Consider the following 60,850-nt stretch of genomic DNA (forward strand, 5'->3'; position numbering starts at 1 on the left):
GGGAGGTTGGAACTAGATGATCTTTAAGGTCCCTTCCAACCCAAGTCATTCTATGATTCTATGATTAATCATGCACATAAGCACTCACCAGGGTGGAGCTATATGCTTGTCTTTTTGCAAGGCTGAGAAAATGTCACCAGACAGCAGCAGGAGGGTAAAGACCAGTAGTCAGGGATGCAATGAACAGTGGTGGTTATTTATGGTGCTTACTGAATCCACATAATTTTCATAATCTGTTCTTTGTTTTGTTCTTCACTCCCCTCCCAGTGCTCATGACCACAGCATGACAGAACTTCTACTAAAATTCCCCAACTTCTTCAGTTCTCTATTACTATTTTTATTTCTGCACTTAAAAGTGCCATTTCCTCCTTACTGGCTTTACTGCTTACACGTTAGGGCTGTAGCCTTAGCTGTGAGAGCAGATACCTTCTCTAAGTGCTCTGGCCATTTCCATCAATAAAGCAATAAATCATCTGGCTTATTTATGCTTTGCGTGACACCAAAACAGAGCTGCTGCAAATGTATCCAAAAGCTTAGAAGCAGGTCTCTGCTCAGTGACAATAAAAATACAGTCTCATCCAGTGCTCCAAAAATGCTGAATGACCACTTTTTTCAAAAGACTGTAGGTACCTCAGGTATTGAAGAGGCTGACAGTGGTCAGGCAGACACAAGGCATAAAACAACAAATTGCAGAAGAGCAAGAGTAAGGCTCTAGAGGAAAGAGGTCTATAAATATCTTAAGGGAAGACACAAAGAAGGTGGAGCCATGCCCTTTTCAGTGGCGCTCAGTGCCAGGACAAGAGGCAAAGGACAAAAATTGGAACACAAGAGGTTCTGTCTAAACATCAGGAAGCACTTCTGTTACGTTGGGATTGGACCAGATGATCTCCAGAGGTCCCTTCTGACCTCAACCATTCTGTGAATCTGTGAACCAGCTTCCTCAGAATACTTCCCAGAATGTCAATACTACTGTGTAAATCTCAGTTGTTTTCTTGGCCAGCATCAACAATATTTTATTGATGCTTTTATACTGAGGATGAAAAGGATTCCTATCCTACATATTTCCTCAGGCATTTTATCTTTGTTTTGTCTGTATGTAAACCACAATTTCCACAGCATAAATTCTGTCATTTTGAAGGTCATGTTATAAACTAACTTTCGGTTGACGCTCTTAAAACTCATTATTTAGAAAACTTTTATAAATTTATTTTCTCGGAAATTTGCAGAGACATGGCCCTACACTAGAGGTTTTATTTATTGAAAATATTTACATAGGAACATACCTGCAGTTTACTGAACCTGACAAAATTTCTTTCCCATTAAAGACCACAAGGTGGCATGTGAAGCATGCAATAAGCACAGTAGAAAGACTAGAAAGGCTGCAGTAGAAAACGTGTGAAGTTCTATCGAGATGAGCATTACCTGAAAATTCAAGCAATTTACAAAGCAGTCTAAATTGGGGGGGAGAAAGGGGGGGTGTTGTGTTTTCTAGTCCAATTTCCTTACATTGGAAAAGAAATGAAGTGCACGGGTCTTTTAACAACATGACAGTCTGTTGCTGAAGGAATTTCCATCGTCAGTTCAGAAGTTTGTAAATACACCTGAGATAATTCAGAGAGCATCTAGAATGACTGCTGGAAGAAGCTCTGGAGCAAACCTAGCTCCCTGAAAAGTTTCTTTCCAATATAAAAGTATATTTGGACATTCTGAATTGGGTCTTGTTATCCACAAGGAAAATTCAGAACAATCTATAAACGTAAGAAAATTTGTTCCATGATTTCCATTCAACAGCCATAAGAACTGAACAAACCATAGAGTAAGCAATTATAGTGTGGTAAATCTTCATTTTAATGGAAACTCCATTGAAAGTTTTTGTTGTTTTTTGTTGTTTTGTTTTTTTTTTTTTTTTGTATTGTTGTTGTTGTTTGGTTTTTAACCATAAATTTTAAAAGCGGCAAAATGACTTCTGCTTTTATTGTGCTACACCATGGAAGGTCTGAGCTTGTTCACACTGATGTCTCGTTGAGTACAGTGAAATATCTTTCACTTATGCATGTCTGAATTCAGCTGATTCAGCAGAAATCTTCTGGATGACTTAAAGCTGTGAGGGTGTTAACTATTAGGAGCCATTGTTGGGGTGCCTTCTTTTCATATATTTCATCCGAGATGACAACACCACGTTTGACCACTACCAACTAAGAGTGTATTATGTTGACACGTCTAGTTTTCTCAGTTGTACTCCAGAGAAAGACCTTTATTTGAAAATCATTTCAAATGCATGCCCAAAACAAACAAAAAAATGTCCTTCTTTCCCAACCAAACTACCATCCCAGCCTGTCTGCAGTATGTACCTGTATGATGGTCAGCTCTTGTAATTCCAGGTCTATTAGATCCCTGTGGGCATTCCACATGCTGGCCAAGTGTCAGTAAGCTGGTGGAAGACCCCTGCACAAAATCCCCACATGCCCTGGCCAGGGGACTTGGCAAGGACTCATGTTCATACATAAGCTTTCAGGCAATTTGAACTTGTATGATTCCAGGCAATTTGAATTTGTAGGACTGGAGTTTGGTACTCTGTGTATGCGGGCTGAAAAATGGGGTCCCAAGTTAATATCTGCTTTATATATATGCTGTTCATGAATATATTCCCTCTTCATTTTTGTTGTTAAGATCTTTTCCTTGGATTTAACCTCTCCCATACTGTTATATTTGTGCTGAAAATATGCTTTACATATTCTCAGATGATACATGCTAATTAAGTATACAAACAGGAAAAGAGGGCCATGTGTTTATGCCTGAAAACCAAGGAAATGATTAATACAGTTGATTCACTTTTCCTTACTATAAATTCCTCAGCATAATGGCACATAGGTATCATTTCTAAAAGCCATAGACCTTCAGTAGAATAGTCATCAGGAATCACCTGCTCTTAAATGAACGAGAATGATCTGCACCTACTAACAAGATGACTAAGGCTTGGATTATTGGGGAATGCTGAGGAATGTTGTAGTCAACAAACATCAGAGATTTTATGTCTCAAGACAAGGAAAGGCAAGGAGAAAAAGAGAAAAGAGAAAAAGGAAAAGAAAAAAGGAGAAGAAGAGAAGATTGTTAGCATAACCATTAGCTTTATATAAGTAAAATAACATTTCATTAAGTGAAAAAGTACATATTGGAAATATGAAAAAGGACAATAAGTGATAAAGGGCATATTGGAAATGGTTCAGAATCATAGAATTTGGACAAGATTTGAACATGCTCAAAGCCTGAAGGGTTTCAAACCTGGAGCTGGGAATGGGGGTGGATGCTTCCATTAAGAATTCGGTCTTGTACAGCACTAAACATGCTCAATTCTAATTTTAGCTACCAATAAGCTGCATCTTAATTTGATTTCAAGGTGCATAGGTGCATTTTCAAATAAACATGACAATTTTTTACCCTTATTGAAGGGCCAACACAGAATGTAAACAAAGCAAATGCAAATGTTTAATATTTTCAGCCCCTACTTCACCAGCTTGTTCTACACACCCACTTGATTTTTTGGACTTCTCCAGTCTTGTAGTAATGAATGTTATCCTTGATGACTCTGTCATGACTGACAGCTTGACAGCTATTTGGAGAGAATTGTAGCTTCCCAAGTGGCAAGACAAAGCTCCAGCAGATTATGTACTTCTGGAAACTGTAATTACCGACCTGGGAGATTTTTGGCACTCTACAGTGTTTTGCATGAAGTTTCCAGCACTTGTGTAATAGTTTGGATTTTAAATGAGAGAAAAGGAGGAAAAAAGACACAAATTTTGTTCCAAGGAATTGCTGAAAGTAATTTTTCCAGTTTGCTATTGGCTTATATCATTATTATTTTTTTAGCCACCTTCTGTGTGAAACATCAAGAAGTGGCTAAAACCCAGAGGCAGAGGGGCAGAAGTTGAACTATTTGAGTATATACACCACCTAAGTAACAATCATAGCATGATCCTGAATGTAGGAGACCAGATTAGCATAGATTACTTGTGTTAATAAATTCAGAGTTGTCAAGGAATGCTCCCAGGCACTCAGACTGCTGTCAGAAGATTGATCTATTACAATAATCCCTTGTGGCTCACGAGAAATACCATTCTCCTAAGCAATCCCAATGCTTCAGGTGTTAGAGACAGGAACTGTTCTTAATAGACCTTTTTGGTGCAGGTTCTCTTTTGGATGTGTGAAAGTCATCCCACACGAGCTGGCCTTGGCGTTAAGAGATGGTCCAGGGCACGTTCCATTTATTAGCATGGGTGCAGTTATGAGGAGACCTGGGCTCCATTTGGCCTCGGAGAATCCAACACAGCACATGCTGAAAAGGCTTCAGAGAAGGAATTACCACAGTGTTACTAGTGTCTACGAAGAGGGCTGGCATCATAAAACTGGACAGGTCTCACAAGCAACAGGAGAAAAAGGAAGTCTAAGTGATAATAGCAAAATAAACAAACAAAACAGCAAAATGATTCAAGAGTGGGGTGGCTTTTTCAAACTATTAGTGCTGAAAAGAAATACCATTTGTCTTCAAGACAGCTCCTAAGTTTATCCTGACATTATACCTGGGACTTGTCATCACCATATGGGCACCACCACAGCTGGAGCACAGCATGGAAATAATGGGTGACTCAGAACTATTGTTCTCCCAAGGGCTCCCTCCCTCCAAACTGCTAAGAAAAGCTCAGAGCAGCTCTGCCCCTTTGCTCAGTCAGCTAGGTAGTATCGACATGTTGCAATAGCTGGGTACATGTACTTTCATGCAGATCTCTTCATGTAAAATTGTGTAAACAATCACCTAAAACAATATGCAATAGCTTCCAAAAGAATTCAGATGTTCTGCCATTCAGGCACAGCCCAGCTTATGCCTGGCACGTGCTAGCAAGGAGGAGTGAAGGCTGGTCTGAAACCACAGAGGCGATTGTAAAAGGTATGGGCTTCCACGGTGCTCCCCTGTTGTCACACTCATTAAAAACAGATCTGTGCATGTGTACCACTATATTGCCAGGGTGACAGCAGGCAAAGCGATCCCAGCCAGAAACTGAACACACAACATTTTGTTTTGGAAGATATCAGGACTGGAAACATCTTATCTCATTGATAAGAACAAGCACAGCTGAAGAAGTCAATACCAAACTCCTTTATTCCTTGTATGTGGGTAGTACAAAACATACCGAAATATTTTGAAGAGAAAACACTCCTTAAACAAACCTATTATAAAACAAATATACGTTCTCTTTTCATTTAAAAGCCTGTTAAATAAGCATTCTCTTTTTATTTAAAGGCTGTAAACACCACAAAAAGCAAGGACAAAGATTCCGATATTACTGAATGAAAACGCATTTTCTGAAACATAATCCTTTATTCAACTCTAAATATACATATAAAATTCAGAACCTGTGAGTAGATAAGAGAAAAATAGCATCTGTTTCTCAAGTGTTTCTGACTATTTAATAGGTAATGAGGTCTGTCATGCTTAAGTCCAATAGCCAAAAGTTTAACGAGCGATATAAAGGCAAAGTACAGAAGTCCATGTTCTGACTACTGCCACGCTTCTCTGTTACTTCATATGCTCATCTAAATAGTTTTATCTAAGTGATACAGATTAGTGTACTTAAGATTAGCATTTTCCTGTCCTCAGGTGAGTCATATGCAATACATCATGATAATGGATATTAAATGTTAACATGTTCACAGAAAATTGCATTAGTGACCCGAGTAAGTGTTTAATTATCTTCATAAGACATAGCCATTTCTGCTACATGATTTTAATCATTTACCACTTACTTTTTTTACTACCTTGCTAAAAATACAGCAGCTTGCTATACACACCTCCCCAGACTTTGTGGGCCAGATAACAATTCCATTTTACTGGGCCTGCCATTTTAAATCCTGCCATAAAATCCTACTTGCAAAGACCCTGCCACTTAAATCCTGCCATTATCCTACTTGCAAAGTACCTGTAAATACCACCACCAAAAAAAAAGTAGTTATTAAAAAACAAAAACAACAACAACAAAAATTAGAAGTTCGATACTTCTTAAATTCATGACAAAGAATTTTTTTGTTTGTTTATTACAACACTAATCAAGGTATAAGGAAAAATACAATAAAATACCCTGTTTGTTCTGGACCTTCACTTATCTCACTATCTGTGTGGAAATTCCCATGTGAAGAAGCAAGGCAGACCACAGACTTCTTCAGAATGCAAATGATCAATGGGAATTCTCACAAATAATCAGCAAGTTAAAAGCTCAAGGAAGAAACCAAGAGGCAGCTGCTTCTTTGCTCCATGGCCTAAATACTCTATCATTTAGAAACAGTATTTAACAAAAGCGTCAGTTTTATCAAAAAGCTGATCTACCCTGAGACGCCCACATGAAGAGGTATCCTGTCTATAGGCACAGTGAAGGATTTTGAGACTTCTCTTTTAGTATCACGGAGCACCTTTTCATTATTATGTCCATTAGATAACAAGCAATGGGAAAGGCACAGCTTGCTGCACCAGGTCATTTATCACCTGACACAATGAGACAGATGGTGAATTACGGATTACATCACCTCCTCGTTCAAACATGGCAGCAGCACTGTCAGAAACAGTGTAGACTTAATTAGGCTAAAAAAAAAAAAAAAAAAGGTTATTGCATTATTGCATAAATAATGTATTAAAAGGTTATTATCATATATACTAGCAGTTGTTTTTATTAGCAGTTGTTTTATTATTTATGCATCTTCTCTATTGCCAACTGCACATTTTCAAATCACAGCTTAATGGGCTTGTGTTTGCTAAGGGCCTCTGCAATAACAAGCAAATCTGTTCTGACAGCCAGCCCCAGGAACTGGAGTAAAGCACCAACCTACTTTTCCTCCCCAGTCCCATGCTCAAGACCTAAATCCTGACCTTCTTTACCCTGAGGTTGTTCAGATAGAAATAATCAAGTTAATTTACCCAGAATGTTTACTTGCTTGCTGCTCTAGAACTTCCTACAGATTTAAATACCTCACATGGTTCCAGTGTACCAGAGTAGAAAATACCAGAGCTTAGAGACAGATGTGCTTAAGTTTCTTCTAGGTAAGCACTGCATCCCACTAACAACATTTGATGGGAATACACAAATTGGACTGGCACAAGCAGCTTCAACACACATTACCTCCAGAAGTCCAGTCCCATCACACTTTTCTTCTCTAAGACCACGTGCTGGGTAAGTCCATCGCATATTTGTGCGTCACTGATGGGCGTTGTATGTCCTGCACAAGCAAAGTCTGAGGTGCTGCTATGGTTGCATAAGCAGATATGTGGAGTTTTACTTGAAAATGTTTATTTTCGCAATCTTCAGCATATTCAGCGAGTAGAAGCTAACTGAAGTCCATCGTGCAGTAACTGATTATCCTTAAATCTGCTAAAGATTTTTCCTGGTGGTCACTTGGCATTTACTGCAAAAAGGGACTCTTGATTACATTTAGAGAAACCAAAGCGATTAAGTTAAAAATCAGTAGCAAAGGAAACAAAAAGGTTTAGAATTTTTTACATGTAATAAACTGCTGAAACAAGTTAGGTCTTGTATTGATTGAGACAAACAATTATAAAGGTATTTCTCAACAGTGGTTAAAACTGAGCGATTAAAAGGAAAATCAACTGCATGTATTGTGACTGAGCATAATGAAAGTCTTTCAGGCACAAGGCCATGAACCGATTTATGGTTGGAAACAAAGTCAACAGGTATTGTTACACAGCTATTCTGTAAGCCATTACAACATAGATTCAAAGACAATTGCACTTGTTAATCTAAAAATCAGGACACCACAGACAAAACTTCAGTTGATACACGATGTATTTGAGTTTTACAGCCATTAACAGTTTCAGCAGAATTTCAAAGGAATGATTTAAAGATTTATTTTGGAATTACTTTGTATTTTAGCTGCAATTTAAGCCACTTCACTTGAACAATGAAAATTTAAGCCAGTTATGATGTCATTTAAGTTATCTGACAAAATGAATCTAAATTTACTAAAGGAAAAAGAAGGGGGTTTCCAGAAGCAGCGATATTCTGATACTGAATACTCTGATTTTTCCCTTGGTAGCCAGCCTCTCGTTTTGGGAACTCCGAGTCACCAGTTTATCTTCTTCAAACTTCTATTTTAGAGTGTCCACAAAACAGGCAGCTCACCACAGAACGTGAATCACACGACTCTTCTTCCCCTTCCACCCTTACCGGCAAGTTTGTCTTCAAGCTCTGACAAAATTCCCAAGGACCTGTAGAAAGCAGCAACTGGCTACTTACTCCTGTTAGGCGTCCTGTTTTCATATGGTATCTTTAAATTTTTAGCATAGTGATAATCATAATCTCTTAATGGGAAATACCTTATGTATGGAGTTACTGAAGGGTTTTGTAGCACATGCTCACTGTGTATGTCCATTGCATGTCATTTTCTTTAGGAAACAAAATCTCATTTATATAACAAAGCCAACACAGGATGACAACTACAACTACTGACATGGTAAATACAGAAAGGCATATATTTATATCAACTTCTAAAATTTATGTATCAAAAACATTGCATTGAGATTATACTTCTGCGTAATCATCTAGTGTGCCTGAAGGATAGAGACCAAATGAAAGCTGAAAACAGGACACTTCAGGACTTGCTTTATTTGCTTTTTGGCACAGGTTGCCCAGAGAAGCTGTGGATGCCCCATCCTTGGAGGTGCTCAAGGCCAAGCTGGATGGGGCTTTGGGCAACCTGGGCTGGTGGGAGGTGTCCCTGCCCATGGCAGTGGGCTGGAAATAGGGGATCTTTAAGGTCCCTTCCAACCCAAGCTGTTCTGTGATTCTACAACTCTATGGGCTCCAGGCCTAAATAGAGAACTGAGAAATAATTGCCATGCCTCCACCCGCACACTGTGACATATCACCCAGTATCACAGCCTGAAAACTTGGCTTCTTTCCCTCTTTCTCTGCTTCCTACCCACCATGGGGCGAGAAGAGGGCAGGTGAGAGCCGCACACAGCCCGAGGTCCATCCACGTTAAGGCGAGGCATCGGCTCCGCTCACCCTGTTAGAAGGGTGGCTTTCTCCTCTGGGGAAAGCCACAGACTGCTAATTCCGAAATAAATCACTTTTTAACGAAAAACGTGACTCGGTGCCCGAGCCGTGCAGCACCTTCCCGCTAACCCTCACGTCAGGTTACCTCAAGCCGCGCGGGCAGGGCCGGCGATGGCTTTCTGGAGATTTCGGCTGTGCCTCTCCTTGTATCGCCGCTGTCGCGATAAATCCCCGCGGAGGGGGCCTGGCCGCTCTCCTGGGGGAAGCCGCTCCTCGGCGGGGAGGCGGGCCGGGGTGTGGGGGGAGGCGGGGAAGGGCGGCGAGACGAGACGAGCCGGGGCGGCCGTGCTGGGGCGCTGTGGGCTCCGCAAGCTTCTGGCCGAGACACGGCGTGGCCGCCCCCGGCACCCCACGAGCAGCACGGAGCCGGCCCCGGCCCTGGAACCGGCCGAGGATGAACGGCGGGGAGGGCGGCGGTGGCCGGGCGGGCGCCATCAGCTGCTCCCTGCCCGCCGTCCCCTCCAGCAAGCTGCCCGACCTGCGCTTCCTCAGCCGCGGCGCCTACGGCACCGTGTCGGCCGCCCGGCACGCCGACTGGAGGGTCCCGGTGGCCCTCAAGTGCCTGCAGGGGCCGCTGCTGGACAGGTAGCGGGGCGGCCAGGGGGGTTTGGGGGTTGGGGGGGTTTGGGGAGGGTCCAGGGGGACATGGGGGGAGCGGCGGGGCCGCCCCTGCCCGGGCGGTGGGGGGGACGTGGGGCGGCCCCGCTGCTTCCTCCCCTTGGGGTGCTGAAGGGGGTGGTGGTGGTTTCACCCCAGGTCTGTTAAATTTGTTAAATATCAGGTTTGTAGACCCCTACGTACTGCTGTTTTTCACTGTTTCGTCAGCTGGTAGCGATCGCGTTCCCTTTTCCCGGGGGTCAGGTGGCAGCGCGTTTATGGCCGAGCTGTCACCCCAGCAGCAGGGAGCAGCTTTCCAGCTGTTCCTGCCTCCTTCACTCTCTGTAATGCCATTTTTGAACCATATCGATGCTAGTTTGCCTCTCCTTAGGGTGTAGCCTCCTGTTTTTTCTGTAGGTGTCTTTCATCTTTGCTGCCTCAGGTTTTTTTGATGCGGTGTCAGGCAGACAGGCGGCTGAGACACACGGGTGTACGTGTGTGCGTGTGAGCTTGCACACTTAAACCTATGGGATGTGGGGTAAAAACGCGTCGGCTGTTCCTCAGTTCACAAATTTTTGGGGTTTGGTTTTTGGAAAGGTTACAAGCTAGCCCAGAAGACTTCCCAGAATAAATACAGTGTTTGTTCTCTGAACTCACTTGGGAGAAAACAGTAAATACTACTTTTAGCCTTGCTGGGATCTAGATCAGTGTGACATCTAACCTGTGAAAACTTGACAAAAAAAGGCAACCAGGGTAATCAAAACCACTCGGGTTAACAACCATATACCATGCAAAGCTCAGAAGTACTGTAAGAATAACCAAAAGCTGCAGTAAACCTGCGCTGTGTCTGCAGTAAGTTGTGGGTTGTACTGTAGGCAGTGTAACATACCATCCTGAAAAAGCTGCCGTGAGGACGGAAGGCCAGAGAGTTGACGGTGCAGTTAATCCTTCCAACCAGGAAGCCTGTGCTGCGTATCGCAGAATTTGGCGTGCGACCTGCCCAACAGCAAGGCAGCCTGGGAGCCGCTGTGGGCTCCTGCTGGTTTAGGCATTGCTCAATGCCCCTCTGGTATGGAGCAGGCAAAGGTGAAGTGACATAGAGGCGCAGGAATAAACCTCCGCGTGTTGCAACTCCTTTCCCGGTTACAGCAGAATCCCATGCAGATGGGATGCCTCATGGTCTGGGAAAACCCCTAATTTTTCTCAAACCTATTTTTTACTAGAGAGAGGGAGGGAGCCATGTGTTTTGTCCCATGCTTTTCCTGAAGACTGACTTCTTACTTTGATTACTACCTAGAGTTTCCCAAAATAGAAGCTTTTTTCCATCACAAAAAACAGGATCAACAAGCAGACTTGATTTAACATACCACTAAATTCTAACTTTCGCTGTCATAAAAGCAGCAGGCTTTAGTTCTCTAGGCTTCCATTTTTTCCCATATATTCTGAAGGCCTTTTCTTTGCGAGGGCTACATCTACACTGAGCAGTCCACATCCCTCTGGACCCGTCGGTCTGTGCTCTGAGCTGGATGGGCACAAAGCAGCTCTCACCTCGGAGCCGTATCACCAGGTTGATAAGGTGCTGTGAATGGACTTGGCTTGAATGCTGCCTTGCCCTAGTACAGCCATACAGCTGCTGAATCAGGCTGGCTCATCCAACGGCTCAGCCTTAGATGTGCTGTAAAAGTCCCATGTTTGGTTATCCTGCACGTGTACTTGTACCTGTACCAGTCCCCATTGGTGTAAAGTCTAAATCTTTTATTATTTTTTTCTTAGGCTCCTTCGTGGTCTGAGTATGCTCACTGTGGTATGTTTGAGATATATGTTCTCTGAGTTATAATATACTATTTGAGATATAGGATGATTTGAAATATAAAATATGTTATATGTATATATATATATTTTCCATTTGCAGGGATAGAAGCACACTTATTCTTTAATATAACTTGACCCTCACATACCATATGCTACAATGTCTGAAGTTGTAAAGATGCATCAAATTCACACCTATGAGGAGATTTGGCAATAACAAAGGGCATTCACACCACCAAATTCAGGTGTTGGTCTCTCTCTGCCCCCCATGCAATCAGTGTTTTTTTTTTTCCAGAGGGCAATTCAAAGCAGGAGCCAAATTTGAAGGAACAATTTACACGAAAACATAACATAGCTGGTCCTTCCTTTTCCTTCAGAAGGTGAAGGTGTATCCCTTTAACCAGTATTGTTTTAGTGCACACCAGCGTCCTCTAAGTTAAAATAGTGGAAACTCACAAGATAAGTATTAAGATCTCTACTCTGTAGGAGGTAAATAGTGGGCCATAGTGGACACTCACTGTCTGAAGACGGACAGTAAAACGGGACAGGTGTAGTTGGTTGTTCCTGTTCTGGTTGCTCAGGATGGTGCCAGCTGGAGTTCTGACTATCCTTATTTACTGGAAACATGGGTGAAATGTGTTGTGGAAATAGAGATACTTGTATAGAAGAGCAAAAGTAGGGAAGTTGTTTGGTATTTGCAGATTCTGAGTTGTCTTATAGCAAGCATCTTGTTATCAAAGCACAGTACAGAAAAAATACTGAAAGATGGTGGTGCTGCATATAGATAAATTTATTTTTTTTTAACAGAATATAGGGAAGCTTACATTTGGTTGGAGTTTCCTAGTAATGGTATGGTAACCTTCTTTCTTTGTTTCTTTTATTTTCTTTTTATTTAAGTGATAGAAACCACCTTCTAAAAGAAGCAGAGATACTGCACAAAGCCAGGTTTAGTTACATTCTGCCAATTTTGGGAATTTGCAATGAACCTGAATTTCTTGGGATAGTAACGGAGTACATGACTAATGGATCACTAAACGAGCTTCTACATGGGGTAAGTGTACTCAAAGTCATTAAATTGTCCCTGATTGTTTTAAATAGACTGTGATTTCCATACTTAAGGGAAGTAGTATAGTAAAGTTTATTATTAGTAATACTTAAAATTAAAGGACAGTCACTGGTAGTTTATGTTGCTCAGATGGACTTCCTGTACCCCCAAAGGGCGACCAAACTCAGTAGTCTTTATTTATATTGCACTTTTTCCTGTAATGCTGTAATCTATAACAGGCTAAATGATGAATTATTGTGTAGAATCATGTTTAGTATCTCAGTTGTTCTGTAGTTAGAAGCTGAAATACTTGTGCTTACTTTAATCTGGCTTTCAGAGCTGTTGACAGTGTAAATATCACAAAAAGATTACTTTGTTTCCTGAATTTAAATCTTTACTTAAAAAAAAAAGAAAAAGAAAAAATAATGTTTATAGAAGTCAAATATTGCTAATCTAAACAGATACAGATATTTCTACCAGGTCTTACTCTCAGGAGTAATTTCTCCTGTGCTGAAACGAACTCAGCTGCTGCAATTAGGCTGGTCCAAGCTAATGTAAAGCTACTGCAGCTGTGTATCAATAGCACTGCAGTCCCTTCTGTACCCTTAATCAGTACCTGCCTATGCCTCAAAGAGCTCAGCTCTGTATTTTACCCAAATACAATAGTGTTTAGGTAACTTTTAAGATTTGAGTTTCCCCGCTTTTTTGCTGTACTTATATTTCTAAATGTAGTGTTCTGTGGTTAGTTTTACCGTTTTTTTTCCCGAATGTTAGTAGCAGGTATGATTTGTGTCTTTCTTTGTGCAGTACTCATAGGTCGTGGTTTACAGGTTTCGTACAGTTCATCTGTAACTCATATTTCCATATGAGTAATTATGAGTAATGCGGTAAATGTCCTATATACAAATTATGTATAGCAGTCATGAACTGTATGAATGTTAGGGGATTGGAAGTGTAACATCATAACATGCATGATTAATATTTATGTATTTGTTTTAACAGCTAGCCAGTATCAATGTGCAGTTAATGTAATATATGTTTTAAAAGATTACTGCTTGTCCAACTCACTTTCTTATTATTATGAAAGCCTTTGTGTTATCTTGTCAGATCAGAACGGAGGATTATATTCTGGTTTTGTGGTTTTATTTTGGCAGAAAGATATGTATCCCGACGTTCCCTGGTGCCTGAGATACCGCATTCTTTATGAAATTGCTTTGGGAGTAAACTATTTGCACAACATGAATCCTCCATTGCTGCACCATGACTTGAAAACCCAGAATATTTTGCTGGATGATGAGTTTCATGTCAAGGTAGAGTTATTTAATTCTTATGTTTTTCAGCATCCAGAATAAGCCGAAGTGTTTAATTGCTTTGAGAATTTAATTACTTTGAGGGAGAAGAGTGGGGTTGTCGCCATGCAGAAGGGACATAGCTGTATGCCAGATGTTTGATTTTTATCTTTGCAGAAAGAACTTACAAATTCTTTGGAAAGCTCTGTTTTGTTCAAGTGTGGATTTCTGATCCATCTAAACACAGACTAGAACTCCAGAATATGCACTGCTTCCACTATAGCAGTGTTACTCAATAGCGGCGACACTTTCTGATGACGGCCTCCCACGGGTAGCTATGTCTGGCCCTTTCTGAGCAGAAAATAGAAAGTTTTGAGATGCTCAGGCAAGTTAGTTCTCGAGGTCAGAAAAAATGAACTCTAATGTTAACACCATTTGATGCTTATCATTTAAAATGCACGTTTATTCTGTTAGTGTAGTATAAGAACATGTAAAACAACTTCAAAATCTGAACATGCTGAGATGGGTCTTTTGATGCTGCTAGAACAAGCAAACATACGTGAAGAAGTAAGAAGTTTAAAACTTGCATTCTGTCTTTCAAAATATTATTGCCATGATGTGAAAAAGAGACTAAAAGTACTTCTGACAAAACGGTTAGGTGATTCTATAATTGCAAGAGGTCTTCTGTTAATGAAAATAACAAAAATTTAAGCTTTGTTTTCCCTTCAGATCCTCTGTTTTTTACATTGGTAGAATGTACTATTCATGTACATGAGAAATAAGAGATACATTACACTTAATTTAATCTTGAATGGCTACTGCTTCAGTTAACATGAAATGAATCCATCAGTCATTCGCGCGAAGATCAAAGATGCAGTGTTGATTTTCTTCTTTCTCCCTTGCAAAGACATTTTCCTTGGCAGCAAGGCAGCTTACGCAGCATTCTCTTCACTCACGCCCTCTGCAGCTCATACCTCCTCCCACTCAGCTGTGCCAATGTCACCATCTCTAGAGCTTCCTGATAAACCTGACTGGGAACTGGCCCAAGTAATCCACGCTTTTTTTTTTTTTTTTTTTTTTTTTTAATCTAGCAGCACTGGTGCGGTCTGGTTCACTGCCTGACCACATATAAACAGTTGCTTTGCTAGAATAATTGGAAGGAAGGTTTTTTTGGGCTGAAGCACAGTTCTCTAATTTAGGACAGCTGGCAAGAATTGCAAAAAAGGAAGTCACATGTTCTAAATAGGAAAAGTATTGTATGTGTATAAAAGCAACACCATTCATAGAGTGCTTCCAACTGTATCAGATCAACTGAATGAACAAGATAACCTGACCTGTAACAGCAAGTTCACTGCATGAGTTGTAAAGAAAACAAGGGCATTGTTTATACTCTCCAGAAAGCTTATTTCTATTACGTTAATTGCTCACACAGGCATCTCTGAAAATTATTTTGCTCTGATACAAATGCTGGGCAAGTCCAGAGCTCATTGCTGCCTACATACATATCTTTCTCCCTTGTATGCTGAACACTGCAGGTCCACCAGCAGTCTTATTCTCCTGGCTGTGCATCTCCCTGCCTGTAACCTGGTCTGACATCCTACTCCTGCCTGGTGTATGTCTGGGAGTGTTAACTAAGTCAGTTAATTCTTGATGTAGTTGTACTCTAAACTCTGTAGGAAGGGACAAGAAGACTATTTTGGGATGGCCCCAGAGGTCACAATAAACAGAATATTTGGTTACTTTTTGCAGCACTGAATTTCAGAATGCCAAATTTGTTAATCTGAGACTAATACTTCATAGTTCTGGGGATGACGTGGGCTGTCCTGAAATGGTTTTGTACAAGCAATTGTCCCGGGATATGTGCAGGCTAAGTTACATAGAGCTATTATGATCTTTAACTTTGTGCAATCTAGACAGCCAGTGAGCTGGAAATAGTGTCTTGGTTTGCTTATTTTCCTTGAAAGAAAGTGATTTTCATATAGGACAGGCTTCCGCCATGGATTTTCCCAGCCACAGAGATGTGAATCCATCCTTAAAAGAACAACAGGACAGGGCAGTGCTGTAGGAATAGTGTGAGTCATGAACTGGGAATGTTTTCTGCACTGGAGCGGGTGTTTCCTGTTGTTAAGACAACCACATACTTTTTATGTGTCAGGTTAAGGATTTTAAACAAGCTGTTCTTTCAGGTGTATTTGAGGAATTTGTAACAAGGGTTAACAGATAAATCCAGTTCTTAGAACAGCTGCTCTGTCCTTTCCAGATTGCAGATTTTGGCATGTCAAAATGGCGTGTCATATCCATGTCGCAATCACGCAGCGAAACTTCCTTGCCAGAAGGAGGGACCATCATCTACATGCCACCTGAAGATTACAATCCCAGTCAGAAAACCCGGGCAAGTGTGAAACACGATATCTACAGGTAACCCATGCTGTCCTCAAGGGGACTTTGCAATCTGAATCAAATCTGAGTTGCTGAAATTAAGTTTTAACATGTTCTCAGCAATTTTATTATTTTCAGTGATGTTGAAAGTCTAAGCAAAATAAATCAGGAAAAAAAGAATCAATTGGTAGGTGGAATTGTTGATCACCCATTTCTCTAGGAAACGCTGTGAGAAGTGTAATACTCCAGAGTTTAAACTAGAAAGAGAGCTTAAACTGTGTAAAGAGACAGAGGAGACTGCTTCCTTTGAATGAGAGTATATACGTGCAGGCAATGTAGGGAGGAAAAAGATGTTCACTCCATTACCTTGATTAACATGCCTTTGTACTTTATGTTAATTGATACACACATTGGCAAAATGTACTGTGAGGAAAGAAGAAAAATGTTGTTTGTTTGTTTGTTTTTTTAAAGGGGTTAGAAAAAACAGGGTAATGGGGTTGAAGGAAGTGTAGAGATCTCCTGTCTCTCACTATCTCCAAATAGAGATCTACTTAAGGAGTAGCTTACTTTATGAATGTTCTGGTGGATTTGGTTCAGTCAGTTCTGAGTCATAGCTGAAAGTAGCAGAGTGGTGGCTACCTGTTTAAAAACAGAAATGGCTTTTAGGATATTAAGAGTTATGATCTGCTAATTTGAAGACGTTCAGAGAGCTCAAAGGTTATTTGAGCAATTGTGGAAGGAATTATCATACATAGATGGAGATTTAGGAAGTATGAAGAGGCATACCACTGTGACAAAGTCCATCTGTGTTGCGCTTTACCATCTTTAGTTTCAGCTATCTGTGACAGGGTTGTGTTTTGGTGGAAGATAAATCAGCCTCGGAGGGACTTACTGACATCCAGAGAGACCATTATTTCTTTAAATTATCCCTTTACTCTTGAGGAGCACACAAAGTTCTTTGACATCCTGCTTTCATCACCCTAGACATTGAAAAGGAATACCAATGTATTATGGAGAAAGAAGTAGCAGTGTGAAGTTTATCTAATCTAGCTTCTGATTTTAGAGGATTTGAAAGTATGGATTGTGTATTAATGAGTGAGTGTAGATGAGGAAGATAAATGTTAGGAAAAAAAAGTTGCATGCAGAAGAATAACAAATGAGTGGGAAAAAAATAAGAGATAAAAGGTAAGGAGATCTTAGAAAACTGTTAAGAAGGAAAGGGAGATTATTTGAGGAGAGAGAAAGTAAGAAAGCATAGTGAAAACAGATGGAAGTTCAAGGCAGGAGAATGTGAAGGTAAAGAGCCAGTGAAGGAAATGACCAACAGGATTATCACCCGGGTCAGAATGTGCCCAGGGTCAGAAGGAAGTGCTGTGAAGCAGAAATAAGAAAGGAGAACATAAATACAGTAAAGGGAATATCAGCAAGAATTGGTATGCTGTGGTGTTACAGAACAGAGAGAATAATCTTTCATTATAGAGAGATTCCAAATTGAATGGAAGGCTGGGTGTCTGGTTAATAGACTACAGCGGATAAAATAATGTTGGTGAGATATTAAAGCAAATTTGTGATCTTTCTAAAGAAAAAAAAAATTGTTCAAAGAAAAAGCATCCAAGCAGGACATTGAGGTGCTTGAGCAGGTCCAGAGAAGGGTGACGAAGCTGGTGAGGGGCCTGGAGAACAAGTCCTACGAGGAGCGGCTGAGGGAGCTGGGCTTGTTCAGCCTGGAGAAAAGGGGGCTCAGGGGCGACCTTAATTGCTCTCTACAGATACCTTAAAGGAGGTATCTGTAGATAGGTGGGGGTTGGTCTGTTCTCCCACGTGCCTGGTGACAGGATGAGGGGGAATGAGCTAAAGTTGTGCCAGGGGAGTTTTAGGTTGGATGTTAGGAAGAACTTCTTTACCGAAAGGGTTGTTAGACATTGGAACAGGCTGCCCAGGGAAGTGGTGGAGTCACCATCCCTGGAAGTCTTTAAAAGACGTTTAGGTGTAGAGCTTAGGGATATGGTTTAGTGGGGACTGTTAGTGTTAGGTCAGAGGTTGGACTCGATGATCTTGAGGTCTCTTCCAACCTAGAAATTCTGTGATATTGTGATTCTGTGAACCTTTACAAGTAATAATTTGCCATGCCAAATAAATCAGCCTGCATGAATTTCTCAGGACTGCATCAAAAGCAGCCTTTCTGACAAGGAGGACTGTTCTTATTGAGAGTTATTGAAATTATTATTGATGTTGAGAACAAAGCACTGTGAATGGAATAAGTAGTTAGGAAAGCTTAGTTTAAACAACTGACTTTAAGCTTCAGTTATTTCATTCTTAATTTTTTTTCATTTTTGCCTAGGTGGCAGTTGTTAAATTTTATAATGTATCAAGGAAGTTAAATATAGCCCGCATCCAAAATTTGGTACTTCTTGGTGATCTAGGAAGATAATATCTTCGTGTAAAGTTATTTCAGCAGTTAAAAAGAATGTTTTCTCAAACATAATTCTTTGCATTGTATCATTTTTTTCTTATGATTTTTGTAAAACTGCTTCTATGGAAATTGGATTAAATTTTTTAAATATTAAGCTTTACAATTTCAGATCTACATTTTTTTAAAATAAACGTTTAAAATTTTTAAACATGATGAGAAACTTTGGTTGAGAAGGTAGCTTTATAAGTATGTTTGACATTGGAAATGACACTCTTGAGCAAAAATACTGCTTCTTCACTTTAGGCTTAGAATTACTAATTTTATTTATCATTAAAGATTATACAGAAAAGCCAGATTTGTTTTCTTTACATTATTTTTATTTTTTTCACTTGTTTTACCTGCATTGATTTTGTTATATAAATTATGTCACTGTTGCACTTAAATAATCTAATTTAAGTTAAAAACTTCTTTAGAATTACCTTTTATATTAATATGTCCTGATGACTGAAGGGAGTGACTAGTCTACTAAAAATGGAGCAGATTTGTATGCACTGGGCCACCTCCATTCCAATTGATGTGAATGAAAAAGATTGTCGCTGGTTTGAATGAGCAGATGTGCATTCAGTCTGGCTATCGTTCAAAGTAGTCTCCACAGAATGGCTGAGGCTGGCATGTAGCTTTGCCCTGTAGCTTTTCTGTACTTAAATTATTGACTAGTTCCAGCTGAAGTCATTGATTAGAATTCCTGCTAGTTTGCATAGGTCTGGGACATAATTGTATTTATCAGCAGGCAGACCAGTTTGTGCCATGCAGGATCATTTTAGTGAAATGTTTCTAATAAAATGCTAAGCTGAGTACATTGTTTTATCAGTGTCAGCAATCTAAACTGATATCTTCCATACTTTTTACACTTTAAACAGTTATGCAATTATTATGTGGGAAGTGATGTCAAGGAAACAGCCATTTGAAGGTAAGGCCATCTTTTCCTGTAATTTATTTTTCTGGACTTGTGTAAAGGCTAAGCCTGACACCTGGGTACCTGGGAGCTTATACATTTTAGGGGTTACTTCGTAATAATCCAGGTTGTAAGAATGTTGAAGAACATCCTTGTGTTATTCTTCCAATTTGTGTTGATTTAATAAATTCAAAATACTTTTCTTAAATAAAAAAAACATAGCCTTATTTTGGTGAACTGTAAATACTATGGCTGAAATCTAAACTGTCCCTCCTATAGTAAGCTATTTATATTGCATATATTTCTAATGAATGCACGATGTCTATTTTGACAGAAGTTATAAACCCCTTGCAGATAATGTATAGTGTGTCACAAGGACAGCGACTAGACTTAAGTGAAGAAAGCTTATCAATGGACATTCCTCATCGAGCTTTCGTCATAAGATTGATAGTAAGTGGATGGGCACAAAACCCGGATGAAAGACCATCATTCTTAAGTAAGTTTGTCTTGAGTAATGAGGAAATAGTTTTAAATTGGCAGATTTCTGTCTCACGTGGTACTAACAGAGCAAGGTTATAGTCTCGAGAGGGAAATGGTAAAGATGACAAAAGATGCATCTGCACAGTCAAGTTGCATGGGATAAGATACTTGTCTGCTTCCATTATGCCTATAAACAAATTTGTGAATGGAGCTACATGTGCAGTAAAATTGAGTTGTTAGTTAGAGTCTCCTGCATTTGCTGTCTCTAATTTTCCTATAGGAAAAGGTAGCATGGTTTACTACTGCTTCTTTTTTTTTTTCAGTTTATTTTGAAGGGAAGACTTCATTTTAATTTTTTATTCACAGGAAGGGGGGAAAAAAGCTGCCCAGCTATGTTTGTTTAATTTGAGTGTGCTTTAAGAAGTGCCACCCTACTTCTTTTAAAAATGCAATCCTAATTATGCAGGGAATGCGGGATCACTGTGGAGAGACAAAAGAAATACAATATGAGAGTTACTAAAAGTATTCAAGTGTAAAACAGCACAAAGAGCTCTGGATTAAGCAATCCTCTTTTTTGAGTTTCTCACTGCTTAGGTTGAAAATGCAATGACTCCCATCTGAAATACCAATATTTTTTTTCTAAATTTTTATTTTATTTTACAAGCAGGACAGCAATCTTAATGTTTCACTTGAAGATTTGATGAACAGAAGTTTGTTATTTTTAAAACCTTAGTTGGCATAATTCCTTTGAATTGGAAAGTATTAGAAAATTGCTGGTCAGACAGCTCAACAAGAAATGTCCATAACTTCACTTTTATGTATCAGCTTGGCTGAAGAAAAAAAAAAAAAGACACACAGCCAAACAGATTGAGCATCTTTATTTTCAAAATTTGTGCTCCAAAATGAATTAATGTCCTCTTTAAAACAATTTTTGTTTTTGCATTAAGAATGTTACGAAAGTTTAGTGTATTTTGTTGTGTATCTGGTTTGTATAATTTTAAATTGTGGATTTTTTTCAAGTAAATAAACCAATTTATAATGTTTTCTAAAATCAGAAAGAACAAATCATAGCATTTACGTAGATATTCTTGCTTTCCTCTGTCACATACCCAAAATAAAATAGCAGCCGAAGTCTGTGGTCACACAGAAGGGATAATTACCTAGGATATGACTACAGCGTGAGCTGTCTTCGGCTCTGTTATTAGTGCAGTGCCTGTAGTAAGATGGTCTTTGAAGGAAACATGCATTGCTTTTCCTCTACTTTACTATCATAAAAAGAAAGAGGAAGTTACAAAACTGTTGCAAAATTAAGAGAAGTAAAGCTCACTGATTGGGAAATTTTGCAATTTCCATAAAACAGGGGAAAAAGAAACACCCAAGCCCTACTTTTTAAAATAAACTTTAAATAGAAAAGCTTGGTTAACCTAACTGTTAGCCATATAAAGAAGGGACAAGGATTTATCGTCATGTTTCTTTACAGGTCTGTAATTCCGTTGATACTGCAGTCTTGAAACCTGCACTTTAATTAAAATCAATAAAAATTAACAATCCTGGTACCTCAGTGCGGAAAATGGCATGCCAAGCCTCTAGACTCAATGTTAGCTGACACAAGAGAATAAGAATCCCGCTACTGAATTAATGTCTCGAAGCTGCCAGTGAAAAACACTTAATGTGGGAGGAGTATGGTAAAACTGTAATAAAAAATAAAAATACATTAATAAGAATGCAGTGTAATGGATTTCTGAATGGTTTTGCTGAATCAGTGGAGTTTATAGAAATGCAGTTGTTGTTACATGCTGTCCCCCTTCACTGACATTTTGTTATACTTGCCCAGTCTCAGAGATGTTTGTATAATAGTCATCCTCAAATTTGAAATACTTAGTTTCACAAATCTTTCAGCACTGAAAGACAAGGGAGCATTGCACGTATTGTCACTTGCTTATTGAATTGTCATGTGGCTCCCTATGCAGACAGATGATGTTAGCTTCTGTGATTTACTGCCTTTAGTGAGCATGCAGACGCTATCACTTGGATTCGCTGGATGTGGTAGGTCAGTGCTTTGACCATTTCCTCTGGTCTTCCAACACAGCATCTTTTCTGAATATTGCTGTGGGGTTTTGTTGTTTGATTTGTTTTTATTTTCCTCATAATTCTTTGCACCACTACTCAGATGGGAGTAGAACAACTCGTTCTGAGGTCTTGCACGTTTTGGTCCCATTTAGCAGATCAAGCTTGTTGGGTCTGTCTTGAAATCACAGAATCATCAAGGTTGGAAGAGACCTGCAAGATCACCTAGTCCAACCTCTGACCTAACACTAACAAGTCCTCCACTAAACCGTATCACTAAGCTCTAAACAGCAAATCCATCACTCTGTCCATTCCAGGAATGCAAGACTTGGACTCTGGGACAGTCCCAAATCCAGGCTGCTGAGGTGGCCAAATCAGGATTGGTTTTAGTGATACAAAACTGTTGTAACAGGTGAAAGCAAGAAACTTCTGTTTAGTATCATGTGTAGTTTGGTATGTATTAATAAAGAAATAAGTTTTACAAATATAAGGAAGCAGTTTTAGCAATATGAAGACTTAACTTCCATATTAAATCATTCAGCAAATCATTGTTTCTTTGTTTAGAGTGTTTAATAGACCTTGAACCAGTCCTGAGAACGTTTGATGAAATTGCTATGCTGGAAGCAGTAATTCTCTTAAAGAGATCAAAGGTAAGTAGCTTTTGTTACAGTCATGAGTTGGTAAAATAAATTGGCAACTTCTGCTTTTCTCTGCTAAATGAAATATAATGTCCTTTATTATTCAACTAGTCCTGTATCAAGCTTAAACAGACCAGAAACTTAATACAAGTAAAAACATCTCTTTCAGTCACGGTATGAATCGCAATGTATTCACAAGAGTGGAAAGAAAACAGATGTGGAGAAAACATCTCTAAATATACCTCTGAATCCCCAAGAGGTAAATATTTTGCATGTTGAATTTGGACCTTCCCTGGTATGTCAAAATCATTAAAAATCCTGAGAGCTTCGAAGGCGGATATCTTAGTAAGGGTGGGGGGAGGGGAATGGTTTTGCAGTTTACTTTCTTGTCCAGTCAGGAAAGGTGGAAAATGTGTTCACTGAGCTGGGATGCGTCATGTACACAGCCATATAAGTGAAGATAGGAAAGGCTTAATAAGCAGAAAAAAGAATGGTACATCTGGTATATCCTCTAAGTGTGGAAAAGGCATCTATCTGCTCCATGATGAATCCAGCACAGCGTCTGCGAGTGGTTGTCTTCTGCTTCCTTACACCTCTGTGTAGCTTGCTTATATAGGGTCATATGGATTTGTTTGTAAATTTTGGTTCTTAGTGCTGTTTGTTTTGATTCTTACTAATAGTTAAACTCATACACAAAATTGCTGTCTGCTCTGGAAAAACAGAAGTATTAGGATTGCATGTATTTCTTTTGTCGTAGTGTATTCTAATTGTGCTGTGTATTGAGTATTTAGAGAATAGGGAAAAGAGTGATGAGGAGGTACTTGGTAAATCATTGCATCTTTTTATTTATTTAATGTACATTTATTTATTAAATGTATTAATTTTCATTGTATAACTGGAATTGTTTCAGGAAACAGGTTCTGCCTCCATACACTGTGATGCACTTCCCCTTCGAAGTATCTCTCCAGATATATCAAGACTCAAGTCTATTCCCAAGTATAATATCCTCTCATCAGGTAGATGCTCATGACTTCATATAAACTTAATTTGCCATCACAGCTTTATGCTCCCTTTGTGACACTGAATTTGCATAGTAAATTATTGGATATCTGTTTATATCAGAAAAGAGATGTATTTTATTGCTGTCAACTTAGTACTCTGGCTGAAAAGCTAATGTATTTTAGCTCTGATTTTATGTTCCTGTCACTTGACAAATCCTCACAGCACTAGTTTTCGTTTTCAGGGCCATGATCACAGCAATACCTTTTGCTTGTCTCTTCATCTTGGCAGTTTAGTTAATCATTTGTAAAGTACTTCTAAATATAAAAAGGCTAAATATTGTGAGCTGCTCTTAAAGCTGAGTAAACTGGAAGTTTCTAATACAGCCCAACCTCTAGATCACTTCTCATTCAATCAGTAAAAAGGCTTTATTAAAGAGATTCGCTTGCAAAAGTGTCTGCACATACATGTATCTTTTGTATTTATCACCTCTGCCAACTAAAAGTTGGCAAAATTCCTAGGCAAAATTCAGTTTTGAGGTTTTGCTGACATCAGAAACCAGAAAAAAGCTCTTGAACTCAGATTGAATAGCAATACATTATGAAATTAAAACTGCATTTAGGTTTTGAAGAAAGTAAACTTATATTCCAAAAGAATAGGGCATCCTTTGGCTTTGTGGGGACCATTGGTATGAAAGCAGACAAGACGATTAACTGTACTGCTATAGAGCATCAAAAAGTGTGCTGGGACACTGCAAAACTGGAGATATTCTACCAAGACCCATGTCCCTTAGTGCCATGTCTTTACGTCTCTTAAATACCTTCAGCAATGGGGACTCCACCGCTTTCCTGGGCAGCCCATTTCAATACTTGACCATAACAGTAAATGTCAGCCCTCGTTGCTGCTGGGTTTTGTTCTAAGTTGCCAAATCTTCCTGTGGAGATTGACTGTGGTGGTACAATTAAAGTGACTGATCAGTTGGTGGTCCTTTATAGAGTTACTGCTTAGATGTTGCTGTATGTGTGTAGAGATACTGTAATGTCTGTAGCTACAAAATCCCTATATTCTAAGAGCAATTAGAATCAATGGAATTGTGACAATGGCTGTTCAAACCCAATGTGTTTTGATAGAGCAACTTGGGGCCGTTCCGTCTAGTCCTATCACTAGTTACCTGTGAGAAGAGGCCAACCCTCACGTAGTTGCAGAGAGCAATAAGGTCTTCCCTGAGCCTGCTTTTCTCCATGCTAAACATGTCCAGTTCCCTCAGCCGCTCCTCACTGGACTTGTGTTCCAGGCCCTTCACCAGCTTTGTAGCCCTTCTCTAGACACGTTCCAGGGCCCCAATGTCCCTCTTGTAATGAGGGGCCCAAAGCTGAACACAGAACTCGAGGTGCGGCCTCACCAGAGCTGAGTACAAGGGGGCAATCACCTCCCTGGTCCTGCTGGCTACACTATTTCTGATACAAGCCAGGGTGCTGTTGGCCTTGTTGGCCACCTGGGCACATTGCTGGCTCATGTTCAGGCGAGCATGTTAACTGCAAATCTAAGCAGGTCTCTTTATTTCATTCAAGGAATTCATCTGTTGTTCTAGGATTCTACTGAGTGTGTTTGGGAACATGGTATTTTCTCCTTTCAGGAATGAGGTTTTATATTGCAGTTGATGAATGAGCCCACATATATTAAAAGGATGTTAAGGTACTTGAACATCCAGAGAAGGGCAACAAGAGCTGGTAAAAGGGCTTGAAGGCAAGTCCTGTGCGGAGAGGCTGAGGACACTTGGGTTGTTTAGTCTGGAGAAAAGGTGTCCAAGATGCGATCTTATTGCTCTCTGCAACTTCCTGAGGAAGGGAAGTGGGGAGGGAAGGGGGCTGCTGGTCTCTTCCCTCTGTGAGCCAATGACAGGATGAGTGGGAAAGGCACAAAGCTTTGCCAGGGAAGGTTTGGAGTGGTTCAAATTAAGAAAAATTTCTTTACCTTGAGGGTGGTCAAAAACTGGAACAGGCTTTCTAGAGAGGTGGATGATGCCCCATGCTTGTCAGTGTTCAAGAGATGTTTGGACAATGCTTTTATTCGTGTGCTTTAACTTTTGATTAGCCTTGAAGTGGTCTGGCACTTTGATTTGATGATCTTTGAAGGTCCCTTCCAAGTGGGACATTTTCTATATTCTAAAATTGTATAATGCCTTCAAACCATGCATCCATATAAACAGATACTGATGGGAGCAGCATCTCATTTTATGACTTGCTTCTGCACTGGTATGTTCTGAAAAGGAAATTATTTTTCCATCTACAACTTCCTAGTCACTCTTAAAATTTGAAGACCTACCTGTACATAAGTTTGGTACGGTGTCTAGAAAGTACCTCCTGGGCCATCAAGTTCATTCTTTTATAATTGCAGGCATTCATTTCATAGAACAACATTTATAAACCAATCAATTTGCCAGTAAAAGTGTATGTTATTACTTTGCCCAATAGCCTTTTTTCTAGTCAGCTTATACACATTTGTTCTTGAGTACTGCTTTAGGTTTAAATAGTTCTTTCCCTTTTTTCCCATTTTACTTCCAATGTAGAGAGTAGTAAGATGCTCTTACTACACTTTGTTTTACTAGATAAACAGGATAAACACTTCTGAAGTCCTTTTGTAAAATAAAACACTTCATTATCATTGTATCCTGCTAGTACTTTCTGTGCATCTTTTAACTTATATTACTGAACTAAGACAGCTACCTGACCTCTGTACTTAATATTATAAAAGAGGTGTAACAACTGTTTTCTGTCTGAAATAGAAACTTTGCTTAATATATGTTAGAATTTCTTTTCTCACATTGTCCTTTGTTACAGAATAATTACCTTTTTTTTTTTTCCCCTCACGTCAATTGCAAATCACCAGGCACTGCTTGAAGCTAGATCTCGTATTTTGTGCTACTGAATTTCCACTTCTTTTACCTCTGTGTCAAGTAGGTTCTTTCTGAATAACCTAGGTTAGCCTGTTCTTTCTAAATAACATTGGCAAACTTCATCAGCATGTTTTTTTGGTTTGTTTGTTTTTTTAAGCTATGGTTGCTGGTCAGGGTCATTCCCTCATACTGGTACAATTCCAATAGTTTTGTCTCTACTGTTATTCTATTATTAGAGATCTATGTTTGCCTAGAGATCTAGAACAATCTAGCCCTGCAGAAACTTTTAAAATCCTTTTCTAAAGTTTTTTTTTTCCTCATATCAGTTCTCTCCTTATAATTTTTCATTCAGGCAGCAGATATCACATCTCAGTACATAGTTCTGCCCTGCTTACTTTCTTTGTCTTTCACGAAATAAAATACTAGCTACTATGAATTCTAGTCCACTTAGAATCATGAGTTTTAGTTCTGTTTAAATAATTAGTGTATTTTTCACATTTTCCTATTCCCGCTCTTTACAGCAACAGGTCAACGTTCCCATCTAAGTATACACCTTCAGAGTCCCACGTTTGTTATGTACCCATAAATCCCAAATCGTGCGTTGAGCGACATCTTATTAAATGATTTCATGAATTCTTATATCAGTATCTTTTTCTTAGTTCACATCGCCAAAGCTCTTTGTCAAGTGAGACTGTGGAAGTCTGTAATGAAAACTATGTGCAGAATGGGGTATATGCCCTGTAATTTGTTTCTGATCAGCTGTTCATCATCTCTTCTCTCCAACTGCTGCTTTTGTATCTATCATTATCTTTTTTTCTTCAATTAAAATCCAAAAGTAGAAACTATGTTCCCCACCTGATAAAAATCCTTCTTTCCCTTTTCTCAAAAATTTTACACAAAACTTTCTTGATACCATATGCTGTTTCATCAGACTACCAAAACCTTCCATTCACATTCCACTGAATGTCTTCATTGGTCTTCATGTTCTTTCCCTCCACCTGAATCATTTCTAATCTTTCCACTTTTGTTACACCACCAAACTTCATAAAAATAAATTAGTCAGCTTTCATGCTGACTCACACTTCTTTGCAAACACTTCAGGAATTACTCTGTTCTTATAGTCCCCACATCAAATTTCTGTCCATCAGAGCTTTGACAGTTCACATCTACTGGAGTTATTCTCTGTGTTCTTTGAAAATAAAACAAGACCCCCAAAAACACAAGCCCTGGTAAAAGACAAGGGAGATGAATGTGCTGAGAAGCTGAGTTGAAGGAATAGTGTGCTGTATTTGAAATGATGTTAGGTTGTTTACAATTTGTGCTATAGAATTGCTCTAAATATTGTATTTTGCAAGCATAACTAATGTAGTAGTATTACAGCTTTTTTTCTTCTTTCCTAAGATGGAGATTCTGGTAGTCTACACTCTCTCAGCTGTCAGAGTGTGGATGAAAATCTCTCCGTAACTCAAAGTGCCAAGCTTTTTGTGCACCCATACAGTTACCTTCCCTCATCTGACAAGAGTATTTCAGTTCCTTCAAATTCCTCATCATCTGTGCTGCGGACATCACCAATTCCTTCAGGTACAGCAAACACTGGTTTAATTCTAAGTCCTATAGCAATATTGAATATATGCATGTATGAATTGGAAACTGGAACTGGTGTTCATCTGTAAAATGCAAACAAAGCATGCTGCAAATTAAGAATGCAAGTGATTCTGTCCTTGTAGCCTTCTATTACAGAATAAGTAAAAATAATGTAAATTGTGGCATAGAAGATGTAGCTGTAGTTCCTAGTTTTTTTCCTTTCATTTTAAGCAAACTTAATTCCTGCTACCTTGGGAGCATTCTCTTTATTAATGTTGTTTCTCCTTTCCCCTACTACTGTAGCAGTGCTACAATCCAGCAGAATAAAGAAGAAAAAAATTAAACTCTAGCTTTTTTTTTTTTTTTTTTTTTTTTTTTTTTAATCTCACGACCTGACACGGCCACTTTTTAGGCCTGCCTAGTAACACTGGGGCAAATAGAAGCAGCATCTCACCTTTAACAATCTTTTGTGTTAGTTGAGATACACTGGATAGTTTTCGTGTGCATCAAGTAACTGCAAAAAGTGTGCTTCCAAAAGAGTGATAACAAAAAGAAAGTGGTACCTGATAAGTTATTCAGAGAACTTTTTACGAGCCACACAATAATTTGGAATTTTATAAAGATCTGCCGCATCATCCCCCTGCTGAAACTTAAAATTGCTAATAAAGTTCCACATTGAAATTTGAAGTGCTTTTTTTGAAGCCGTCTAAATTCATCCAAATCTTGACAATTCTGTAAGTCAGTTTTAAGTGCCTCATACTTCTAGCAGTCTGTCATGACCTAAACTATTTCCTTTAAATTTGCTTCAAATGGAGCTTATAACTTCTTATAAGAAGTGGCATGTGCTTTGTTTCATTAAGCCTTTTCTCCTGTGAAACTAGAGGAAAGGATTAGGGGTATGAGAGGTTGTCTGAATTTACGGACAGATGTGGGGCAGGCATTTCTCAGCGTAGGGGTTCTCATCCATATAACATTAAGAGTAGTTAGGATTACTGTGGGCACTTGAGACTGGAAAACACATTGACTGAGACTGTGAGTGGGTTATCTGGATGCATTCACTTAAAAATTACTTTCTGAGAGTAAACCAGAAACAATTGAAAAATGACAAGGGAAGGGACAAAGCTTTCTACAGCCTTCTGCACAGAATCTTGGATCTGCTGTGGTGGGGGACTCCTGAGAATATGAGGATCTGTACATTTTCACTGTATAAATCCTCAACTTGAGGAATATATGCTGGAAGCTACACAGGCTTTTTCAGTACACTTCCCAGAGGGATTTTTATTGAAGCTGAGTTAGCACCTCTCTCTTTTTATTACCAAATTGGGTCAAACACTAGAATAGTTTGTCTATGTCTATAGAAGTTCCATTTTTGGAGATGCTCAAAATTCACCCAGAGGAGGCCCTGAGACACCTGACTTATTTTTGGGTAGCTTTGAGTAGAACATTAGACCAGGTGAGGGTTCCTTCCAACTTAAATTATTCTGTGATTTGGAATAAAAATTATATTCTATCCAGCAAATTTGGCAACTCACAACATTTTAAATGTGGAATGTAAGATAATAATTAAGTGAATATCTAATCAAAAAAAAAAAAAGCTTTTTACCAGCTCTCTTTCAGCTTGTTCTTTGTTTTATGGCACTATTTATTAACAAGAAGTGTGAAAATATTAATCTTTTTTTTTTTTTAATTCTCCTTGATCTCAGATTTTGTTCTGGAAACAATGCAACAGAATGTAGCTCATCAATGGATCCAAAGTAAAAGAGAAGAAATTATTGATCAGATGACCGAAGCATGTTTGAATCAGTCACTGGATGCTCTTCTATCAAGATTTTTACTCATGAAAGAAGACTATGAACTTATAAGCACCAAACCGACAAGGACATCAAAAGTCCGACAACTACTCGATACCTCAGATAGCCACGGAGAGGAATTTTCCAGAATTATAATACAAAAGTTGAAAGACAACAAACAGCTAGGACTTCAACCTTATCCAGACATTGTATCTAATTCTCTAAGACTGCATCTTTAAGTCTGTTTTTTTGTGTTTTTTTTTTTTTTTTGAAGCCCTGTGAATATTTCTTAATACACAACCATTGTTTCTATTTAGAAGTTTTATATCTGTACTGCTTTATCTTTACTACATCTTTGTAGAGTCTCGGAAAAGACACTAGACTTCTCATCTAGGCTGCATTTGGTGAGTTGCCAATTGAATCAGTTGGAGTGCAGCCAGAGAGCCAAACACTTGACACTTGTTGACTGAATTCATACAAGTATCGTGTTTATATGTGACAAAGTAAAATCATTAAATGATCCCTGTTTTACATATTTAATGCTTATACATATCATATTTTCTGTTTATACATAGCTTTTCCTATCATCTCACAGGACTGAGACAACTTAACTTGGTATTGGTTGTCTTCCCTCTGTCTGATTTTTCCTGTAGATGGGGGAAAAAACTAGGTGCTCTATTTTCAGGCTTGTATACTGTGTTTGTAAATAAATCTTCTTCGAGCTATACTGAGTATTCCTCCCAAGGTACCTGTGAGGAGTGGTAGGTGGGTAGAAGTTTACATTTGTATTTTTACAGGATTTCTATTATTGTTTTGTTTGCCCTATTTTGTTGCCAGGGTAATTCAGACCACTGCAAAAGAAGGATGTGAATCCAAAGAGGAGCCCCAGGGCAAGGAACACCTTGTGCTGATCGTCATTGTCCTAAGAACTGATACATTAGAAAGGGTGGAGCTCTAACCTTATCTTATTTGGTTACACCCACTTAAGTTCCTCTTGAAATTAGAGTATTTTAAGATCCAGATCCACCTTGTACAAGGGAACCCTCAGTTAAAGCTTCACTTACAGTCATGGTTTTGTGTACGTATTTCTTGTTCATGCTGCTGGATCAAACTTCTAATTCAATTTTGTTTTTCATATTTATGTGATGAGCAGTAGTTCGGTTCTGTACAAATACCACAAACATGCACTGCGCTGGCAGGCTGGAAATAATGTACGTGAGCCTCTCCAGTGTGGCAGCAGAAGCAAAGTGCTCAACTGTTGAGGGGTAAATGCTGTACCCTGAGCTGCATTAATCTTCTCTGGACAACATCTCTGTTAACCTTTTATGTCTCAGGGATGGTGCTAACATGTAGAGACACAAGTTAGGCAACCTGAGAGCAAAAGGTATGTGTTGGTTTTATTATTTATTTATTAAAAATTCATTACCTTGATGGCTTTAAATCCTGTAAAATAAAATGATTTTAATTTGCCAGAACACAGCACAGGCATATGATTTTTACAGGCACTAATAAATAATTTCAAATACTGTCACTACTATAAAATCTGGGAAAATCCAAGCTTCTGGTGCAAGAAAGCTGAAATCTACCCATACTACCTCATAAAAAGGGGCAGATAAATAGAAGTCCTAAATGATGGCTGTTTGTAAACCAATGAAGGTTTGAGGTCTGCTCCGTTTCAGTATGATTCAAGCCTCAGTGTTTTCAGTATTGTTGGTTGCCATTAGCTTACTTTATTTTCCAATATTTATCTTAACTTACTGAAGTTAACTTACTTGTGAAGTTAATCACAAGAGTATGATGTATAAATTATTGGATGGAAATGAAATTTTGCAATTTTTTAAGTAAGTTTTTGGCATAAGCTGTGAGTTTATGTTTTATCATGCTTCCTTCTGAAGACTGTAAAATTCTAGCTAGATAGCTGAGAACAGGTCAATAGTGCAGTGAATGGGTGTGCTTTTTTGTAGAGCTGACCCAATGATGTCTAGCAAGAACAGGCTCTGAGGAATGCTACCAGCCTTGCCATTTGGAATTTGGTGCCAGACCTGCTCATTTCATTGCACATCACGCTCTCAGCCATATTTTCTCATTATTACTAGTGCCCAAAGAAAGATTTGATTCATGGAAGGTAGCAAAATCCTGCTGCATAGAAAAATCTAAAATCTGATGTGTATTAAGAGCTTTCCTGAATTGCAGTTTTAGTAACTAGAAAAACAGAAGCTTTTATGTCAGTACCTTTTTACAAGCTGGTACATTGTGCTTGTAGTAGGGTCTGCATGAATTGCAAACTTTATTTTAAATTGTGTGTAAGAAGATAAAGGCAGTCCTGCTATGCCAAAAAATAAGCCAGGGCGCTCATTGTCCTGCCATGTATCTATCACCTGATGTCTCATATATCTACACACCTGGAGGGGTCAGGGTCTGTACCTCCTTCCCATTTCTCCCCAAAAACAAACAAACAAACAAAAAAACAGTATGAATGCCTCTTGCAAATGATTGCAACCTCTGGCTCGGATCAATGCCACAGTGCTTTGCCCCTGCAAAACTTGAGCATATGAGAAATGTTGTGCTTCATAGCTCTCCATGCTGTGCACAATACATGATAATGTCAGCAGGACTTATTTTAAAATAATATTTTTTTAAAAAAGGTAGCAACTGTCTGTGTGCAAGCTGGCAGGCTCTGTTCCGAATTTGTGATTTTTGCTCCTACTTCTTCTTGGTACTACTGCTGCGCCTATGCACTTACCTCTGACATGCTCTGCAGCTTTCCTGTATGCCTGCTGCAGCTTTTCTGTCAGCACCTGGTAAGCTGCTGATTCAACATTGCTGATGTATGGATGGAGCCCTGGATGGATGGGACAGATCCTAAAGCCATTCCAGGTACTGCCAACCACCTGCATTAGCTGCTTTCCCTCCAATCTCTTCATAGTGCAGAGGAAATGTTAGACATGGAAGATGAGGACCAACAGCTAGGACACCTAGCTGAGTGAAACGAGCATCCTGCTGCTTTCTGAGGTCTCTTCCTGCTTCTGCCCCTTGCCTGTCAATAGGGAATAGGGTTGGAGTCAGTTAATAATAACAACAATAGGTCTGGCCTACAGCATCAGGTTGAGGAATGGGGCTGTCATGCTCCTGTAATCACTGTGGGCTGCCCCCTTCGTGTGCAATCACCTGGAGGTGGCACAGCTGCAGAAAAAGTAATTTTCTACCCCCAGTCCTAAATGTATGTGCATCTATAGGTTTGTGACTGTTGTTCTGGCCAAAGCTCAGCACTCCAAAGAAGCCCTGAGGCCACTTATTGAGCTGTTTTCTATCTCCCTCCTCTTTCCTTGGACCATGAGCCCTCCTCCCTGAGGAAGTAGGATCCATCAACCTGCCTTCTCCTACACATTAGGCATGTGCAGATTTCATCAAGAGTGAGGTAGAGGAGGGGGCAGCTGCACTCTGGACTAGAGGGATACAGAAGGGTGGGGAGAAAGCTTTGGGGTAGGCATGGGGAAAGGGAGGTGAAGCCTGTGTGCCCTAGCCACGCAGGGTGTTTGAAGGGTGTATGGAAGTGACAATTAGACATGAAAGTTAATAAGTCAAAGTCTGCCTCTGCCAATTCTGTTGTTTAATTCCCGTAGTATGAAAGAGGAACAGAGTTTCTGTGCAGCTGGAACACAGCACTGATTTTGACTGCAGCAGCATGTACAGGGTTTGCCCAAGAGCCAGGCACAGTCATGCAGTTCACGCACAGCTTCTTCAGGAAGTCCAAGTCTGGTGTGTTTGCTACAGTCATGCTCAGTGGGACCCAGGTCTGTGCGTAAAATGGTTGCAAACGCTCAGGAAGACTGCTGTTTGAAAAGCTAGCTGATTGATTTATTTACACACACACTCTGCCATTGAACAACAGTATTCTGTGCACTCCTTACCTCTTTACCAGTAATTCCTAAGAGATTTTTCAGCTTTCTCGCTCCCAAGGAGGAATGCTGCTGCTGTTTCAGAATGCTATTCTTACTGACAATGAGAGCTTTCCTCTGAGTAGTACTAGTTCTTAGACAGCCTTTTTATATGTACGTTGGAAAAGAAGGAAACAAAAGACAAATTATTTTGTACTGCTTACCGTTATATATTTCATGTACCATTTTAGCACCTAGCCCATTACTATTGTAACTGCTTCAAGTGTCTGCAATCATCTTCAGTTTAAATTCTAATGAATAATTTGTGTTCTTAGAATCATGGACTATCGTGAAATTGAAGAGACCCAAAAATGTCATCAAGTCCAACTCCTGGCTCCACACAGGACCACACAAAAATCAGACCATGTGTCTGAGAGTGTTATCCAAGTGCTTCTTGGACTTTGGCAGACTCCAGGCTGTGACCACTGCCCTAGGGAGCCTGTTCCAGTGCCCAACCACCTTCTCAATTAAAACCTTTTCCTAATGTCCTCTTTGGTTACTTTTTATCATCTTCATTATACTTGTCTTCATTCACAGCACCCAGAATCCATCTGGTCTTCATGACTAATAAAAAAAAAAAAAAAAAAAAAAACACTTTATAAATAGTTTATATAAGCTTATATAAGCTTTAGATAAGCTGTTGCACCCATACAATGAGGAGCAAGCCCAACCAGAGCTCAGTCCTGCATATGTTGCTGAATCATTAACAGACTGTAAGGCCTTTGACATGGTCCACATGACGTCCTAATCTCTCAGTTGGAGAGATACAGATTTGTAGGAAGGACCATCCGGTGGATAAGGAATTGGCTCGGTGGCCACACCCAGAGAGCAGTGGTCAATGGTTCTATGTCCAGGTGGAGGCCAGTGATGAGCAGTGTCCCTCAGGGGACAGGTGCTGCCTTGGGACCTGCCTTGGGACAGGTGCTTTTCAATATATTCATTGATGACAGAGACCTTGGGACTGAGTGTACTCTCAGCAAGTTTGCAGATGACACCAAACTGAGTGGGACAGTTGATACAACAGAAGGAAGGGATGCCAAAGGGACCTGAACAAACTTGAGAAGTGGGCCCATGTGAACCTAAAGAGGTTCAACAAGTCCAGGAGCGCAACAAGTGCTGCACCTGGGTTGTAGCAATCCCGGACATGAGAACAGTCTGGGAGAAGATCTCATTGAGAGCAGCCGCGCAGAGAAGGACTTGGGGTTCTGGTGGACCAAAAGCTTGACGTGAGCCAGCAGTGCACGCTTGTAGCCCAGAAGGCCAACTGCATCTGGGACTGCGTCAACAGAGGGGTGGCCAGAAGGTCAAGGGAGGTGATTGTGCCCCTCTGCTCTGCCCTTGTGAGGCCCCACTTGGAGTGCTGCGTCCAGGTCTGGGGCCCGCAGCACAAGAAGGATCTGTTAGAATGGATCCAGAAGAGGGCTATGAAGATGATCAAGGGGCTGGAGCACCTCTCGTACAAAGAAAGGGTGAGAGAGCTGGGGCTGTTCAGCCTGAAGTAGAGAAGGCTCTGAGGAGACCTCATTGTGACCTTTCCATACTTTAAGGGGTCTTATAAAAAAGGTGGGAGAGGGACTCATTACTCAGGTAGATAATGATCGGGCAAAAGGGAATGGTCTTAAACTAAAAGAGAGGAGATTTAGACCAGACAATAGAAGGAAATTCTTTACTGTGAGGGTGGTGAGGCACTGGAACAGGTTGCCCAGAGAAGCTGTGGATGCCCCATCCCCGGAAGTGTTCAAGGCCAGACCAGATGGGGCCTTGAGCAACCTGATCTAGTGGGTGGCATCCCTGTATGGCAGGGGGTGTGGGCATTGAATATCTTTAAAGACCCTTCCAAACTGACCCATTCTGTGATTCTCTGATACGATTCTGACCAGCCACAGAGTTTGCTGATCCTCATGTTCTGCTCCCACCCCTTGAGTTAATGCATTTGACAGTGCTCTGCACGCTATGCTTTGTCCTGTGTGAACTTTATATAAAGATCTGTTTACCAGGTCAATACAAATATTGGCCAGATGTTGCTTTGTTAATGGCAGCTAATGGCAGAGGACATTCAGCTGCATCTTTCCAATTGGAGTTAACTGTAAGTGCATCTGTTGTAGACAAGGACTGTGGGGATCAAAACACCAAGATGTTTGGTGGGAATAGAAGGAAGGGGACAGAAGTAGGAAGTAGGAGGAAGAAGAGGAGTTGGCAGTGGCTTGGCTGTGCTGTTAACTGCATCAGGGCAGTGGTATGAATGAAGAGGGCTCTAGAAATAGCTGGAGTGTTCTTGCTTGCAGTGTAGAGCCTTCCTGAGCAGAAATAGAAGTGTAAGCAAGGAACCAGAGGATGTTACAGCCTTTTCAGGCAAGTGTACTTCCCTTTGCTGCTCCACAAGCAACTGTGTATATGCGTAGCTACAACACAGAAAAGAATTGCTACGTGCAGTAAATTGGCACAGGGGAACCCTCATTGCTGAAGGACTAGTCATAGTCTGCCTGGCTGTAAAAATGAATAAGAAAAATGTTACAAAGAAGTGAATGATACTTCCTTTATGTTATCTATCGCTTACTTAAAATGCAAGGTAAGGGTAATCCTCCTTAGCAAAGGACCTAGAATTTATGTTCACAGAGGAAATGTTCAAGAAAAAAATGTTTTTCATGCAGGCTGCATGCTTAGTGATTGCACAATGCTAAGCTGTGTGCTGTTGCTCTAAATTTGTGGGAAATGTCAAATAAGGCCAATAATAATACGGGAAGCATTAATGAAGAAAACATTTTGTTTCATGTTCCAACATGCAGCCTCTACGGAACTAAAGCAGTGGACCGAAGCTGGCTCAAGGGGTGGGTATATGAACAATATAAAGGTGCTCGCCAGCTCTAAGAGGGGGCAAATGCCTGATGACAGAGGTCCTCGGGGTAGCACAAAAAAAAAACAGTCCAGTGCCCAAACTGAGAAACATGACAAGTTCAAATTTCAGAGTGAAAGTAACTATACATTCTTGAAAACAGGATTGCAGCCGTACGTTTTAGGCTATAATCTTTTAACACTGCCCAGATGGGAGCAAAAAACATTTTAAGATGACAGAGGCTCTGGTTAAAGAATGTGGCACTCGGCCTCTCAGCTCTCCCAGCAGAGAATAACATGCCTGCAAAACAGTTCTGTTGCCAAAATGTGTTTTGATATATTGTAATGTACATAACCAGAGGCTTGCAGGCAGCTGAAGTTGTGCAATCTTTCCATGCAGGCTGAGAGAGCTTTCAGGGATAAATAACTTCAAATAAAATCACTTGGAGGCTGTTTATTCAAAATACTTACCGTGTACCTGTGTTTAATAGTGTTTAAAAAAAAAGAAAGCAGCCATTTCCATGTAAACATTAACTGCAGACCTCTCTCAGGTCTCTGAAAAAAAACATCCCTGAAAGCATGTTTTTACAAGATGTTACTTTAAAAGGAAGAAATAGGAGGAGCACTGACCTAAGATAGAAAGGTTTGGGTTGTTAGTATTTTTCCTTTGTGTCACTGTGGGTTACAGAATGGAACATGCAACATGATGCAGCTCTCCTGCTCATTTTCCAGTGGGATTACCGGGGCTGACTGGAGGGATATCTGTGTTTGAATTCAATTAGTTCACTTTCCTCTCTGGATTAGTAGCCCATTCTGATTAAGTCCTGTTATCTGGTGCTTCAACTCAGTCCAGCGACTGAAGACTCTTGATCTGCCGGATCAGCTCCTTCCAAATGCCCTTTGACACAAGAATACAAATCCATGCCTTACTATTGGTCTTGTTGTTCATGGAAAACAAAAATCCCAGGTTAGTGTTCTTGCATTCATTAACTATATGATCTGCCCAGAAGACTTTATTTTCTGAGGTTTTACTTATTTTGGTAGATACTGTGCTGCATATCATACTGGCTCCTTTCTTCCGAAAGTACTTCAAAGGAAGGGCAATATATTGTTTCAGAAGACAAAAGTGAATACATTGGGTAAGTTATTTCTGTCTTTGCTTATTTTTTATCCTTTTTTAAAGCTTATTTAATTTAAATAAGATATTTATACCAGATCGGCATGTTTTATATATCATGCATCTTGTCAGAAATTATTACAGAAATATTACAGAAAGTCCACAGATACGTAACTTTGTGGTTAAGAAAAGTAACGGAGTTGTTAAATAATTTAATAATGAATAGAATAAAATATAACAAAAACTGCACAGGTAAACATTAAGTTGTTTGAAATGAAATAATACGTAGGTTTTTCAATTAACTACGATTACTCCTCTGAATATACTTCTATTTTGCCAACTCATCCAACAAGAATAAATGTATTCTTTGTGCACAGTGTTAGAAACAAGTCTCATTGTACCTTTCTAAATTAACAGGAGGGAATTAGACTGCATTCACTTACTGTTAATGTCTGGGAAACTTGTTCTTGTCTTCAGTGGCATGTGGATGAAGGGATTTTGTTTTTATTTGGGTTGGTTGGTTGGTTTTTCACCTTCCCTGTTGTCTTATTTCTGTCACGACTTTCTAAGGAATAGAGAGCAGCTGATCTGTGAGCTGTCTTCTGCCTGCTAATGACCTCAGTTGAGGTTGTTTGGAGAAACCACGTTCCAGGAGAGTCTGGGATCTTCTTTCTTGAAAGCTCTCATTGATTTTAGCATTCACGCAATACCATAATAAAAATAGCAGCTCAGGGCTAAACTGAGAGTGAGAGAAGAGGCTATTCATACTAGAAATAACTACGCTGTCCTGGTGAAACAGATGTGTGCTTATGTAGAGCAGCGGTAGGCAGTCCCTACTCAATTACAGTAGCCTCTCTGATGAAGGAAGCAAACGTGTAAGCTGCCACTTTCTCTTTTCATCTCTCTCTTAGATTTGGACTAGAGTAGCTTCTCTCTCAAATATCCTCTGTGCCTTGCTTTGGGGTGGGAATGGAGTACTGGGGGTGGAGCAGGTTCCTCATCTGGGAAAATCAGTCTCTGAGCATGCTAATGTGGCTGGAGCATTTGAAGCATTAATTCATCAAATATTTTTATAAACATAAAATTTAAAAAACAAAAGGAAAGCTGATCACTTCCTACTGAGTGGGATGTTTTCTTCAGAGGAGATTAAAGTGATTTTTTTTTTTCAATTGCTGTTTTATTTCATGCTGTTCCTTCTTAATGCATAATGTTGTTTTGTTTGCTTCATCTTCTCTCACACTGGAAAATGTTCGACAGTATTATTTATCATGAATACACCCTTTAAGATTTGCTGAAGTTCATGCCTAGAAACAGTGTTTTGAAGTTTGATCCACACATTTTTGGTCATGATGAAAACTTCAGGCTCATCTGATTTCCTTCCATGGTAGCTATTAATATAAAGGTATATGTTGGTTGTTGTTGTTGTTGTTTTTCATTTGATTGGTTGTTTTTTTTTAATATATTCTGTATTTTTGATGTTATTTTGTTTTGTTTTCCTCATTTTTGATCGTTCTACTACACACAGGAAAAAAATAGCCAGAATGTACTTGAAGAAGATACTGAGACATCTCACAATTTTTTTTAATGTCTTTCTACACAAATATTGGCTTATAATGCAGGCATATTTAAAATATTCTAGATTTTGTTTTTAGATACCTTTAACATCATTCATTATCTAACTGAAAACTGGGAAACTTTTTTTTTTTCAGTTTTATTGCCTGGTTTGAATTTTCTATGTTTATTGATAGCATAGCAGACTTCCATTATTGAGAAATTACATGGCAGTAGATAATCAAGTACTTTAAAGACTGTGAAGTTATTTGAAATAGCATTAAGTAGTAAATTTGATACCTAGCATGTTTCCAGCATTGTTGATAGGATATGACCTTCTAAATGCCCTCCTTTTGCAAGGGAATCTGTTAAGGGGAACTATGTTGGCCACCAAAAAGATCCTCTAAGCTATCTACCAGTATTTCTTGAACTAAAAGCCAGGAATTTCAAAGCAGCCTAATGCAGCTCAGTCCCTCGGGAAGTCTCTGTGAGCGGTCCTTTAGACGTCACACTTCCATAACACCTGACCAAGCCTTGCTCAATCATTTGGCAAAGGTTAATTACCTCCTCAAGAAGGAGGCAGTCACTCATTAGGCTGTAGATCCCTGAAGGATGGGGAAGTGTTTGAGAAAATCCTATCCTGCCAAACCAGTCCTGAGCTAATTTATGGAAGAATTGGCTTTAGTTCAGCTTTGGTTCTCAACTATTAGTAAGCTGTAGTAAACTGTCCCTCCCTTCTTCACTTTTGCATGAATTCTGGTGGTGACTTGAGGTGAAAAAAAAAAAAAAAAAAAAAAAAAAAAAAAAGTCTGTTGACAATTATCTCTTTATGGTATCATTTTTCTTAACTTCCCAGCTGACAGTCTACAATTTTCTTTCTGCTGCTTTTTGTACAGATAGTTGTTGCGCTCCTTTACATGAGACTGCAAACAATTCAGGGCCATCATGCCTATCTGTGCTCAAGGCTTTTTACTTCCTCTCCAAGGGGAAAATTTTCTTCAATTTGCCCCTAAGAAAGAACAGGACCTGTATGCAAACAGGGTTTTGGAGTTCTGTGGTGGAGATGATTTGCCAGCACGAGGCACAAGCAAGTGTTTGCAGCTGTTTCACTTGCCTGCTGAAGCCTCTGAGGCACATCAGCATGTTCATACCTGTCTGAGCCTCTGATTTCCACAGTCCATAGGGACTCATAAAGCATGGACTTCCCCTCATGCCATGAAGCTTTTATGTCCTGCATTTCAGATGTCAAACACAAGAGTGACTGAAATACCTGTACGTATATTTTCGATGTCATAAAGTTTTCTTATTGCAATGAAGTCAGTCTTTGCACTTTCCGCCATGTTAAAGAGGAATGCCAGAATGGAAAGAACCTCTCTTTCTTAATTACTGCATAAATTAAATATCAGAATGGCACTTTTAGGAAGCCATTCTGATTTCCTGTCTGCTAAATAATTTACTGTAAGGATTTGTTGCCTATTATAACGAAGGTTTTTGCAACTGAATATGGCCACCCCATGGAAGAAGTCAACTTGGTACAGCTGTGATAGGTGTACCCATCATGAAAGCCCTCCCAGACATTAGGTAGTACTGGCTTTAGCTTGGATTATGTGCCTTGAAATATCACCTACAGAGATGCCTAAGTGACAGTGAACAGAATCATATTTGACCCGTGAGTCTTAATGTAAGCTTTTCTGGTCAGCAGTGCAAGGCAGAAGCAGTAATGATGGTCCCAAGAGGGGGAGACAACAGGCTGAAGAGTACATGACACATGAAGGTGAAGTGACATTAATGATAGTATGGCAGAGCAGAAGACAAGACTGTGGGTCAGGGTTGATAGGAATAAAATAACAGAAGCTATAAATATGGGAAAGGATTAGACCATGGCAATAGACCATGGCACCCTTTCAAATGTTTTTGCCATTCTCTGGATTGTAACAGCAGTAAAATCTTTGCACTTGTGACAGAAGTGTCGTAATCCTCCTGCTATTCTACAGGAACATTTATACAGGAAAACGGTTCCTAATTTTCTTAATATCTTGCTGGGAACTAGTATGAGTCCCAAGTAAAACCTTGTTTATTTAAGGAAGACATAGTCCTAAAGAAGGAAAGAAAGAAGGAAAAACTTCAATATCATGACCCTACTGAATGAGACTAGCGCACTGTCAAATCTAGTGGGAATACTGCGACTTGGAGCAGGGAGGGAACAAGGCTCCCCAAAAGGCTTTGTCCTTAGGGAGCTACTTTCTTGCAGAGTTTCAGCTGACATAAATTGGGGAACTCAAGCACAGTGAAGTCACATCTCTTCAATATGGAAAATGAATCTCTTATCCTTTGATTCTCAGGCTGCTCCTATTTGTGAACTTAACTCAGTGTCTGGTTAAAAGTTTTGCTAATGTGGCATTTCCCAAAGTACAGAAGTTTGAACTTTTTCTTGTTCTAATTTTTTTCTTTCAAAATGTATTTATCCAAGGTCACTTATTTATGAAAGAAATATTTCCCTGCACAGCTCTGGTTACACATTTTTAGAGATCTGAAATAATCTTTTGCTAACACAAGAGAAGAAAAATATGCAGAAGATTGTTACTGAAAAAAATAATTTAATCTTTAACTAAGCATCAAAGTTCAGGTTTGATATCATGCACGCAAGTCACCTGTACTACTGACAACCTATCGATTGCATTATGTGTCTTACTTTACAGGCAAACAACTTTATCTCAATTATCAATGAGACTTAATTAAGGAAAACAGATAGCCGCTGGTTTGATCACTCTACTTGCATAGCTCCACGTTCAGATCATCTCAGCAACAGCTGCATTTCAAATTCTGGCTCCCTTTGAGCTGTGCCCACATTTGTGCATTTTGGCTCAGACCCAGAGCTGTGAATGAGCCAGGAAAAAAAAAAATGCATATATAAAGCCCAGATCAGGCAGAAAAAGCACAAGGTGATTTTACACCAATTATGCCTCCAAATAGTGGACTTTAAGAGTTAAACCAAATTCTGCCTGAAGTTCCAGTGTGTTGCTGTCCTGATGGGCTGTCCAGACAGCTGCAGTCACAGGACAGGGCTCCTGCCAACATCTTGTGTAGCCATGGAGAACAGAAACAGAGACAGGAGCTTCTGGAAATATTAGCTCTCCTCTCCTTTCCACCCCCATCTCTCTTCTCTCCTTTTCCCTTCTTTCTTTTTTCCCAACATCAGAAAACTTGTGTCAGTGGTAAGAAACTGGGTATGCTCATTAGGAATTTTAAGGGAAACATATGACTGGTGTATTTGATGCCTGAAATTTCTCTCCCAGACCAAGGTGATGTTTTTTGTTCTTCGAGGGACAAAGTGAAAAGTAAAAGGAACCACCTGTGTGTGAAGAAAAGGTCAGCACAGGGTGGAAGACTCAGCTGTCATGCTTGAACACCTATGGCAAAAATTAATATTTAATTTTACTTCATTGTTCCCCCAGTGCTTCTGCGGTTAAAGAAGTACATTTGGGATGAGGAAAGCATTTAATTTTTAAAGAGAGTTTGACATCTTTTAATCTTTAATCCTCATCAGGCCTCATTAGTTATTTGATCAACTAGAAGACTGAGTTCATAGAGTCACAAAATGGCTTGGGTTGGAAGGGATCTCGAAGATCTCAAATATGTATCAGATATATATCCAGATAAATATTCAAATGCAGTGACAGCCAAAGGCAGGGATGCCATCCATTACATCAGGTTTCCCAAGGCCTCATCCTACCTAGTCTTGAATACCTCCAGGGATGGGGCAAAGGAGTTGCACTCAAAAAAAAGATATAAAAGAATGCATCATTATAAATTATTCAGGGCTGCTAAAACAGACATACGTTACAAAGGAAAGCAAAATTTTCAGGAGGTTTAGGATTATTTTTTTTTTAATGGCTATTGATCCACATTTTAACAACATATTTGCAATCAAATGTTTTCAGCCAGTGTCATGTCAAAGAGTTTTGTTCTGCACTACACACACAGCTTTGCTTTATCTCATAGGATTTTGAGGAAGTTTTCTTTGGAAGTGCTTTGTAGTGAGGGAGGGAAAAGGAGAGAGAATTTAATTTCTCTTGAGGCAGGCACCAAAAAAAAAGGTCATTGTTCTAAGCAAGCATTGGTATGAGTAAGCCTGACCCAAGAATGGGTGTAGTCAGGGGACAATCACTGCCATCCAGGCTGCTACATTTCCCTTCCCCATCGCATCCCTCACCACTGCAGTGCCTGAGGGGTGTGATGTGTGCACGAGGCTGATTTATCTCTGCAGCTACACAGTTGGGTAGTTTTCCCCAGCTCCTGCTGTATTTGGATCTTGCCCTGCGAGCAGTGGTGCTGGAAGCTCTCACAAACATGTTATATTGGGCTCCCTTGTATGAAAGTGTTCCAGGAACAGGGTGTTCAAAATTCAATCCCTGTGCATGCGAGTGGCTTTCGCCCAGAAGTCAAGTGAGGTTAATAACTAAACAAGATGCATTATTCACTGCAGCCGTAATCTCATCTCTTGGAACAAACAGCTAAAGCTCTTTTCCTCATCCTCACATTAACATTAACCACCTGAAGCTGGAGCTTTTGAGTATCTTTTTTTTTCTTTTTCCTGTGTTCTTCAGTAGACAATTTTCAGATGTATATGATTTGATTTATATATACATATAAATATATGAATAATGAAACAAAGTTCTTCATGGGATATCAGCATAATTTAGGGAGAGGTATACCTGTGTGGGACACTTCAGTTCTATTAGAGAATGTTTCCATAGGAAGGGTGTCTCTTTCTTCCCTAAGATTAATTCAGTAGCATCATGTAGACTTACAAGTCAATACAGATGACAAAGGTGAACTCAGAGTTCAATTTCAGGAATGTGAAATGAAGAAAGGAAAGTTACAGGGTCTGTGACCAAGGACAGTGACCTCTCGTTCATCCATTAAAAAGGTACGCAAGGGTGAAAGGTACGAAGATCCACTAGTATGTGGTTCCTGGACTACAAGATGAAAGCAGGCAAAACAGTTGTTCTTTGTACCATTTGTGCCTTGTACAGTAATTATCTTACTCATGTCTCTGATGCCACATGCTTTACAAAAGATGTCCTCTCCTCTTGTTTCCAGGTAATGGTAGTTGAAGATGCCGGCGCCCTGGCGAATATGCTGCAATAAAAAATCCAAATCCAAGACTGGAAATGCTGAAATGGACGATATGGCAGACACAAGTGATAAAATGCAGATGAAAAAAGAAATTACATTACTAAATGGAGTTTCTTTAATTGTTGGGAACATGATTGGCTCTGGGATATTTGTATCTCCCAGAGGGGTTTTAATGTACAGTGCTTCCTACGGACTCTCTCTAATCATCTGGGCTCTTGGCGGAATGTTTTCACTGTTTGGAGCTTTGTGTTATGCTGAATTGGGAACATCCATTGTTAAATCTGGAGCCAGCTATGCCTACATCCTGGAAGCATTTGGTGCCTTTGTGGCCTTCATCAGACTGTGGTCTTCTTTGCTAATTATCGAACCAACAACTCAGGCAGTGATAGCAATCACATTTGCTAACTATATTGTTCAACCAATTTTTCCTCATTGCGAGCCACCATATGATGCAGTTAGGTTGATTGCAGCTGCTTGTATTTGTAAGTAAAGTTCTGATTGCTAGAAAATAAAAAATATAATTGTAGGTGCACAGGGATATTTTTCAGACTTTTTATGCCTTTATTTTTCATGAAAATAATTATTGCCTCCATAGAACATATTCTGAGGAACTCATATGCTTTTTGTTTTGTATTTTATTTGAGGCTGAGATTATTACAGGGAAGAGGAGAATTCCAACAAATTGAGGGAAATTGTGGTTGCCGATTAAACATATCTCTGTGAATCATGGGTCTAATTTGCAGCCCATGCATGGTCTATGTCCTCTCTCCCCTATATCTTGCAAATCATTTAAGATGAAATTAAAAAATATTCTGCCTAATATGCGTTTTGTCTCAGGAAAAATTGAGTAGCGACCACATACTCCTCAGGGATAAGCGTTAACAAGTCTATCCTCCAGTAGATGGACAGTATTCAAATTCTTTTCCATAAAGTTTGTATTTGTCAAGATAGGTCATTCTTCCCTTCCCTTCCCTTCCCTTCCCTTCCCTTCCCTTCCCTTCCCTTCCCTTCCCTTCCCTTCCCTTCCCTTCCCTTCCCTTCCCTTCCCTTCCCTTCCCTTCCCTTCCCTTCCCTTCCCTTCCCTTCCCTTCCCTTCCCTTCCCTTCCCTTCCCTTCCCTTCCCTTCCCTTCCCTTCCCTTCCCTTCCCTTCCCTTCCCTTCCCTTCCCTTCCCTTCCCTTCCCTTCCCCACTATGCTATAGTACGACCTTTTTTTAAATGGCTTAAATTGTATAGCAACAAAAACTTCTAAAGGGATGGGTAATTTAAAGTTAGTATAATGTATACTGACAGTTCTGCAAAGATGTTCTCTCTGTAGCCCTGACCCTCACCAGCATGGTACAGAAGAAGTTCACTTCTGAAGAAGGCTCCATGATATAAGTTGAGACCATCGTGGCCACTCCACACTCTAAAAGGCAACTAACCCTTTTCCAAAAAAAACTTTTATCAGCTGAAAGTCTCCACTTGCACAGGAAAGCAGTTATTTATTAGACCAAAATTAATTTTTAATTTCCCCAGTGTTCTACATGCCTCTCTTGAAGTCACTTAAGAAAACCAGTCTTCAAATACTGATGTTTCTTCAAGCCTTTTTTTCTTCCTTTTTTTTTTTTTTAAAAAAAAAAAAGTTATTCCTGCTGTAGTCTTCATGTGAATCATCTGCAATGTACTCTAGTACCTCTGATTTCCATGAGCTCATGCACCAGGTGTGGCTGGCAGCTGCTGCTTTCTCATACAGAAAATTAGCTGACCAGGCCTACAACCAGCATTTTGGGTAGCAGCCCAGACTGCTGGGAAAATTACAGTTTATTATATTGACTGCGATATGCAGTGTCAGATAGCAAGCCTATTACTAGCTTGAACAATTTTGATAAGGCTTGGGAGCAGTAGATTTAGCTGGCACCTCACCAACACAGTGCGGAGAACATTTACATCTGTGCATTATATGATTTACTGGGAATCTTATGGAAAGATACTGCTGCCTTGAATTTAATGACACTGAAGCACGTAATACATGTTGTGTTACATACCTATGAAGTAAATGTATCCTTTGCTGTGTTTCAAATAGCACTTTATAGCATCATGAAAGATGCATAAATGTTCGGTATTAAAAATTTCAGTCAACACATATTCTATCCTTTTTAAGAAATACTTGCTCCAATTCTAGCACTTACTTGTATATATTACTTTATTTTTAAATGAGACGTATGTTGTTAAATTCTTGAAAAGAGATTTTTTTTTAATTACAGAGCATAAAACATATTTCAATGTCTATGCCACATTTACTAGAGCAATATTTTCAGCAGTCCTTTATTTATAGGCATGTTTAACATATATTCAAACCTGACACGGAGTAGGAACAATTATTATATAACCTCTTGGGGTTTTTAACACCAGAATAAAAATAAAATTTTGTTCCTATTGCACAATGTTGATATGTTAATACGGAGTAGTAAGGACGAATCAGGTCCTGATTCCATAAAGAGTTAGGTGCATCATTACTTTGACAGCTGGCTGGACACCCAGTCAAATATGTAGAGCTGCTTGTGACAATGAAGACAAAAGTCCTATGAGCATCTGCAGTTGGATGCTAATTTCCTCACTATAAAGAAAGGCTTCTAAGTGGTTTTCATTTTGGGCATTTTCATTTTGAGCTCAGTGTCCTGCAAAGAGCATCCAAACCCCTTGGTGCAAAAGCTGTCCTTACTCTGTATGTAACTAGAGCTTGAATCAGCAAGGAGAGCTTCAGAATTTCAGTCTGATTCAAGGAGAACTTCAGTGCAAAAAATGGATATAAAGAAATCACATCTACATGCGAGCAACTCTGTTAATTTTAAGAAAATTTAAAGGTTTAAAGATTATTTAAAAGGAACAGGGATTATCCTAAAATTCAAAATTTGGTAGTTTCTTCCTATCTCTTGTCCTGGAGTAAGCATCACAGGTATTTCATTCATCTTCATAAATCTAGGTGGTCCTGGAATGTTGACATTTGATTCTGTTGTATTTCTTGAAAGAACAGTGCTCTCTGTAAGGAACATTTGAAATAGTGATGCCAAACATACTGTACTCCTCTCATACATATTACATTTCTCTACAGGTTCCTTAACATTTATTAATTGTGTGAATGTGAAGTGGGGAACTCGCGTACAAGATGTTTTCACATATGCGAAAGTTATGGCTCTTATCTTGGTGATAGCTGTTGGCCTTTACAAAATTGGTAAAGGTAAGAATATTTTTACTTTATGTGAATTCTTAAAAATGAACCATACATGAATTTCAGAATCCACGCAGGAAGATCAGACGCTATAAGACTTGTATACAAAGTATTATTTATTCAGAAAAAGTTGTCTGTCATAGGAAGATTAGAGGAATTTTATGGCTCAGTAAGCACCAGTGGTTTAATTATTCTTCTGTCCTTATTGCGGCAAACCAGCGCACACCAAGTCCTACACTGCAAGGCTGAGTAGCAGATAGCAGCTGAATTAACATCAGTTTGGTGTTAACCAGATTAAAGTTAGCCTCAGTGTCTCTGTCTCATGCTAGTGAAAATTAGTAGAGTAGTGTTGCTCCTTCTTCTGGGGCACCACAGCATAGCAGATATCAGAGGAAGAAGGAATTTGCTCTTTTCTTCAGCTACAGGAACGAGCCCCTGGTCTGTGGTAAGAGGGTGTGCTCATTCCTAGAAACAGGGGACAATGCTGTAATACTGCTCTCCTGTGAATCACTGTGGTATCATAAGGCATCACAGGATGGATGAGCCATCTTTTATGAGCAGTAACTGGGCTGAACTGTATTTACATAACAGCAAAATGATCGTTTATTCCAGTGCTACTTCTGATCTTTGCATATGACAACAGATTTGATTTTATTACTTTGGGCTCTGGTGCAGTGAAGTCTCTTCCAACTCTAGCTCTGTTGCTTAGTTACTAAGGTTTCTTTTTCATTTTCATTTCCCATGAAATCCCTAAATAGCCATTGTGTCTTTATTCAGTTAAAATAGAGGTGGTTTTCCCTCTTTGGTTTAGGAATTGTCTTTTTCTTCTGCAGAAACTAGCTTGTAAAACCTAACAACAGTGCTTGTTTTCCTATATTTTCTGGCCTTCTCCTTTCCTTGGCTCCAGTTATTATACTGTAAAGCTACACCAGACTTAGGGAGGGTGTTGTGGTTTTTTGTTTGTTTCTTTAGCTATAGTGGTGCATGTCAGTTGTCATACATTTGTTCAAGCCTAAAGAAATCTGAATAAATGAATGCAGTCCTGAGGTTGGTTCCTTTACGTTGTTACCTGGGGTCAGGAGGGAAAAAGGCAGAGAGGAAGTCATCCTGCAAGGAGTGCAAAACGCTGAGGGCTTGAAATAGTGGTAAAGGTCTCATCTCTACTTTGCCTGAACAGAACCAAGCACTTAAATACAGCAAGGACTGGCAGGAGAAATGATCTAGACTTCTGGAGGAAGTTGTGACCGGGTCAATGCCCTCTTTTCAATGCCCTCTTATAAACTCAACAGCTGCTTCAGTCTGTGATGCTATGATTCAATGGAAAAACCAATTGTCAAATTTTAGCCTTGCTATACTCCTTCTGACGTGCCTCTTTTTTTCAGATATGCCTCTTTTTTTTTTTTTTTTTTTAACACTGTGAATGTATCTCATTTTGAGTAGGTTTGATAGTTAGAAAGCTTTTCTTGATCCTATTGGATTTTTCCTTTATTTGTTCCTTCCTGCCATTTTCTTCAGCCATGTTGCTGAAGCATGTTTGGATAGTGTAGGTTCGCCTTCCTTGATTCTTGCATTCTCCAGAGAAAAAGACTTCTATGAATGTGAAAAACTGCTATTTAGTGTTCTTCAACAATTGCATTGCTTTTGTGGTATCAGTATATTCCTTAGTTTAACCACATGGTGAAGTTGCTTCATTTTATAGGACAGACCTTACTTTCTTCCCTAATAGAGGTTTCAGTGTATTTCTGTCTTCCTTAATACCTAAACCCACTTCCATTTATGTTAGATAGTTCGCTTTCCTCTGCAAATTCAGACAGGCCTTTCTTCCTCTTTTCAGCACTGCAATGAAGATTCATGCAGTTTCATGAACATTTCTTCTATTTTGCAGCTTTATGCAGGTTGTTGTCTCATCTGATTGATCTAAACTAGAGGACAACTGTGAAAGAAAAGGTTTTCCTGTGTCTTAATTTTAGGGAACTGCTTTGTGGGAGAGAGCATCCTACTGAGAATGGTGTCCCAAGAAGTTCTCGCTCCACTGGTCACAATTCCTCTGGTGACAATAAAGGCATGGTTAGGAGAGGAGGAAATATGAGACAGATTCAGGAATTGAAATTGGGTTTCCAAACCATTTCTCCCTGGCTGAGAGGACGTAATGCCACTTCAGCACATCACCCTCCTTAGGGTCGGTGCCAGGCAGGGGAAGCTGTGAGTTCTGGTAGAATTTCACAAGTGATGTCCTAATAACAAGCATGGGGAAACGTGTTCTGCTGTCTCCCTGTTCCTGTCTGAATGTCTGTATGCCTTTCCTATCTGTCAAGTAAAAATGCAACTTTGAGGTATAGTAATGAAACCAGCATGGAATGGGTTTTATTTGGGGGGGCAGGTGAGACGTTTAGTGTAGTGTCTTTCTAGGTCCTAACCTTTGACGAGTAATAGGTAATTTGTATCTGCTCTTTGTACAGGAGAAACAGAAAACCTGAAAGCTCCCTTCGAAGGCTCAGCAACAGACCCGGGAATGATTGCACTGGCTCTGTACTCTGCCCTCTTTTCCTACTCAGGGTGGGACACCCTGAATTATGTCACCGAGGAAATGAAGAATCCTGAGAGGTAAATGCATGTTCTGCTTTCAGAGCACAGGAAAGTGTTCTGCTAAGGCAGGCAACGGTAGGACAAGCTCCTTTCTATTTGTTTCTGATGGAAGTTATTCCAACCATTTTCTCTACAAAGACTCTTATTTCCAAAAGTACTAGTAAGTGCAAGAACTTTTATGGATTATTAGAGAGATTTCTCACCAACTGTATCACATGAATAAATCATTTTCCTACATGTATGTATTTTACACCTTACACTTTCAGGCAGAATTTTTAAAGCAGGAGGAGAATGAATTTCTGCTGAAAGCAGAGAAAAGTGTGGGTCCACCCAGCCTTCTAAAACCTCCCACTTCTCAGTCAGACAAAGCAATTACTTTATTTTCCAGGGCTGCTTTTGCCACTAATAGAGTAAGACTGTGTCAAGTTTATGACTGTTTTATCATGTGAAATACAGCTTAACTGTTTAATTTTGCTAAAGATGAAATGTTAACCAAGAAATTAAAAAAGTCCACAGTAGCACTGGAAATGCCATCTGCTCCTCTCTGTAGGGATGTCCACCCCACTGATATAGTCCACCTTGTTTTGGGACATACAAAGGTTATGAGTTAGGAAAAAATACTACGATCAATAAAACACCTAAGCATGTATATTAATCTCATTGCTTAAGTGCTCTCTTACACTGCTTTATATAAAAAGCAGTTTATAGTTTTCAGCTACAAATGCACAATTTTTCCCTAAAACTTGTGACAGACCCACAACCAGCCAACTAGGCTGCTTATGGAATTGTTCCACACATGGCTGCACTTTATTTTGTAACCTCGTGATTAAAAAATGTTGGATTGCACAAAAGTGATGGAGGTATACATTTGGAAATGTTTGAATTTGGGAACAATTTTTTATTTAAAAAAATGTGGAATATTTTTTTCCATTTTCCTTTTGCAGGAATTTACCACTTTCTATTGCAATTTCCATGCCTATTGTGACTATTATCTACTTGATGACTAATATAGCATACTATGTAGTGCTGGACATGTCAGCTCTTCTCACAAGTGATGCGGTGGCTGTCGTAAGTTAAATAAAATGATAAAAACAAAAGTTACTGTATGTAAGTAAGCTCCATACTTTTCCCCTGTGGAAAAATCTCAGGTAGCATACTTATTAGCAAAACAATTGAAGTATTTCCACGTTGATGATTTTTGCTTTGTTTTAATTTGTATGTGTGTCTGTATTGGAGTCCTGGTATATTAGAAGTTGCATATAAGGTTCATATCCAGTAAATCTGCTCTTTTAAAATACTCTTTTATACTTTGTACATCCTGCACATAACAATATTCACTATAAAAGATGTTTTCACTAAAGCCAAGCAAAATTTGGGTGTGGGTTTTTTTTTTGTTTGTTTGCTTGTTTGGTTGTTTTTTTTTGCTGTCATTCTAATGTACTGTAGGACTGCAACAATATTTTCAACACAAAAATATGCAGTGAAATGCTTTTTAAAAAAAAAAAAACTTTTTAATATTTTATACAAAAGTGCAATTATAAATCATGGAATAATGAAACCAGGATTTGTCAGATTACATTGTAATCAATACATCTTCATCCATTAAGTTGCTCTCAGCTTGATTTTTCAAAAATCCTTTTTTTAATTTATCTGTCATTTTCATTTTTATATTGATCATTTTATCCAATTTCTAATTTTCCAAGCCATTGCCAATGTTAGAGAAAAGCAATGGCTGTGACACTATATTTAGGCTGCTCTGTTCTCATAAGAGCTTCCCAGGATTGTCCATATGTTTAATGTAATGGGCCTCACTATTGTTTTCTTTTTCCATTGCAGACGTTTGGCAGTGAAACCCTTAGTTATGCTAAGTGGATAATTCCTATAGCTGTGGCCATGTCCTGCTACAGTGGGTTAAACTCTTCAATAATTGCAGCATCTAGGTATGAAATATAAGATATATTTAAAATATTTGAAAATGAATCATTTGCTATTAATCTGAATTATTTACATTATAAAAGTGACTTTTTTGCCATGGTGAATTGTTCATTTATTCTGTAGGGATTGTTATAATCTGGCATGTCATCTCATGCCAGCAGTTGGTGATCAGCACCAGCTGATAAACTAAAGACACAGGAGAAAAAAGCAGCATTTACAATAGAGTAAAAAAAAAATAGTGTTGTCTTTGTCAAAAAGCAGTAAGATATTCCTCAGCTAACTGTCTGGGTTTTGTGTGCGTGTGTCTGTGTTTGTTTTTGGTGGTGGTTTTGGTTTTGTCTTTTTTTAGGCTTTTTTATGTTGGAGCCAGAGAAGGACACCTCCCGGACAGTCTGAGCTTGATTCACATAAAGTGTTTCACACCAGTCCCTGCTCTTCTCTTTAATGTAAGTGAAAGCCTGGCCCAGTGCCTGGTGTGGTTTGTTGGGGATGCAGCACTGGGGATGGAGGCCTGGGAACTGCGCCACATCCTCCCTGCCTTCTCTTGAGGTGGGTGGGGAGTTCTTCCTTGACTGGTCAGGATTTCTAAAATTCATTGAGGGTAAAGGTGGGGAGATGTTATTTTTTCTGGTGGGTTTTCTTCCGTGGAAAGAGAATTGCCTGTTTCACATTTATGTGCACTCTGTGCAAGTAATCAGAATTAACAACAGAAGCACTACTACAAGATTGGCTAACTTTGTAACACGTAGAAATCTTTATGTGAGTCTTCAGAGTATCCACGGGAGAAGAAAATGATAGAAAGATCTCTCAAACCCTCCTATAGGCTGATTTTCTAGGGCTGTAGAAACACTTGGGCTAAAGCATTTCAATTTAAATTCCTATTGTTGGATGCCTATACCTGTATTTACGTTTTCCTGCTCTCACAATACAAATAAATGTCAGGACAAAAAAGTGAGGGAGTGTAGCCCACAGAATTAGTGCAAATGATTTTAATAAATAATCCCTAAATCTATTAGGGATTATAGATTAAAATGGGGGGGATGGGGAGGATGCTTGTGCATACAAGCAGAGAAAGTGAAATCATTCAAGAGTGTTTTATTGCTTTTTATTTGAACGTGTATTTTATTTGGTATCTCCCCTTACCCTGTGTTACATACAGCATCATACAGGTCCTGTTTGACACCAGATAATTTATTAATAGTTATTGTCTCGTTATGGATACTCTTCTTGGACAAATTCTATTTGCACTAGTGTGATGAGTTGTGTGTACTCCCTTAGTACACCACCATTCCCCTTTTTCCCAGTGGATTTTTTTTTTTCTGTGCATCAGAAGAAGACTGTATACTTCTGTTCCTTGTGTTTGTAAAAGTGGGCATTGAATTTCTACTATTTTAGGTTTCATTTTATCCTTGCCATGCAGAGTATATAGCATACCTGCATACCACAGAATTTACTCTAACGGTTTCAATCTATGAGTGCATTGTGAGTGCCTCCAAAAGAGAAACTAAATTAAAAGCTAGTTTTCAAACTGAAGACAAACAGAAGAGCAAAGTAAGCTGTTGCCTACAGAAGGCTTCTTAACAATCCTCTCCAGCACCACACAGCTTGGTGTTATTGGGAATCTTTCTGAGGGTGCACTCAATCCCACTGTCCATGTGGCCAACAAAGACACTAAATAGCTAAATGTGTTTGAAACAGGTCCTTTTACAACTTTACTACCTCTTTATTATAGATGACATGTATTTATTTTCCCATTAAGAAGTCTTTCTTTTTATTATCTCTAGGGCTTAATGACTTTGCTATATCTCCTCGTGGAAGATGTCTTCCTCCTCATTAACTACTACTGTTTCAACTACTGGCTCTTTGTGGGTCTGTCTATCGCAGGGCTAATATATCTGCGATATACTCAGCCACACAGGCCACGGCCTATTAAAGTAAGTAAATGAGAGGAAATAAGCTGCAACAGCCAGCTAATGCACATGTTTATGTTACCCATACTACCAGAACCATAACATTACCAGTTATGTTATAGGCTATTTATTTCAGCCATAGAAATCCTGTTAACATACAAGATAAGAAATAAAGGAGCAAAACATATGAGTTTGCACAAGAACATTTGTTCTGGTACTTTGTAAGGTTGAAATGATATTTTCAGTTTATCTTTTTTTTTTTTTTTCATGAAAATATAATCTGACTTTTCAGTATAAATAGACTAAATAAATATTTGGGGTTCTTGGCCCATTCTTGATCCTTTAGGTTTTGTTCACAGGGAAACTCAATATGTGATGGGGGCTCCAGGGAAGTTCACACTCTGCTCGAACTTAGAAATTCAGCAAGAATCCCTCCAAAGCCCATAAACAACCCAAATTCTGCTCATGCAGAAGTTCAAAAGCTTGAATAATAGGCATTCGGTCCTCCTGCTGCATAGGTCATAGGCAGTGAGATGCTAGCTTAATAACTGCCTGCAGAAGGGCATCCGGCTAACAGTTAGGAAAGGGAGCCAGCACAAAAATAAAACACACATACAGTTTGTTTCTAGTTTAATCCAGGAACCCAGGGAAGCAGGGATGGGCACCCAAAGCTTTCCCCAGGCACAAAAAGCTACATGCTGGCTCCTGTTTCACTGCACTCTCCTAGTTTCATGACCTGAATCTCAGCTCTGCAGCAATGCAGCAAAATTATGAAAAATCCAAATGAACATCACATCTTTTCAAGCCTTTCTAAATATTTTTTCCTTGTTATTCTGTCTTCCTAACCTCCCGTGTTCTCTTTACCAGCACTTTTTTTTCTGTTTAAATGCAATATCCTGATTATAAAAAACATGGTTCAAACAAAGGAGTTAAGTATGATAAACACCTACTCCATTTTTAACTTTTATAAGGAAATATAAATATTTCTACCAGTAAACTCTCCAGATTTCAGCTAGTATTCAAATGCCATCTTGAGGCAGGCTTATTACTGCAGCCAGAGAAAAACATTCTAGTGAAAATTAATTCCATAAAGAAGTTATTGCAATTTCCCTTATTTGTGATATAATTGCTAAGTACCCCAGCAAAATGGTTGTAAATCAGCCATTAGGTTTAGTAGAATCAAAACGGTGACTGAAAGCCCAGCTGAGTTTCTTCTATTTCAAATTTACAACTAAAAATTTGTGATTGAATTTAGAGGGAAAATTACCCGTTACTTTATTATTAATTTTAAAATACTGCTTTCAAAGATTTGTCTCTTACTAATGTGGAAGGGAACTGTGCTGAAGGGAACAGGTCTGAAACCCCCCAAATGGTCAGATACACAGGCTTGTACCAAACAAGAGGCTCTCAGCAGCATGCACTAGCATAATTGTACTTATGTGACTGTAACCATTCAAAAGATATAGACAGCACATAGTAGTCACGTAGTCAGTATTTATATTTTTTATTATTGACTTGTCTAATTTTAATCTGTAAAGCTTGACATTATGTTTTCCAGTAGAATATTTACTATTTCTTTTATTAAATGCTGATTTATTTATTTATTTTTGTTTCCACAGCTGAACCTCTTCTTCCCTATCATATACTGTTTATGTTCCCTTTTCCTGGTCATAGTTCCTCTCTACAGCGACACAATCAATTCCCTTATTGGCATTGGTATTGCCCTCTCAGGCGTTCCTGCATATTATCTGGGAGTCCACCTGCCTTTTGAAAAAAGGCCTAGATGTCTGCAGTGGCTTTCTGGTAAGAGATACCATCTTGTCTTAGTCACTGTGCCAGAATCCTGAATTCTTGATCAGAAGAAAGAACAATTTTTCCTAAATTCTTTTTTTCCCTATGAAGTTTTGCTACGCTGTGCACAGCTTGTCTGAGATCATTTGCTTCTTCACATGGCCCTGAAAACAAAGCTATGCATAATTGCACAAACCAGTCCAATATGTGGATGTAATATGGTCATTGGTGGTGTTGAGCCATTTCAAAATGTTGGCTCAATAACAATCCTGTAGAATTGTGAAGAATAAACACATACAGTTCGATATCTTGGAAGGCAGAAATACCAGGATGCCATTGTTTCACTTCCTCCTCAAGGAGTGGAATATCTGAGTCAGAAGAGTCCATACATTTTCCTAAATTATGAAATAATGATTATTGGCCTGAAGGCTAGATTCCACCCCTCAAGTTCAGTCGATCTTGAAAAGCAAAACTTTAATATCAATATTCATTTTAAACTCAGATGTCAATCTGACAGTCTGGTGGAAATATTGGTCCAAATAAGAGAGACTTAGTGTATAATTATTTTTTATTATTTTTTTTTGCATTAATCTGTTCATTACATATGTTTAATACAATTCATTTTTTTTTAAGATTTTCCTAATATCTGCGTAGTCTTTCCAATACTTCAAAATTGACATATATGTCTAAGATATTATAACTTTGTCTCAGCTACACATTTTTGTTCTCTGTTACAGTTAAAACAACAAAATGCGTTCAACTGCTCTTTCTCTGTGCACTGTCAGACCTGGACATAGACATGGAACCTACAGAAGCCAAGAGCAAATAGAGCTGCACCTTGACACGTCATATCTGGAGCATTTTTTATAACCTGAAGTCCTCCCTGTATCCTCAGTTAAACTAAAGCTCTAACAATTGTCCTATGCATCAGTTTGATGTCTACAAATTTGTTCTTGTTTTATAAACCACTCGTCATCCTCTGTTTTACAATTTATAACAAAAAACATCTGTTAACAGTTATTGAGTAACATTTTGAAACTATAAAGCACCTTATGAACAAATATTTATCAGTAGATAAGTGCTAAGTATTAGATAATTGCAAAAGTGAAATGAAAACTATTAAGTCCCATCAGAATCCTAACAAATAAATTGACAAATTTAACAAAAATCAAACCAAATATTTGAAAGATTCAAAACCTGAGTTCGGAAGTAGAAACCATAATGCACTTCTAATAATATTAAATTCTTAGCCAAAATAAAATACATATAGTTAATACCGATAGACATGTTTTGAATCATTGTAGAATTAGCATTAGACTATTCTAATGCATAATTCCCAGCATATATATGATACCAAATGGAAAAAATGAAAATTTTCAGTCATTCAAGTTTTGTGAGAAAATTTCCTTTGGTGGTATCCCACATTCATTACCCTTTTGCAGAATCAGTATTTTCAACGCTAAAGTATATTTGGGGAAAACACATTCCCATAGTGTCCACTGCTTGCCTAGAAGTATCAAGTGTGGCCCCATAAACCACATCAATTTTTTTGCACAGTAGAACTTATTTAAGGAATTCATGAGGTGAAATTAAAAACAACTGATATTTAGAAAATCCCTTGAGCTACTGCCCAACCCTGCAGGCTGATCTATCAGAGTCACAGAATTGTTGATGTTGGCCTCTGGAAGTCTCCTGGTCCATCCCTCTGCTCAAGCAGGGCCACCAAACACAGGTTGCCCAGGACTGGCCTCAGCAGTTCCTGCTGGCACAGCAATCTGCGGCTCTGCTCTTCAGCGTACAGAGAGCCTCCTGCACCCACTGCCTGCTCTCCACATCGTTCAGATGCCCATCGCACAGCTGGACAATTGCACCCACCAGCAAGTGTCATGAAACAAAAGGACAGTGAAGAACTACATTCAATCTCTTGAACATTTTTCAGTTTGGCACACAGAATATGAAACCAGTCCTAATTAGCTGCCCGAAATGGAAGATGAAATAACTGTCATGAGAAAGAAAAGAAACAATCAACTTTGCCACCTAGGCTAAAAAAATTGATGGTCCGTTTCTAGTCTGCTTTGCTGATATTTAACACCATTTGTTATGCTTGTTGGCAAGTCATACTTCTTCTGTAATTATATTTGAATGTAACATATATTGTTTATAATTTGAATTTTTATCATTCCTATTCAATTAATCCCAAGTAAGGTACTTTTTTAAATCTTATACAAATCCCTGTAGCTTCTAGCATTATTGTCTTTTATTTATGTCAGCCCTGAGAAAGACGAATGGAATATGGAAGAAGGCAATTGTTGCTTCTGAAACCTCTCTTCATTCCTTCCATATGATGTTAAGGTTGTTTGCCAGATGATAATTCCACGCATCTCCAGCCCTGTGCTTGCTGACAGGTCTCCTGTGAAACCTTCTATTTGCGTTTCTATGCCATCCATTATGGCAGTTGCGGTGGGACTTTCTTTTGATTCAGAGTACAAATGATAAAAATGCACTAAACCAAGGTAAACATGAAGCTATCAGAGCTGCATGTTTTGCTTTTTTAAAGCTATGAGTTTCATGCACTAAATTCACTTTAGTATCACAGTCACAAAACATTAAGAGGGAAAGGGTGTGATTTAGCTTGCCCAGCTCAGAACACTCCCACTTACACGTACACAAGCGCCTCTGTTACAGTATAGCACTATGTTGATCCTGCTGTACAGTTTTACAGAAATACTGCATTCTCACCTCATTTTTTAAAGGCATCGGGTGAATAATGGAATCAAGGTCTCAGATTTTATCAGAACACACAGAGAGTACAAACCCTAGAAGTCAGTACCAAACAAAATCTGACAATCTGTCTCCCCAGAGTTCAAAGCTGTGCTTAGTGCTGAGCTATGTGTCATACCAGGACAGCACTGCACCATCCTCTGAAGTTATTCATAACAGGACCAAAGCTACCAAGTGATTTGAGACAAATGAGGTGATGTCTCAGGTGGTAACAGATAGCAGGTACCAAAGGTAGTCTGTGAACTAAGTCTATAAAGTCTATGAACTAAGACCATTTCCATAGAGAATTCTGAGCTGATAAACTTTTTTTTTCCAAAATCTGTTTTTGCATGAATCTGTTAACTTTCTGGGCATAACACACAAGCCTCCATTTTCTTTTTTTCAGGACAGGAGACATATTAAGAATATCAGATGCAAAGCTATAAATGTGAATAATGTTATTGAAATTATGTATGGACATTGGAATCTCAAAAATGTTCATGTGTTTGTTGATTTTTCACTCCTTACAAATAATATATGTAAGTTATTTTCAAATATCTAAAGCCAAGTCCTAGATGCTGAAGTATTTAAATAAATCAACATTTGATCCTTGGCAAATGCAATAGTTGTGTGGTTTTAAGGCATAAAAATAGTATTACAAGTGAAACTTGCCCTACCTTATCTCTTATAAGTTGGCTTATCAGGAAAGCAATGAAACTCCAGTTCTTTTTTTCCCCTTACCCCCCAATCTGTACCAGGGATGCCCCATGCTGGATTCTGCACCTGGGACGGGGCAACCTTGGCTGTACATACAGACTGTGGTATGAGAGGCTGGGGGGCAGCCCTGTGGAAAGGGATCTGAGGGTTCTGTTTGACAGCAAGTTGAATTTGAATTAAGTGTGCCCTGGCAGCCAGGACAGCTGACCCTGCCCTGGGGTGCCTCAGGCCCAGCACCAGCAGCCGGTTGAGGGAAGGGATTGTCCTGCTCTGCTCTGCACTGTGCGGCCTCACCTCGGGCGCTGTGTGCAGTTTCGGTGCCACGGTATGAGAAGTACATAGAACTACCATTGAGAGTCTGAAGAAGGGCCACAAAGATGGTGAAGGGTCTAGAGGGGAAGACATACGAGGAGCAGCTGAGGTCCCTTAGTTTGTTCAGCCCAGAGCAGAGGAGACTGAGGGGAGGCCTCATGGCGGCCTGCAGCTCAAAAGCTCTAAAAATAAAAAAGAAAGTTGACTGAGGGAATAAACAAAATAAAGTGCAGAAGTATACAAGATGCCAAATAATGTATTTGTCTTGTATATTGGGAGCCTGACTTAAAGCCACAAGAAATTTAGAAGTGCTTGTTCAGGAGCACATACTTAATGTAATGGATGTCACTGAAAAACACAAAAGTTGAGTGGGCTACTAAATATCTGGTTATTAGCTACCTCCACAGGTCAGTATTACAGTCAAAGGAAACGCATGGAATTTGGTTTACATGGCCATGGTTTTGAAACAAGAGAGGTCAACATTAAAGCAAATGATCGTGAATTGATCCTCTCCTAACAGAAAGAATACATAGAAATTAGCTGTTTCATGCTACAATTGGATAAAAACACAGTAGAAATGACTCGGTATTTAAGGGGTGATCACCGAAAATGTGCTGTGTGTCAACTGAATATACTTGAGCATATAAACAGAACAAAGATTAATTCAGCAATGTAATTAATTAATGCTCAAAAATGCTCATTTCACAGAGCTAAAATCAACTGTGAGCCACCCCTGCTGGACATAGGGCAGAGTTTAAATTGGGGGGGGGGGGGGGGGGGGAGGAAAGGTTGTTTAAGAACACTACCGACATACAGAAACCAGAATGAAGAAAGGAATATTCACTGGTTTAAGGTTGTAATAAATCCTTCATCTTTACAGTGGAAGTGCAAAGAGCTGTTTATAAATAGAAGAAAGGCAAATTTTCTGGTAATGACCATAAGTTCAAAGATAAGCTGCTGAACAAAATGCCTGACCTGTTTAGATATGCTTTTAC

General features: G+C 39.2%; 2 protein-coding genes and 2 long non-coding RNA genes across 6 annotated transcripts; 2 read left to right on the plus strand and 2 right to left on the minus strand.

Moving 5' to 3' along the window:
* Positions 1-5,137: 5,137 nt before the first annotated feature.
* On the minus strand, positions 5,138-9,421 carry LOC137851266 (uncharacterized). The gene is made up of 3 exons (XR_011093096.1): positions 9,202-9,421; positions 7,164-8,266; positions 5,138-6,628 (listed from the first exon to the last, which is right to left on the minus strand). It is a non-coding gene; the product is annotated as an uncharacterized lncRNA (long non-coding RNA).
* An 89-nt stretch (positions 9,422-9,510) lies between these two features.
* Positions 9,511-30,592, plus strand: RIPK2 (receptor interacting serine/threonine kinase 2). Its single transcript, XM_068672227.1, has 11 exons — positions 9,511-9,701; positions 12,420-12,573; positions 13,722-13,877; positions 16,117-16,274; positions 19,569-19,618; positions 19,938-20,099; positions 22,715-22,800; positions 22,958-23,047; positions 23,699-23,804; positions 28,085-28,264; positions 29,971-30,592. Exons 1-11 carry the CDS (start codon positions 9,511-9,513, stop codon positions 30,294-30,296), a joined length of 1,659 nt encoding a protein of 552 aa, XP_068528328.1. The 3' UTR covers positions 30,297-30,592.
* LOC137851269 (uncharacterized) lies at positions 13,451-15,039 on the minus strand. Its single transcript, XR_011093098.1, has 2 exons — positions 14,651-15,039; positions 13,451-14,207 (listed from the first exon to the last, which is right to left on the minus strand). It is a non-coding gene; the product is annotated as an uncharacterized lncRNA (long non-coding RNA).
* A 6,891-nt stretch (positions 30,593-37,483) lies between the features above and the next one.
* LOC137851270 (Y+L amino acid transporter 2-like) lies at positions 37,484-59,444 on the plus strand. 3 transcript variants are annotated; one of them, XM_068672228.1, is made up of 11 exons: positions 37,484-37,794; positions 37,872-37,966; positions 44,599-45,116; positions 47,728-47,853; positions 50,304-50,448; positions 51,375-51,498; positions 52,267-52,370; positions 52,715-52,811; positions 54,150-54,299; positions 55,895-56,078; positions 56,804-59,444. In XM_068672228.1, exons 3-11 carry the CDS (start codon positions 44,615-44,617, stop codon positions 56,893-56,895), a joined length of 1,524 nt encoding a protein of 507 aa, XP_068528329.1. In that variant the 5' UTR covers positions 37,484-37,794; positions 37,872-37,966; positions 44,599-44,614; the 3' UTR covers positions 56,896-59,444. The 3 variants fall into 3 exon arrangements, with proteins under 3 accessions (XP_068528329.1, XP_068528331.1, XP_068528330.1); XM_068672230.1 differs by lacking the exon at positions 37,872-37,966; XM_068672229.1 differs by lacking the exons at positions 37,484-37,794; positions 37,872-37,966 and adding an exon at positions 38,692-38,819.
* Positions 59,445-60,850: the final 1,406 nt, after the last annotated feature.

This window comes from Anas acuta, chromosome 2, assembly GCF_963932015.1.
Source record: "Anas acuta chromosome 2, bAnaAcu1.1, whole genome shotgun sequence".
Lineage (NCBI taxonomy): Eukaryota > Metazoa > Chordata > Aves > Anseriformes > Anatidae > Anas > Anas acuta.

Excerpts from the sequence above, each read along its gene's own strand:
- RIPK2 (XM_068672227.1), top strand. The coding sequence starts at position 9,511 with ATGAACGGCGGGGAGGGCGGCGGTGGCCGGGCGGGCGCCATCAGCTGC. Across the intron at positions 9,702-12,419 it reads CAGGGGCCGCTGCTGGACAG|TGATAGAAACCACCTTCTAA; the intron begins GTAGCGGGGCGG and ends TTTTTATTTAAG. Across the intron at positions 13,878-16,116 it reads ATGATGAGTTTCATGTCAAG|ATTGCAGATTTTGGCATGTC; the intron begins GTAGAGTTATTT and ends TGTCCTTTCCAG.
- LOC137851270 (XM_068672228.1), top strand. The coding sequence starts at position 44,615 with ATGCCGGCGCCCTGGCGAATATGCTGCAATAAAAAATCCAAATCCAAG. Across the intron at positions 52,371-52,714 it reads TCAATAATTGCAGCATCTAG|GCTTTTTTATGTTGGAGCCA; the intron begins GTATGAAATATA and ends GTCTTTTTTTAG. Across the intron at positions 56,079-56,803 it reads ATGTCTGCAGTGGCTTTCTG|TTAAAACAACAAAATGCGTT; the intron begins GTAAGAGATACC and ends TCTCTGTTACAG.